The 70,111-nt window shown below is 43.8% G+C and overlaps 3 protein-coding genes across 14 annotated transcripts; 2 read left to right on the top strand and 1 right to left on the bottom strand.

Annotated features, from left to right (window-relative positions):
* Positions 1-10,822: 10,822 nt before the first annotated feature.
* NFE2 (nuclear factor, erythroid 2) lies at positions 10,823-18,142 on the top strand. Of its 3 annotated transcripts, none has more exons than XM_008527782.2 (3): positions 10,823-11,112; positions 15,505-15,674; positions 16,856-18,142. In XM_008527782.2, the coding sequence occupies exons 2-3, from the start codon at positions 15,561-15,563 to the stop codon at positions 17,861-17,863; spliced, it is 1,122 nt and encodes a 373-aa protein (XP_008526004.1). In that variant the 5' UTR covers positions 10,823-11,112; positions 15,505-15,560; the 3' UTR covers positions 17,864-18,142. The 3 variants fall into 3 exon arrangements, with proteins under 3 accessions (XP_008526004.1, XP_070477640.1, XP_070477641.1); XM_070621539.1 differs by lacking the exon at positions 10,823-11,112 and adding an exon at positions 15,053-15,266; XM_070621540.1 differs by lacking the exon at positions 10,823-11,112 and adding an exon at positions 15,076-15,313.
* A 3,452-nt stretch (positions 18,143-21,594) lies between these two features.
* HNRNPA1 (heterogeneous nuclear ribonucleoprotein A1) lies at positions 21,595-28,081 on the bottom strand. 4 transcript variants are annotated; one of them, XR_011540465.1, is made up of 12 exons: positions 27,950-28,081; positions 27,287-27,403; positions 26,848-26,994; positions 26,547-26,757; positions 26,356-26,448; positions 26,177-26,269; positions 25,820-25,894; positions 25,459-25,617; positions 24,747-24,902; positions 24,461-24,526; positions 21,974-22,052; positions 21,595-21,738 (listed from the first exon to the last, which is right to left on the bottom strand). XR_011540465.1 is itself a non-coding variant. In XM_070621537.1 (11 exons), the coding sequence occupies exons 1-10, from the start codon at positions 27,962-27,964 to the stop codon at positions 24,471-24,473; spliced, it is 1,122 nt and encodes a 373-aa protein (XP_070477638.1). In that variant the 5' UTR covers positions 27,965-28,081; the 3' UTR covers positions 23,519-24,230; positions 24,461-24,470. The 4 variants fall into 4 exon arrangements, 2 of the variants coding, with proteins under 2 accessions (XP_070477638.1, XP_070477639.1); XR_011540466.1 differs by lacking the exon at positions 25,459-25,617; XM_070621537.1 differs by lacking the exons at positions 21,595-21,738; positions 21,974-22,052 and adding an exon at positions 23,519-24,230.
* Positions 28,082-28,521: 440 nt separating this feature from the next.
* On the top strand, positions 28,522-64,951 carry CBX5 (chromobox 5). 7 transcript variants are annotated; one of them, XM_070621548.1, is made up of 6 exons: positions 44,083-44,422; positions 45,858-45,894; positions 45,999-46,176; positions 51,309-51,495; positions 54,519-54,619; positions 56,264-64,951. In XM_070621548.1, the coding sequence occupies exons 3-6, from the start codon at positions 46,040-46,042 to the stop codon at positions 56,412-56,414; spliced, it is 576 nt and encodes a 191-aa protein (XP_070477649.1). In that variant the 5' UTR covers positions 44,083-44,422; positions 45,858-45,894; positions 45,999-46,039; the 3' UTR covers positions 56,415-64,951. The 7 variants fall into 7 exon arrangements, with proteins under 7 accessions (XP_008525961.1, XP_008525969.1, XP_070477647.1 ...); XM_070621545.1 differs by having other exon boundaries at positions 44,088-44,181; XM_070621549.1 differs by lacking the exon at positions 44,083-44,422 and adding an exon at positions 45,274-45,509.
* Positions 64,952-70,111: the final 5,160 nt, after the last annotated feature.

Below are 70,111 nucleotides of genomic sequence, written 5' to 3'. Positions count from 1 at the left end.
TGTGTGGAGGAAATTAAAACTGAAAAGGAAGCCAGGGAGAAATTCCACTCTGTTGCACAATTTATTTTTTTTTTAAGATTTTATTTTTTTCCTTTTTCTCCCCAAAGGCCCCCAGTACACAGTTGTATATTCTTCGTTGTGGGTCCTTCTAGTTGTGGCATGTGGGATGCTGCCTCAGCATGGTTTGATGAGCAGTGCCATGTCCGTGCCCAGGATTTGAACCAACGAAACACTGGGCCGCCTGCAGCGGAGTGCGCGAACTTAACCACTCGGCCATGGAGCCAGCCCCTGTTGCACAATTTAGAGTGGTACGATTTACACTGGGGAGAACTGTGGGACAGGGAGGAAGTTCAATAGGGTGGTCAGAAGTGGACATCTGATAAAGACCTGAAAGGAGCAGGGGAATGACTCATGTGGATATTTGGGGGACGAGCATTCCAGGCAAATAGAACATAGAGGAAAATGTGGAAGAAAAGTATTAATATATATTACCCTAGAAGAGGAGATGGAAAAAGTGGATTATTAAAGTTTTTCTTTATATGTGTTGGTATTGTTTGACTTTGTTACAACATGCATGTGTTTATGTTTAAAAACTAATAAACAAAAAGTGAGTAACAAAATGGGGATAAAGTGAGGATTAAGTGAGATAATATGTGCAAAAATGTGTGTAAACTGTTAAATGCTCTACTGTTGTTGTTTATTATCTTATAAATAATTGGGTACCGTTGAACACTTCTGAGCAGAGACATGAGATTATGAAAGCATTTCTTTAATTGAAGCAAAATTCATATAACAAAAAATTAACCGTTTTAAAGTATACAATTCAGTGGCATTAAGTACCTTCATAATGTTGTGCAACCACCACATCTTTCTAGTTCCAAAACATTTTCATCACTACCAAAGAAAACCTGGTACCCGTAAAACAGCCACTCCCAATTTCCCCCTCCTCCAGCTCCTGGAAACCACCAATTTGCTTTCTGTCTCTATGGATATTTCAAATAAATGGAATCATACAATAGGTGACCTTTTGCATCTGGCTTCTTTCACTTAGCAGAATGTTTTCAAGGTGCACCCATTTTTCAGCATGTATCAGTATTTCATTCCTTTTCGTGGCCATATAATTTTCAATGGCTCAGTTTACCCTGTTTTGTTTATCCATTCAATTGATGGACACGTTTGAATTGTTTCTACCTTCTGGCTATCGTGAATATTGCTGCTATGAACATTCATGTAACAAATATTTGAGTACCTGTTTTCAGTTCTTTTGGACATACACGTAGGAGCAGAATTGCTGGGTCATATGGTAATTCTATGTTTAATTCTTTGAGGTACCACCAGCCTATTTTCCACAGCAGCTGTACCATTTTACATTCCCAGCAGCAAGATATGAAGATTCTAATTTCTCCACATCTTCACTAACACTTCTTATTTTCCTTTTTTTTTTTTTTCCACAGCCATCCTAGTTGGTGTGAAGTGTTTCATTGTGGTTTTGGTTTGCATTTCCCTAGCGACTAATGATTTGAGCATCTTTTCATATGCTTGTTGGCCATTCGTGTGTCTTCTTTGGAGAAATATCTATTCAAGTAATTTACCCATTTTTTTACTGGGTTGGTTGTCTTTTTGTTGTTGAGCTCTAAGAGTTCTTTATATATTCTGCACGCTAGACCCTTATCAGATATAGGAGTTGCAGGTATTTCCTCCTGTTTTGTAGTTTGTGTGGAAGACATTTTAATATTATTAATTTGACAACTGTGTGTGTAGGAAGGATTGGAGGAGAGATGAAAGGCCGAAAGACCAACTAGGAAGCCATGGCAGTTCTTCAGGTTGCAGTGACCACAAAATAGGCACAGGAAAATGCCCCCCCAAAGATTGCGTGCCACAGGTGAAATTAGGAAAAGTCAGAGAGTAATGGATGAGATCACCCACATGTAGAAGTAGCAAATGACCTGGTGTAGTTTCAGGAAAGCATAATTCTATCAAAATATCGAAAGCTCTAGCAGCCTAATCACTTAAAGTAAAATGGCTGGAGCCCTAACACAATCAAACTCTAACCCAATCCGTTATAATAAAATGGCTGAAGTGAACATAAGCCGAATCAATTATATTAACTTGGCTGGAGCTGAAACCCAATCAATTGAATGGTACCTGGTCTTCACAGAAGGGGGAGATAGAATCCCCCCTCCCCAACCAAAAAACAAAAGGAAATGTTGTCAATATTCCTCCAGTGACATTTAGGAAAGAGGATTCCCTGTTTGTCTGACACAAGTGATATCTTACATATTTTTAAAGGAGATGGATGCAGTTCTATTAGCCATTAAAATTTTCCAACTAATTCCACTTGTTCACTAAGCACCCTTCTAATTATAATATTTGTCTTCCAAAAGTCGTCAACTATTTTGATCAGCCAATAGGACTGTCTTGGCCACTGTAAGTTTTATGGAGAACAACATAAATCAATCATGTCGCTTATATATCATGCTCTTTTAAGTTTGGTCAGCATGGGTGAGTTCTCCCAAGATGAATTAATTGACTGAAATCAACTTCTGCACCTTCAAAGTGAGCCTCGGATCCAAAGAAAAATTAACAACGTTAATCTTCTGTCACTCTAACATCAGCCCAGGTGTGAAAGGAGCCTTATTTCATGTACTTAGAGAGATAGAGGAGTTTTTTGTTATTTTGTTTTTCCATTTTAGAGTGAAACCAGAGACTCAGAAAAGTGATTCAAGTTGCCCAGGGCCACACACAGTTCAGCTGGACTAGGTGCTGAGCACTCTGACTCCCAGCCAAGGGCCTGCTCTGCATCTTGCTAAAGCCATCATACATTGCTTCTACTCCAGCCACTTGCAGAATGAGAAACAGCGCAAAAAGAGGTAATCACAGACAGCAGTGTTGGCGGCCACAGCTGTTGATCTGGAGATGTGGCTCATCCCCTCCACAAGATGACTGGTGAGGACACCTCAAGTCTCGGGTGCTCAGTGGGGCACTCCTTGGAATGAAGCAGGTCTTGGGAAGACAACAGAAGAAGGGAGTATCTTTTTGACCTAACAGCAGTCTGGCTTTATCTCTGAGGTGTAGGACACATCTCCCCAACACAGGACTGTGATGAAACTTAAGACCACAAAAAGGAAGCTTCTTGGGCTTATATAGCTACTGCTTTCATCCAAGGGGATGGGCTGGAAGTGCCACGGGCGTGAACTCTTAAGACTGCCACCTTGCAATTCAGCCCTCCCTCTGAATTGTTCTCTCACTCTTCCCCAGGATTGAATCCACATAGTCAGCCCTGCTGTGGTACAGAGTTGAATGTTAGCTGTGTACTCAGAAAATCTAATTTCTCATCTCTTCACAGAGCTGAGAGGGGATGGCTTTAGTTAGGAACAGGGGTACTTCCTTCAGCTTAATAAGGTAGAAGGCCAAGTACATGGGAATAGATGCAAGTAAGCTGCTGGATTTGGCATTGGAAAAATAAGGCAGTCTCATCTAATTGCATCTATTTTATCAATGAAATATGAGGCAAGGTCATCTGCTGAGAGGGAAGTGGAGGGAGTACTGGAGATTTCAGAAGAGAGAAGGTGTGAAACAGTTATCGAGCAGAGTAGAAAAGAGAATTTACCAGGGAAATATAGAATTATTGGGCAGTATTCAGATTTGGGGACATAAATTTAAAGTGATACCAGTCTGCAAGGCCGTCTCCGTGGCCGAGTGGTTGAGTTCACACGCTCCGCTTCAGTGGCCCAGGGTGTCGCCAGATCACATCCTGAGCGCGGACATGGCGCCGCTTGTCAGGCCATGCTGAGGCAGCGTCCAACATGCCACAACTAGAAGGACCCACAACTAAAAATACATAGCTATGTACCGGGGGGCTTTGGGGAGAAAAAGGAAAAAAATAAAATCTTTAAAGTGATCCAGTCAGCAAGATTCTGATATTTTCTCCATCAAAATTTAGCTGCCTGGGTCTAGACATGGAGAAGCTAAGTTGTTGGATTTAACCAGAATCGGGGTTTTTTTCCCAGAAAATTTCAATAGAGAGGAAGAGGGGCAAGGAGGTTAACAGTGTCTGTAAATTCATAGTTCTGGATATAACGGGGAGTAAATGGATTATTTAAAAAATAAAATAAAAACATAGTACCGATGGTTTAGAGGTCCTTGAGGGAGGGGGATGTTAGGAGGCAGGAGGGGTGTTAGAGAAGGAGAAGGAAATGCACAGAATAGCAAACAGAGGGTGAGGTTTTTGGACATTTCCGAGGATTTTATCAGGATTGAATTGTTCCAGCTTTCTTTTCCTTTCCAACTCTTGGTTTTCCCTTATTTCTTCTTGCTGCCTCTTCTCCCACCAGAGAAAAAGAAGCAATGTAGTCTGCTTTTGACTCCTGTCTGGGTGACTGAGCTGCTGGCTCTCCACCAATCCTCAGTATGGACCTCTGCCTCTCTTTCTCTGTCTCTTCATTCTGGAAAATGAAAGCTGATAGTTGGGGGAAGATGAGGCCAGGAGCCCTATGCCTCCTTCTCGTGGGTGTCTCCTTCTCTGGAGAGAGGTCTCTTTGGGGAAAACGTTGCCAGAGGCAGCAGCACTCAGGTTGTGAGCATGATTTCAGCTGCAACCAGAGGGAACACACACAAGAACTGCTGACAGGGAGAGTGTGAGGCCCTGGTGTGGACAGCCTTCTTGGGAAGAGCTTTAAACACCAGAGAATTTGGGAAGGGGGCCAGAGGCACAGGGGAAATTAAGACACCCTTCATCCTGCATCTCTGATGTGCGGTGCGTGAGACTTGGAGAATCAAAGGGGCCTAGGCTCACCACGGTGAAAAGAACCCCTGCAGGCTCCCTCCTTGTTAGTTTTGGCCAAGATGGTCACTCCTAGAGACTGGAAACAACTCAGTCAAGCCCTCTAAGTTTCCCCAGGACAGGTCAGCCCACCTGCCCCTGAGTGCTTGGAGGGAGAGGGCTATCTGGGAACTTTGATAGGCAGCTAGACTCCTGGCAGGGAGTGGTCTGGTCACCATGACCTTCCCTGCTGTCCCAGGAATCTGCAGGAAGCTTCCCCTCCACCCACACTTCCTTTTCTAACCATCGGACTCCCATACACTATAACCGATCAAACCTTTATAGATGTTTCCCCAACAACTGTGCATTTACATATATCGTTTCCTCTGCCTGGAATGCAGTGCCCCATTTTTCTCCCTTGAAAATTCAGATTCTTCCATCTTTCAAGACTAGTTGAAAGGTTACCTCCTCTCTGAGGCCTTCCCTGAGACAGTTAGTTGCTCCTTTTTCTTTGTTCCAAAAAAATTTAATTTATTTATTCTCACATCACTGGCCACATCCATTTATCTGTTTATACATGTGCCTGCACGTATAATATATGCAATATAGTTTACCATTAGACTGTGAGCACCCAAAGGCAAGGATCACACCTTAATCATCCTGGTATCCTCTAAATTTAGCAATTCGCTAAATACACTATAAATATTTGTTGAATGAGTGACAGTATCTTGTACTCAGAACTAAACACCTTGAGGTACATACAAAAAAAGACAAAAATAAAATGCAATCCTTCTCAAGAATAGATAGAAATTTATCTATTAGTTAACTAACAATAATTTAACTTATTTAATATTTAATTACTTAATAATAATATTAGATGTACCATATGTATGCCATTTAATAGTGTTTACTATATCCCAGGCACTGAATCACTGAATTAAACATACATACTCAGTTTTTCCTTTTTTTCTTTTCTTTCTTTCTTTCTTTTTTTTTTTTTTTTGAGGAAGATCAGCCCTGAGCTAACATCTGCTGTCAATCTTCTTCTTCTTGCTGAGGAATACTGGCCCTGAGCTAACATCCGTGCCCATCTTCCTCTATTTTATATGTGGGATACCTGCCAAAGCATGGGTTGACAAGCGGTGCCAAGTCCACACCCGGGACCCAAACTGGTGACCCCTGGGCCACCGAAGCATAACGTGCACACTTAACCACTGCACCACCGGGTGGGCTCCCATACTCAGTTTTTCACTCAGTTACTTGTACAATAACGTGTAAGATAAATATTTTTATTATCCCCAAATTACAGATGAGAAAAATTAGGTTCAGAGAGATTAAAGAATTTACTTGAGATCTCAAAGTGACTGTCAGAGCCAAGGTTTGAGAGCAGGCATTTCTGACTCTAAAACTCTTGCTCTTAACCGTTATACTGTGGTGCCTGAGACAAGTTATGTACAATATAGTTTACACCAATCATTGTTACAGGATGACATAATGAAACACAAAATCATAAGGTTTAATTATAAAATAAAATATTTAAATGAGGTTTTATTAATTTTCCATTACATATAATAATTGCAAAAGGAGTTAGAGAAGAGAAATACGTGTATGGCTGAGGTAGCCAGCAAAAGTGTTGTGGAGATGGAACTGGACCTGAGCTAGGCTGCGGAGTGTTGGTCAGAAGAAGGGAACCAACATTAATGTACTGTCTGTATAACAAGCACTGTATGTACATTGTCTCATCTGATCCCTCACAACAACTGGGGATGGAAGCTCTGTTCTCCCCATTTACCAAGAGGAAACTGAGGTTCAAAGAGGTTAAATAATTTGCCCAAGTCCACACTGCTAATTGTTGAGCTGAGACTCAAATCCAGATGTCTCTTCCACTCCATCCTGCCTCAGGTTGGTAGAAAGGGTCAAGGAGAGCATTCTGATGGAGGGGAGCAGCAGGAGCAAAAGGAGGAGGCTGGAATGAGCAGGATGCCTGTGAAAAGGAGGAAATAAATAGTCAGGCACCAAGCCTTCCATCCTCTAAGGAACAGAGGGTGGGACTTCCTAGGCAGCTCCACCCACTGCAGAGGATTGCAACAGGGTGAGGTGGGGGTAGGGGTTCTGGGGTTCCTGGAAGGTGACTGAAGCCCATAAGGCTGGCACTCTGCCCACTGTGTGGCTAAAACTTGCCCCGCCCAATGGTCCTGAGGTGGGAGAGCCATGCCTGATGGCTTGTTCCTGGAAGTCTGGCCACCCCCTGCCCCCCGACCCAACACTGCTGCATCCTCGTCCTGGTTCTCTCCCAGGACCAGGCTGCTCTCTGGCCTCAGGTGTGTCCCAAGCATCTCGCGACCAGAGTCTGGCTTCCAGATAGACTGTTCTCAGTTCTTCAAGCCCCTGAGACACTCTTGCCTCTAAGTTTCTAAGCTGCCATTTCCTAATAATAACAGACTCACTTTCTTATTGATCTCATTTTATCTTCCCAACAACTCCGCTAAAGAAGTATTATTATCATTATCTCCATTTTTCAAGTGAGGGAACAAAGCTCAGAAAGGTTGCATTGTCCAAAGCCACATAACCAGTAAATGCTGGGACTCAAGATTCAAGATCTGGTCCTCCTCCCTCCTTCTACCATACACCAGGCAAACTACTTCTGTCTTTAGATTTAGAATTAAACCCCAGGGGTTATTTCTTCTGGGCTATTCTGGACTCATCTATCAGCCCTCGTCCATCTTGGGTTCAATGCGGGGCTCTGCCAGCAGGGCATAACTCTTAAATGCCAGGGTCTGGGAACCTCAGTCTTACCCAACTCCCTGGACTCTTGAAAGCCGCAAGCCTTTTTGGCCTGAGAATGGGGCTCAGTGTCCCCACAACTCCTGAGTCAATCCTCTAAGAATTCTTATCTGTGGAAAGGAAGCTCCTCTAAGACTTTTTTATCTTATCCTATCCTTACCCAAACTAGAACATAAGGAAAAAACAATGGATGGCTTAGGAGGTCTGGCTCCACCATCTGGGCCTCAGTTTCTATCTTCCCACTCCCTCACTTTAGTAAGAGGGGCCTCACTATTCCCTCGTCCCAGACCCCCTTCACCACCTCCCCCAGCCATCCGGGGTAACCGCCAGGCTCTGCTGCCTAGGATAACACCCAGCCCTCCCCTTGTCCCCTGTGGCTGCCTCCTCTTTCCGTCTGTTGAGAGAGGAAGCCAGGGGGTGTCGGGTGCAACCCTGCAGGGCACTGATAAAGGGCCAGCCCTTCCCCCGCCCCTTGGGGCCGCTGTGGTCAGACCAGCAGGCAGGCAAGGCAGCCAGCTCCCTCTGGGACCCAGGCCCTCCCCTGGTTCCAGCTCTACCTGCCCCGCCCTACTCGGGAAGCTGGTTGCATAACCTAGTGGGGTGTTTGGCAACATTGCTTGTGGCTTGACCTGATGCTGGTGGTGGTGTGCACACGCGTTGGGGTGAGGGTGAGGGTGGATTGAGCAGGGGTGGCAACAAGTCAGCCTTGCAGGGGTGGGTGAGCGGCATGGAGAATGGTATGACAGTAATCTGTGTGGCCAGGTTTTTCTCCAGATTCTGTCTCTGCTACCTTTGCTGAAGTGGGAGAATCTTGGGGATAGGAAAATCGTAGGTATTCTGCCTTGCCAAGCCACAGGGACTGTCCAACCCATTCAGGCTCCTAATGTCCGGCTAATCGTACATCAAACAAAGGAGACTTAAGGTAGAAGGCTGTTGACTCTGGACACGAGGAATCTGTGAGGAGGGGGCTAAAGGAACCTTCCCGCCCCTGAGGGCTGTAAAGGGTCTTCTGGAGGCAGGACACAGCCTGGGAAGCGCAGTAAAGTCCTCTTCCTACAGGAGGGGAGTGGGGGTGACATGGGAGAGACACCTCCGCCTGGCCAGTCACCTAAGTGAAGGCTGCCTGTTCACTTAGCTCCCCCTACGTGACCACATCTGTGCCCCTAAATAAGTAGTAAACTGCTTCAAACACTTCTATGAATGCCTATTGCTTACAGGATGAAATACAACCTCCCTACCTTGACTTTCAAAACACTTTACAACTTAGCCCCAGTCAAACTTCCCAGGCTTATCTTTTACTACTTCCTACCCCTGCACCCCACCCAGTAAACCCAAAGTACTACTCTGTGTCTTTGCCTCTGTGCCTTCACACCTTTGCTTGGAATACTCCTCTCCTCTTCTCTGCCTGGTGAGCCCTTCGTCATTCTCCACAGCCCAGCTCCATTGTTGCCTCCTCCATGGTGCCTTCTCTGAATTTCACCAGGCAGAAATTCAGCTCCATAGCACTTTATATGGAGCTTTGTTAACGTAATTCCCCAGCTAGACTGTGAATGAGGACATAGACCATGTCTTATTCATCTTTGTTTTCCTGGAAAGTAAAACATAGGAGACACTCAATAGATATTTGCTGAATGAATGATGAGCCTTGTGTTATCCATAGGCATATCTGCAGTGCCACAAACAGAGTCCTGAATTGGTAGTTTTTCATTCACTAAATGTTTGTTTACTAGCTGTAACCTGATATTATTTAATCACAATTAATCACAATTTAGCCACAAGTGTGATTATCATTACCCCTCATCCCCCTCTGAGGGGCCCAAATAAGTATGCAAATGAGAGAGCTATACGTGAATGCCCATGTATGTGACCCAGATTCATGCCCAGGTCATTGAGAGATTCTGAACCCACATGTAACATGCGATGAAGCTTTGGGTCACCTCCTGTCCTACATTGATCATGCATGGAGAATCATGACCTCCTGGGATAGAGATGAAATTCAAGACATTCAGCCATGGGTTCCGCATGGGCGTTGATCAATCCCATACACAGGCTGCAGAGAAGCGGTGTCAGCTTCCCTCTTGAGTTGCTTGGTTGTGTTGCTGGATTGTGGAGGGTCCTGAGAGAGAACTGGGGTGGCTGATATAGTGGTGTAGTGGTGGGGAACACTTGGAGAATTCCCAGCAGCTATTCTTTATCAACAGGGACTGAAGGTTTTCATTATTTTAACAGTGAACACAATCTTATCAGAGAGTGCTGGCTGAATGCCAGCCTTGCCTAAGGGGGGCACCTGTCTGCCTCCTCAGTCTTTGTTTCCAATTTAACTTGAACACAGTAAGAAGAAAAAATAGAGAAAAAGTATAAGATGCAGCTGTAAGGACTGAAGCTAGACATAGGAAGGACTTTCCTTAGAGCTGAAAGCAAATAAAAGCTAAGAGGAAGCAAGACTCTTTTCTCCTGGTCTCTGGAAAGAGATTTGTTTGGCCTGGGACTTGAGTTGTGTGTGTGTTGGAGGCAGAGGGATGAATGAGTGACTTCTGGTGGTAATTATTGGGCCTGACACAGAGCTGTTGTGGGTGCTGGGGGATGGACCTGATATCCTACACACGTGCCCTGGTCTGTCCAGGGTATGTGGCTGCCATGTGGCTGGGGTGCCTTGCCTGGAAGAAAGGAGGACAGAGGGCACCCGGGGTCCCCTTTAAGGGAGGTGAATAATGTCCCTGCTGGGTGCCCCCCCCCCCCACCTCAACTCCCCTCACACACTGACAACAAACCTGGCCAAGAAAGAGGCCTTTGTCCTAGGACATCTGAAGCTGCGGGGGAGGGGAGAAGGCGACAGGTGAAAGGACACATCAAAGCAGCCGGCTGCCCCTCCTCCCCAAAATAGCTCCCGACCCCTTTCCCAGAATCCAGCTTTTCTTAGATAAAAGCGGTCCCCTAAATGCCCACCTGCCTAAACAGCCGGGACGCCAGGCACCTGGTCCTTTTCTTCGGCTGCCCTCCACCTTGTCATGACTCAGTTTCCCTGTCCCTAAGAGGGTCAGGGGGCAGAGGGAAGGAGGTTACAACTTGTATGAAGTTTAGAGGTCACTTTGGAGTGGACCATCAGGTTGGAATTCATCATAAGCACGGGAGAAACGCAGACCTGGCTGGACTCCTGGGCTCCAAAGGAGGGCCGGGAGAGGCCCGGAGCCATGTGTGCCCCCGCTGGCCGGGAGCAAGGTGGGGGCGGGGCGTGGGCAGAAACCACACCGGGCTCAAGTTTCCTCTGTTGGCCAGAAAGGGCAGGAGGAGAGGAGGGCCATGGGGAAAGGGGAGGGTTAGAGGAAGGACGGAGAACTCAGGCCGAGGGCTTCAGAGAGGAGACGGGTGCGCCGCCCCGAGCTCCGCGCTCAGCCCAGCCTCCACACTCAGCGCTCAGCAATGGCCCGGGGGCGGGGCACGGCCCTCCCCGGCTCTCAGAGGTAGCAGGGATCCTCACCCGGGAGGTGTCAGCCCAGGCCCAGCCTCCCCAGAGACAGCACCCGGAGCTTCATCTCTCTCCTCTCTCTGCTCGGACCCTGCCACAGGTGCCTGAGGGGCGGGGTGGGAGAGGGATCTCAGTGGGATCCAGGGACAGGCTGGGGACGTGGAAGCGAAGGTAGAGGGAGAAAATAACCAACTTTCCGCACATTCCTAGCAGATCTCAGACCTTCCCAGGCTGCCTTTGGTTTAGGAATTTGACATCTCTGGGAACTCCTCTGGGAGAAGACCTAGATGGCTTCTTGAGCGTTCTGGGGTCTTGGGGTGAAAGGCTGTAGGTGGGGACCAGAGAGTGTGGTCCTCGAGGGGCTGGGGAGTGACACTGAGTAACACTTCAGCAGGCTGGCTGCCCTGGGGACATGGTAGACTCTCAGGTGTATAGTACTGTCCTTTCCCCTACTCCACTCCTTCATGCTGCCCTGTCCAGCCAGCTGGGAAGGTCTGGGGGAAGCTGAGGAATTGGAGGCACTGAATGCTTGGCTGGCTGAGAAGTGTTGTTGCAGCAGGATGGGTGGTGGAGGTAGGGGGTGCTCAGTTCTTGCCTCCCTCTGTCCCTCTCTTCTCTGGGCCCCGGCTGTAGAGATCAGCTGGGGCTGGAAGGGAGAGGAAGGCATCCCACCCTCAGTGTAGTTCCTTCCTACTGGATGTCTTGGCAGCTTGGGAGGTAGGGGCTGGGAAGCAGTGGAAGAGAAGAGGGGAGCCATCAGATCTGCTAGGGCTTGGATTCCCTAGTCATTGGCCCCCAAAGGACTGGAGTTTGGGGTCTTGGGACCGAGTGACAGGATGGCAGAAACTTGTCCCTCTCTCTCTTGTTCCCATACACCTGTTTGAGTCATGTATGCCCCCAGGAGACTGAATCTCGCTCCGGTCAAATCTCTCTCTTTCTCTCTCTCTCCCTCCTTCCCCCTCCCTTTTTCCTCTTTTCTGTTTGTTTCTGTCTCACCTCTATGTGCCTCTCCTTCTTTGGGGATTCTTCCTAATCTTTCTAAATAGGTTGCTCACCTGGCACTCCACACCCCAAGTTTCATTGATCCCTCCACATCCTTTCACTGCCTCTGTTGACACTTGGAGAGGTGGAGTGGTCTAATAAGCCTCAGAACAGTGTCCCAGAGGCAAACCCCCTCTCCACTTCCCTCTTCCTCAAGGCTATTAGAGCCCTGGGGCAGCAGTTGAGGCCAAATGCCTTCCTTTCCCCAGCATCCCTCCCTAAATGGTCCTCACCCTGTATCCTTAAGCATAAAGCTCCATGTCATTCTGTGAGTACTCAGGGATTGTGACAAGATCTTTCTGTATAGGCCTATCAGGATGAGAGTAAAGAGGATAGACTATAGTCCCTGGAGATGATTCCAGTCCTACCTGATACATAACGTTGGGGAGTAAGATGGCTGTGTGACCGCAAAGTGTGGACTAAACTGAAAAGTGGGAACTGTTTATTATAAAAGAAGAGGAACACAGATGTCCACTCCGCTTTCCCAGTATCTCTCTAGTTTCTGCACCCTCTGTGATATTCTATTTGATCCATTTCTGGCTATACCCTCCTCCCTGATTGATACCATGGACTGCCAGCCTCCTGGCCCATCATCAGGAAGATAGGCTCCTAAGACACAGAGGGGCCTATGCCTCGTGTACAGACCACCACCCATCTTGAGTGTCTAGGGGAAAACATGCTATAGTCACGCACTGTGTAATGACATTTTGGTCAAAAGTGGACCACATATATGATGGTGGTCCCATAAGATTAGTGCCACATAGCCTAGGTGTGCAGCAGGCTATACCACCTAGGTTTGTGTTAGTACATTCTTATGATGTTCACACAATGATAAAATCGCCTAACAATGCATTTCTCAGAACATATCCCCATTGTTAAGCGATGCATGGCTGTATTGCCCTTTGGCCTGGTGCAAACTTGCCACTGCACTAGACAGCTGGTTGGAGCTGATCCAGAAGTTCTCCTCAACTCCCCCTTCTCCAACCTCCTGTCTCCCCCTGCTCTCCTTTTGGATTCTCATTTCCCTGTCCAAGATGAGGAAGAGATTGAGCTGCTGGTCTTCATGAGAAGGGGCTGATATCTGGTCTCAGAGACACGAGCAGCCTAGAACCTAGCCTTGCCTGGGCCAAGGGTTTGAAACCAAGAGAAGCCTGGAGAGCACTGCCAGGCTCCTATCTGGCTTTGTGTTCTTTCCTGTGAATTCATACGGTTGGACTAGTTTAGTAGTTCTCAAGGCAGGGTGGGCCTCTGGCATCGGAAACACCAGGGTGCCTGTTAAAATGCTGCATGCTGGGTCCCTGCACCTATGAAATCAATTCAGTAGGTCTGCGGTGGGAGGCCTTCGGGATTCTGTGTTTACAAGTCCCCCGGGGGAATGTAGTGCACAGTAAGGTTTGTGACTGCTTGAGCCAGATGCAATCTACTGCCTCTCACAGCAAGGACGTTCTCTAGGCCCATCTCCATTTAATGAAGGAGACTGAATGTGAAGCAATTCGCCCAAGGTCATGAATCTGGAAGGCCAGACAACCTGGTCTCCTGCCTCCTAGGGCAGGATCTTTGTACTGCAGCTGAGAGTCAGATCCAGGAACAAGTAAAAAGGGACAAAGGGTGGGTACGTGTGTGAAGGACTATGAGGCAAGAGTCATTGTCCCTGCCCCCTAAACCCCTTCTCCATTCACTTTGCCTTTGGGCAATTTCCGCCAGAACCTGGGTGCGGGAGGGTGGGGTTCCGGTGTTGAAATGGCATCCTGGACAGACATAAACACCCCACCCACCCTGCCCACTGCCCAAGGGCCTGTGCCTACACCCCTCCCAGGGGACAGCAGTATGACAAAGGAGTGGGGGAAGGGGCTAGAGAAGATCCTCCTTCACAAGGATAGTTTGCATTCTCACTAATTTTGTGGTAAGTCAAAGAGTGGATTCCATATTAAATAGCTGTGATATGCCATCCTTGTGATTATCTAAGGTCATGCAATTTGAGGTCATCCAGTCCTGTCTTCTGTCCTTCCATAAGTTTCTCCTACTCTCAGCTGGCCACCTTGACTTATATGGCAGAGGTGAGGTGTGGTGTCTGGCCCTAAGAGATCAGGAGGCCCTGGCCAAATCTACTTGAAATCTCATGCTGGAGGCAGGGTGAACAGATGCAGGAGAGCTGGGTATCAGGGAGGTAGGGAGGTAGGATGAGGAGAGGGACTGCCAGAGAGGAGAAGATGAAAGCAAGGGCAAGAGTTTGCTGAGAATGCTAAGCTGTCCAAGCAGAAACGGACCTGTGGCTTCAACTTGTCCAACTCCCTGGTTTTACGAATGAAGAAACAGAGGCTCAGAGAAGTGTGATGGCTTGCCCAACATCACACTGCTGCTTTGTGGCTGACCTGCGGCTAGAGCCCAGATCAGAAGAAAAGGTGCTAGAGGGGAGTGTGTCTTCAAGGCTCTACAGAGATACTCCCCAGAAAAAGAGAAAAGAGACTGAGATTCCACAGAAGGAATTGGCTGATGTAGGCCAATAGAGGCTTGGAGTATGGAGACACAGGAGTGGGATTGGAAGGCACCTGGAAGGCAGTATAGGCTAGTAGAGTCAGCCAGTATAGATTCCAGACCTGCCCCTGCTATTTACCAGCTTGGGTCTCAACTTCTGAATGGACTTCATGGGATCTTTGTGAAAATCAATCTCATAAACTAATGCTTGGAAAACACCAGTGCAGTTCTTGACCATTGCTTGATGAGTCTTTGCTATGGTTGTTATATTACCTTAGAGGAAGAAGACTCCTGGCTGTGTGGATTGGGGTATGGCCAAGATGACCCTGCAGGGACACAGAGTAGAGGTCCAGTGTCTCCAGAGACCATTCCTCTTCTGCTGCCTGCAGCTGATAAACCTCTTATCTGGTTCAGGCAGAGGAGCCCAGGGCCAGGATAGGAGAGGGCAGGGCTGCTATCAGCCACCAGGCCTGGGCCATATCTTAGAGAAGGGGAGGGGCTGTCTGCTTGGCTCTTCCCATAACACACTCCTTGGGGATCCCCAAGCACTCACTGTCATCTTGGAAAGAAAAGACCCAGATCCTAGAACAGGACAGAAGAGGAAAGCAGGAGTGGTCCCTGATATTGCCCAGAAAATGGGAAACCCACCCCAGAAGACATGACTTCTCCTCCAGCCAGTGATATAGTTTTGGGGAGTAAGAAGTAGGAGAAAGAGAAGGCATCTTGTCTGAAAAAAAGGTAAAGACCTCCTGTGCTCCCAAAGGAGCTGACTACAGCCACAGCAGGTGAGGTGGAGATTGCACCGCAGAAAAATGATTTCTAGTTTAAGGAGTTGGTTGATGAGTCCAGCAGGAATCGGGCGATGAGGTCCTTCTTTCTCTCAGGTCACGTTGGAGGAGGCCTCTCCATGGGGGCAGGACAAAATTGCTGACCCCTAGCAGGAAAGGCCCTAACCCCAATTTCTCCTTCCACGCAGGTTGCTGGGGCTGTTTGGGCTTTGGGGGACCCTGGACCAGGCCCTGGCCCAGTAGGATGCCCCCGTGTCCTCCCCAGCAGAGCAGGAACAGGGTGACACAGCTCCCCACTCCAGAGCTGGGCGAGATGGAACTGACTTGGCAAGAGATCATGTCCATCACTGAGCTGCAGGTGAGCTGGGTTGGGGCAGGGGCAGGGAAGCACAGAGACGCAGAGAGTCTGGCTGCGACTGAGGCAGGGGGCTGGAACAAGCAGGGCTCAGGGTCTCAAGTTGGAAATGTTCCAGGCACTGGAAAAGGAAGGGCTGGAGTAGGAAGGAGATCTGAATGGATGAGCAGAACGCTGAGGGACTGGGGGTGTGGGTGAGCAGGGGAGAGGAGTGGTGGGGAGGAAGGATCTGATTGGGGCTGTAAGCTCTCAGCGGCTACTCTGCCTACATCTCTCTACCCCACCTCCCCGTCCCCACCTTCCCTTTCTCACCTTCTTCCTTTCTGACCTCCCTGTCCTCCAATCCTGTCCATCTTCTTCCTTCATTTCCTCCCCCTGCCCTCCGTAGCTGGGCCCCTTTCCCCCAGGTAGCAGAGCAGTAAGGGGCCTCGGGAAGGGGGGTCAGACTATGCCGGGGTCCTCTCCTCCTGCTAGTTGGACAAAGGGGTGTCTGTTGGTCTAACAATGATGCCTTTGTCCCAGCTGGGCTGGAGCAGGGTGGCTCCCCGACGTGGGTTGGGGGCCCTGTTTCCAGCATGTTCTCTCCTCCTCTCTGCACCTGGGCAGGGACAGAGGGACTGAAGAGTAGAGGGTAGCACTTGTGCTAGCTCCCCAAGGTGCCTCTTAGCCCCCAGACCTGGCTCTGCGCCTGCCCCCTTTCTCTCCCCTGCCACCATGTCTGGGCCCTCAGGATCTGCCCTAAGCCCTCCTCCCACACAGCAGCTCCCTCTGCTGGGCACCCAGGGCATGGCCAGAGTCTGAACTTGACCCTTTGACCCTAGATAACCACAGCAGGAAAGGGTTCCCAGGGGTCGTCTTGGATAACACTCCTTGTCTTCCTGAAGGAAATAAAGGAACACGAACCATTTCAACCCAACCCAGTAAGAATTTCTACTGAGAAGGAGATTCCATAATTGTTGCAACATTAGATAGTCCTTTCTGAAGTCTGACCTCAGAGACTTCCATACCTGTTTAAGCTGCTTTCTTCTTGGAATAGCTGCATTGCAACTTTATATGAAGCTGTCTGTGATTGTTAACACCTTTCTCTTCCCTTTGTTATTATCTCACTGGGTCTTTTAGAAGGCCCCAGCTTGGGCCTGAGAGAGCTGGTTCTCCTCCTCAGCCTCTCTGTGTCTTTCTTGCAGGGCCTGAATGCTCCAACTGAGCCATCATTCGAGCCCCCAGCCCCAGCCCCATACCCTGGGCCCCCACCACCCTCAACTTACTGCCCCTGCTCAATCCACCCGGATGCTGGCTTCCCGCTTCCTCCACCACCTTATGAGCTCCCAGCACCTACATCTCATGTCCAAGACCCCCCATACTCCTATTGCAACATGGCCATACCAGTCTCCAAGCCACTGACCCTCTCAGGTCTGCTCAGTGAGCCCCTCCCAGACCCCTTGGCCCTCCTGGACATTGGGCTGCCAGCGGGGCCACCCAAGCCTCAAGAAGACCCAGAATCTGACTCAGGATTATCCCTCAACTATAGTGACGCTGAATCTCTTGAGCTGGAGGGGACAGAGGTTGGTCGGCGACGTGGCGAGTATGTAGAGATGTACCCAGTGGAGTACCCCTACTCGATCATGCCCAACTCCTTGGCCCACCCTAACTATGCCTTGCCACCTGCTGAGACCCCCTTAGCCTTAGAGCCTTCTTCAGGCCCTGTGCGGGCCAAGCCCACTGCAAGGGGGGAGGTGGGGAGTCGGGATGAACGTCGGGCCCTGGCCATGAAGATCCCCTTCCCTACGGACAAGATTGTCAACTTGCCGGTAGATGACTTTAACGAGCTGTTGGCACGGTACCCGCTGACAGAGAGCCAGCTGGCACTAGTCCGGGACATCCGAAGGCGGGGCAAGAACAAGGTGGCCGCCCAGAACTGTCGCAAGAGAAAGCTGGAGACCATCGTGCAGCTGGAGCGGGAACTGGAGCGGCTGGGCAGTGAGCGGGAGCGGCTTCTCCGAGCCCGAGGGGAGGCCGACCGGACCCTGGAGGTTATGCGCCAACAGCTGACGGAGCTCTACCGGGACATTTTCCAGCACCTGCGGGATGAAGCAGGCAACAACTACTCCCCTGAAGAGTATGTGCTGCAACAGGCTGCCGATGGGGCCATCTTTCTGGTGCCCCGGGGGCCGAAGGTGGAGGCCACAGACTGAGCTGGTCCAGAGGGGTGGGACTGGTGATGGCGATTTCCTTCATTCCCTTCTGATGAAGGTACTCCCCAACCCTGAGGCCCAGGAGCTGTGTTCTCTAGACCGGAAGGGGACAGTGGGAAACCTGGCATTGGGAAGGTCCAAAGTGTGTTCTGTGAGGCTCGCCTTGAGGGAAGTATGTGAGGGGAGGGCTGGAATCTCTCTTCTGTGATTCAGCTTCCCAGGTCTCCAACGTCCACCTCTTGTTTGAGCTTTGGTATATAAAGCACTCTACAGAAATAACCTTCCGCTGTGTCTTCCTTCTCAAGGGAGGGTGATGAAGCTGAGCACCCCTCAGAGCTGACTGCTTGCTGTTGGGGAGGGAATCCTGCCAAGCTCATTTCTTTCCCCTACAGCTCTGTGTAAGAGAGGTGCACATGACATTTGGGCTGGAGCAGTGTGATCCACCATCTTCATACTCCTTCTCAGAGCCGGGGCCATGGATGATCTGAGGAACCCCACCTTCTCTGGTGGCCCCCTATTTATGGAGCTGGGATTGCTACCAAAGCTGGCTAGATCCTATGTGCAAGGCCCAGAGGGTTGGCCTCTCCTTTCTCAATCTTTGGAGCACAGAAAAGCCTGGATTGCCCATGGGCCTTTTCTCTCATCTTCTCCTGCCTATTTCTCTAGGACCCCCTCAGCCTGGGTTCTGATGTGCCAGAGTTCTCTCAGAAGACTGAGTGAGCTGCTCTTGATTGGAATGAGAGAATTTGATTGGACAACAAAGTTTCAGGGGATTTCACACCTTGGTCTGGGTAAAGCCAGCTCCACAGTGGAGTACAATATGCATTTTAGTGAAATTTTCTATCTCCCTGGTTAAGAGAGACGCTCCCCAGGGGGGCGGCCCTGTGGCCTACTGGTTGAGTTTGCGCGCTCTGCTTTGGAGGCCTGGGGTTTTGCCAGTTCGGATCCTGGGTGTGGACACCGCACTGTTCATCAAGCCATGCTGAGGCTGTGTCCCATATAGCACAGCCAGAAGGACCTACAACTAGAATATACAACTATGTACTGGGAGACTCTGGGGAGAAGAAAAATAAATTAAAAAAAAAAATTGGCAACAGATGTTAGCTCAGGTGCCAATCTTCAAAAACAAAACAAGGGCCAGCCCCGTGGCCGAGTGGTTAAGTTGGTGTGCTCCGTTTCGGTGGCCCAGGGTTTCACTGGTTCGGATCCTGGCTGCGGACATGGTACCGCTCGTCAGGCCACGCTGAGGCCGTGTCCTCATGCCACAACTAGAAGGACCCACAACTAAAATATACAACTATGTACAGGGGGCATTTGGGGAGGAAAAGTAGGAAAAAAAGAGATTGGCAACAGTTGTTAGCTCAGGCGCCAATCTTTGAAAAAAAAAAAAACAAAAACCAGACAAACAGACACTACCCAATTCATGTTTTGGGGCTTTCCTTTTCTAGATCCTTGAAGATCTAGGGCCTTTATTAGTATATATATTTTTTCTTGAAACTAGACATGATTGCTTTTCAGAAGCCTTCACATCAAAGTCCAGTGAAACCTCCCTGACACCATTACCTTCCTCTTCCTGCTTGGAATTGGGTGGTTCCCAACCTTCCCAGTCACTGAATTACACAAATTACCTCTTTGGGGTATTTTACTTCTATATACACTTCTATTCAATTTTACGTGTTCCATTCCAACAGGGAAACCTTATTTTCAAGTTCTGATAGACACTAGTTGTGAGCCATAAAAGCGCACAGAAGTGATCAAAAGAGATGTGGAAACTTCATGCCTATATATTCTGAAAAACATCGTCTCTAGCCTAGGTTTAGGGAATGAAAACAACTTAGAGCTTCCTATTCCTAATAGATCTGAAGATCTAGACAACTTGTGAATTTCAATTTCTCAAAAAACTGAAAATGTGAGGTCAAGTTGTAAAGTGCAGAGCCTGGGGTTAGCTATTGAGAAACTTGATTAGTTCACCTAAGGGACATCAGACACTGAAGATTTTTTCATTCTAATTTACCAAGGTGGTAAATTCAGAGGCAAATTTAGACATTAATTTCTTCAACTAGTATTTACTGAGCACCTAATAAGCTTAAGGTACCGTTCTAGACATTGGAGGTACAATGAACAAGACAACGCCCTACTCTTACGGAGATACACTGTAGTGAGGACCAACCATCACATACACACACCTTGTTTGGTTATGTGCCTACCTAAAGCAAAACGTGGAATACGGTTTTGGAGAGTGAACTGGGTTATGCGACCCACAGGTTGCAAGAACTCCAACGAGGTAATTATCTTCCTTCTGTCTATTTCCTCATCTAAAATAAACAGAAATTACTAATAATCTTGTATATGTAAAGAATGTTAACAAAGTACATAGAATGTAACAGGTGCATAACTGCTTTTCTTCAATAGGAACACTTTTAGCAAACTCTTGGTAGCTTGAGTTTCCTATCCCTCCAAACTATGGTTGTGTGAAACAAACTAGTAATTTCAAGTCACAAGTGAGATTCTTAAATCAGAATCACAGCAATAAGATGACTGTTTTGCTAGATTGAAAACTGAGGCCAGATGAACTATTCTTGAAAATACTAGGGAAAAACATAAGCATTTGCCAAAGGGTTAAATTATTGCTTCTAAACAAATTTTTAGGCCAATTACCTATGAGAAGACTTCCTTCCCTTCCATATTCAGTTCATGTTATCATCCCTGGCTTGAGCTTTCTGAAGCCTGAGATAGCTGGCCAATAAATACTTGTTCACCAGATGCACTATGTCCCTCCAGAACCTACTAGATAAGCGTGGCTCTTATGCTATGCTTATGCATAACATATAAGCACAGATAAGCTCTCCTCCCAGAGACACCCTGAGCTCAACGGCAGCTGTTGGGTTTTACAACTTGGTTTTCCCTTGCCAGGGAAGCTAGGAGGACATGGTCAAATGGTACAATCGTAAACAGCTTACTTCTAACTGGGTGAAGATTTACTCCTGCAGTGAGAGCTAGTTTCTGATTTCACTAAAGCACGACGCTGATGGGATAATCTATTATAGTAACAAGACGCTGATGGGATAATCTATTATAGTCACACAGTATAAGAACCACTTCCAACAACCCAATCCTTCCTATTTACAATTTTTTTTAAAAGATTTTATTGTTTTCCTTTTTCTCCCCAAAGCCCCCCCAGTACATAGTTGTATATTCTTCGTTGTGGGTCCTTCTAGTTGTGGCATGTGGGACACTGCCTCAGTGTGGTTGGATGAGCAGTGCCATGTCCACACCCAGGATTCAAACCAATGAAACACTGGGACACTGCCTCAGTGTGGTTGGATGAGCAGTGCCATGTCCACACCCAGGATTCAAACCAATGAAACACTGGGCCACCTGCTGCAGAGCGCGCGAACTTGACCACTCGGCCACGAGGCCAGCCCTCTTCCTATTTACAATTTCAACTTGTGCTTTGGTTTAAAGCATTGATATTGTTCCACTCTTCTTTAAACTGCTAGCTTCAAGATGCAGTGACTATACACTTACATAACACCTTGCTCCTTTAAATTTAAAAGGATCCAGGGAAGCACTGGTAAGGCATGAAGGGGAGGGATTTTGACTCAATTATTCTGGTTTACTAGACACCTGGTATGTCATTAACTCCTCTATTTCCCACTCTCAAACTTGAAATGGCAAAAAACACAGTATCGAGTTATTTAGCACAAGTATCACAAACAGCACAAGAAAAAAACAAGTTAAAAAGCATTTTATTTAAAAAGCCCATTCACAAAATTGAATGATTAACTCAAGCTGCAGAGCAGCTAACGACAACTGCATGGCAGTGAAAACGAAGTGCAGTGGCTCAGATAAAGGTTGTCCTCATAAGGATGTTCCTGCAAAAAGAAAAAAGTCTATGAAGTATTTACACAAGCAAGAGAAGCTTCTACAATCACATCCATTCCCTTTACTGGGAACCCAGCTGCTTTAATAACTGGTTTTGCTGGCTACAGCCTTCCATTAAGACCAGATTATGAGATCCCATGTTTTTTGGTTCTGAGGCAGTTTGTTATTCTCTTTACTTGGGCAATACCAAGCACTCTTGCAGACCATTACTTCATAAAAACTTACCTTTTAGCCATGAACTTGGACAGATGAGTTTCTGTTTTTTTAAAAGAGAGCTGATAAGCCTGTAGTGGCAGACTCCTCCCTAGAAAAGTAAACAACCTTTAGTACCAGCTTTTCTCTAAGACCAAGTCCCATTTCAGGCTAAACCCCCCACCCCCATTAATGGTCCACCCACCCTCCCACCACCATTTTGGGGAAGATTCTAATGCACTACTTTGAGCCATTGTTTTAAGGAAATGGGTCAAAGGAAGGTAAGAAATAAATCAAAATTAAAGGGCAAAAAGGCACTATTATCACAGTAGAAATAATTAAAGTGCTCACTTCCTTCAATTGGGAGCCACCAAGACAAGGGTGTCAATTTAAAACAATTCATCTCCAGAAAAACCAAGTTCAGCTTAACTGGACTAGTTTTGGCTCAATATATTAAGGAAAACATAACAGAAAGCTGGATTATAGATAGCTATATGGATGTAAGTAAAATCTGTTCTTACCTACCAGCATAGCAATAAAACCTTTCCTCCTGGTTCTGACTGCTAGTCCTAAGAGTCAGGTGTGCCTTACTCTCGTCTGCCTCCTTCCTTGCGATGGTCCTGAAACTTCACTCCCTCCTAGCTTTCATGGAGCGTGCGTGGCCTGCCCCTGGCTTATCTGTACTCCACATACCACAAGTGTCTACTCTCAGCTGTAGAGTGTCTGAGCTCGGAGCCATTCGCGCTATACTTGCTAGCAGTTCCTAGTAGCTGAACATCTCTCCTGGATCTTTAAAGGCATTGTCACGAATCCTGAGGTATCTGCAAACTCCCTCAATAGTTAAGGTTCCACCTGCCATTGCAAACTCAGCCAATATCAAACCCATGGCACTATCACCCATGCTTTCCCACCCTCCTCCACCTCCCACCCACCTTCACCCACCCTCCTCCCCAAACTTCCAAGTAACACACCATGGGATGGAATACACAGTCCTAGTGATAAACAAAATCTCTATGCTGCTAGGTACATTGTTACTGAAATTGAGGGTACCAAAGGGAAGGCTCAAAAGAACCTATGTACAAATAACAATGATTGGATATTAACTATTAAAAGGTTTAGAAATCATTTTCTATACAATTAACATTTTAGGATGGTCGTGTTATCTTGTGTCATATTTAAAGGAAAGCTGCAGTTAACATTGAAGTATATAATGTGGTTCCTTACCATCTCCAATAATTTTAATTTCCAAATAGGTAACTAATGTGGTTAATCTATAAACCTCCAAAGACCCACCCAACCACAACAAAATAAAAACTGCAGTTTTCCTTTAATGTAAGCCTGTTTCCGTGTTAAGAGTAAGATACTCTTACTGGTGCTGGCCAGTTTAAAAAGGTCTCCCAAACGCTTCTAATCTGTGGATTTATGGGTGGCATTAGCCAGCAGCTGGTTTCTATTCTCTGGCAGAGTTTTGAACTTGAACTGTGATAGAAGCAGTCAACATGATCAGGGGTAGTGGGCAGGGAAAGTCCAAAGCTCTGCCAGTCCCAAATCCATACAGTTGTCATTCCATTCAAGAAGTATTATTAAATCGTTTATTGATTACACATGATAATGGATGATACACAAGCTTCATTCCCATCTATAACTTTATCTGATACCATAATTCAATTTAGATATATTGCATAGGATGTGCCAACAATCATATTAATAACCAAATGAACTCCATGACTTTGCTTGGGTGACCCTTTTAACAGTGAACTCCAGGTCACAACACAGTAACTGTCAGTTCAACTACACCAAGGTTTCTGAAGACAATGGCTTCTGTGCCCAAGCAGGTTATAAATAAATTTCGGATGGAACCTGGCATCACCCTGAAGGAATTCTAACTTCACACTGTTGGGATAGTTTACCAAGATGGCTTCAGAGTAGACTAACTTTACACAGCACATTTAAAAAAGACACATTTATTCAGCGTCATGATCAGACTATTACATTTAGCAATCAACAGCATGGGTGCAAAAAAAAAAAAAAAAAAAAATCTACATTAAAACCCTTTGTTGGAATGCTTTACACTTTCCACAGAACAGAAACTAAAATAACCTGTTATACAATTAGTCACAAATACAGTCCTGGAGTTTTTTGCCCATACACATGAGTATTGTCTAAAACATGTCTTCTTTGTAGCAGCTAGGCCCTGCCACCACTGTGCTTGGCTGAGTTCACAAATCTGTTGTAACCTGTAGCTTCCCTGTCACTTCTCTGGCTCTCCTCTCCTGCTAAGCTTTGTTTCCTGTTGAACAATATGGAATAAAGTTGTTAATCTAAACATATTAAGACTCAAGGCTACAATCCAATAGCAAGTTTTGTTTCCCACAAATTTTGCTGATCTGAATATTAACTTAAGATCCACAATTTTACTGCAATTAATGTTAACTATGTTGTACTGCTCAGCTACATTAGGGTTACTGGGTTCATCAAATTATAAAAATTAAGTCAAAACACAAAAAGGTGCATACTTACCTGGCAGTAATTAAAACCTTCTGCCACTGCCATAGCTACTGCTGCTGCTGGAACCGCCATAGCCACCTAATAATAAAATGTGTTCCTTTAATAGTAATGCTTTTATAATCGGGGCAATAAAACTAAAATTCAAGAGTTTGAACTCACATGATCTTTTTCCAATTTGACTACAAGTTACCAGTCACTCAAGTTTTCTGAAGACTTTAAATTGTTAGGTTTTTATTGTCTACACATAAATCACCTAAAGATTTAATGTATTCCTATCAATATTACACATATACCATACCTTGGTTTCGTGGTTTGGCAAAGTATTGGCCTCCACCACCATAGGGGCCAGAGCTTCTGCCTCCAAAATTTCCTCCTTTCATGGGTCCAAAATTTGAAGATTGATTGTTGTAATTTCCAAAATCATTGTAGCTTCCGCCACCTCCAAAATTGCTTCCTAGGAATGGAAAGAGGGCCTCATCTGTTACTTGGGGCAGATGATAGTTCTGCTTTCTATTTAGTATTCAGATAGAAAAAAGTTGCATGATCTGCCTGCCTTCCTCCCAAACTCTGGTGGCTCCAATTATTATCTTTCTATTTCATCCTTTGTGGGCAAGGCATTCAGTTGAATAATCCAGTAGTGTAAAAATTTGCCCAACATCAAATTTACCAAAAACTCTCTAGCCTTTAAGGCCTTTACCCATTCAGGGACACTGCAAACACAGGCTGGATACATCAACTAAGTGCCTAAGGTGCCAAAGGAGTTAAGATACTAAATCCTGCCAGAAGCTAATCTAATTCTAATCGAAGATGCCACTATCCACTTATCCATCTATTTGGGAGTGAGGCGGCCCCAGCTTAAAGCTAGGAGGTAGCATTAGCAAGCCCATTAAAAATGGATACCATGCAGTGCACCATGTAATGCTGTAAGAGCACCAAATCCCCACACGAGCATCAATTCTAAGAGACTAATCTAGCTACTGCACCAAGTACTCAGATCACTCGATACCTACCACTACCACCGCCAAAGCCGCCTCCGCCTCCTCCGTTGTTATAGCTGTCATAGCTGCCACTCCCGCCATAGCCACTGCCCTGGTTTCCATAACCCTGTCCACCACTTCCATAGCCTCTGCTTCCTCCAGAGTAACCAGGGCCGCCTCCTCCATAACCACCTACAAGAATACAATTCTTCTCAATAAGACAAAAGTATTCAACAGTCAAAATCTCCGCAAGCGTAATGGCTAAAAGCCTGCTCACAGCATGCTGTTACGGTCAGAATTGAGCTCGTCATGCACTAGAATTTTAGTCTCTACTAACCTATTCTAAAGGTTGCCAAGAAATTTTTCACCTGTGTATTCCTTGAAAAGAACTTACCATCATTACCAAATCCATTATAGCCATCCCCACTGCCACCATATCCACCACCACCACGGCTGCCACCAAAGCCACCTGAAAGAAAGAAGAGTTTTATAAACCATGTCTCAAGTATATGCATTGCACACACAAATCAGTCTTCTAAGTCTTAAATTTTAAGAAGCACTCCCTGTACTGCAAAGTGATTCCCATACCCCAAATTTTAACTTCTGGATAGTGAGAAACCAGCAGTACATTTGGATAAAATGTGGGCCAGTAGTTCCATCTACCACAGGTTGCAAAAAGGATTAAGTTATCTGGGGGTAACTAAACTACAGGCTTATTATTAATTCTTAGTAAACTATTAACCATACGTACCTCGACCACTGAAGTTTCCTCCGCGACCAAAGTTGTCATTCCCACCAAAACCACCTCCACGACCACCGCCAAAATTTCCAGAACCACTTCGACCTTAAGACATAAAAGTTAAGTGTTAAGCAACGCGGGTTGGAATTACTCAAAGTAACCTGTAAGATTTAATTAAGCAACAAACCCACCTCTTTGGCTGGATGAAGCACTAGCCATCTCTTGCTTAGATAGGGCTTTCCTTACTTCACAGTTGTGGCCATTCACAGTATGGTATTTCTGAACTAAAAAATTTCAAAGATAAAGAGAACACGATCTCAGGCTTTAGAAAACATAGACTTCAGAACCATTAGCAAATAAATCCCAGTCATCTGATACTTACTAACAATCTTGTCTACGGAGTCATGGTCATCAAAAGTTACAAAAGCAAATCCTCTCTTCTTGCCACTGCCTCTGTCAGTCATGATTTCAATCACTTCAATTTTCCCATATTGTTCAAAGTAATCTCTTAGGTGATGTTCTTCAGTGTCTTCTTTAATGCCACCAACAAAAATCTTTTTCACAGTTAAGTGGGCACCAGGTCTTTGAGAATCCTAACAGGAGAAAATCCAATTAAGTTGTATTGTATTAGCGAACTCTATCCCCACATCAATATTTAGGGAAGGGGAAAAAAACCCACTCACTTCTCTTGAGACGGCCCTCTTTGGTTCCACAACTCGTCCATCCACCTTGTGTGGCCTTGCATTCATAGCTGCATCCACCTCCTCCACAGTGGCGTACGTGACAAAGCCAAAGCCTCTGGAGCGCTTGGTGTTTGGATCTCTCATTACCTGAGGTGTTAAATCATTTAATACACACTGAGATCCCAGAAGCCATTGTCATTTCTAACCTGACCAACGTAAAAAGAAACTACACAAAGCTCTTCAGTTTCCCTCTACCCATCTAGGGTAAACCCATTAAGACGAAGCTTTTTAACAAGTTAACAAGGCCACACCTTCCCTTGCCAAGTTGTTTCCAACTCAAATCCTGTCAACCTTCACAAGCATTCAGACAGGAACTCCAGCAAGATAAGCCAAGGGAATCAACTAGGTTCTACTGCCTTTTGTGTCTTCCGAGCCTTACCACACAGTCCGTGAGCGTTCCCCATTGCTCAAAATGGCTCCTGAGACTCTCATCGGTTGTTTCAAAGCTCAAACCTCCGATGAAGAGCTTCCGCAGCTGTTCGGGCTCTTTGGGAGACTAGGAGTAGGAAATAAAAGCGTTAAGTAGGGCTGTAACACAAACCACCTTCCCGTTAGGAGAAGCAAAACTACACAACGACGTACGCAGCACTTATTGTTCCTTGGGGCCGCAGCGGGCCACGTGCTTCCCCGCACTAGGGCAGGCGTTAGGCCAAGGGCTGGGGAGCCGCGAGCGCATGCGTCCCCACTCTCCCTCCGACGCACGCGCAACAAAAGGACCCGGCGGGCGGGGTACGTGCCAGTAAGCAACCGTAGCTACTCTTTAAGGAACTTGCCCACCGAGACAAGGTGAAAAATACATTGAATGTGCCTAAGCGTTTTGCCAGGAGGAAAGAGCCCGGCGTGATAACTAAGGGCTGCAAGACGGCGGCCTCATGGCGACGACGAGGACAAAATGGCGACCTGAACTTTGGGAGGGGTAGGCCCTGGCAGCGACAGAAGAGCTGCCGAATGGGCTGGTGCAAGCAGCCAAACCAGGCCGCGTCCTACCGAACTCCGGGAGGGGCGAGGAAAAAACTGAAGTTGGAGAGAGCGTCCTACTCACCTCTGACTTAGACATGACTGCAGTGGGAGGGGAGACTAACGATGCTTACTCGGCGGCGTCCACGGGCAGAAAGGAGTAACCTAACGAACGTATCTGCCAGCCTACCTTCGGCCTCGCTTTTTTATCCCGCCTCCTCGCTTTCGGCATTGGTAGACTCCGCCCCTGGGCAGCTCTGATTGGATATTTGAAACAGCTTCCTCCTACTATTGGTCTGCGGTTCCGCACTGCTGTCTGACGTCATCCGTTTGGGCGTTCTACGCAGTCTCCACCCCTTGGGGGCCATTGGTTCCCGAGTAATATTATTCTTAACCAGGCTGATTGGCTAGCCAGTTAATCTTTCATATTTGAATGTACTTTGGCTATTTAAATAACTTTAATCTTCCACGCCCCGGATTTTATATTCAGCCCTCTTAGCAAAGCATGATTAATACTATGTATTAAAAAGGTAGTTAGCGGGTGACATTTTTTTTTTTTCCACGAAGACCGCCTGGTGAGCGCATGTGTAGTAAAATGGCGAGTTTACGCAGACGTATTAAGAAGTTCCGCCTGGCGCTTGGAACACGTGAAATGGCGGGCGGGAGACGGCGGCGAACCTACAGCGCCTGCGTAGTGGCGGGAGTTGTGCCCCGTTTTGCGCAGGCGTAATGGGCGGAGAAAGGGTCCGGTTCCAGGATTGGTCGCGCAGGCGCAGGGAAGGATCCGTTTTGGCGGGCGGTTGGCGTTGCGCAGAAGGCGGCGGCAGCAGTGGCTTGTGGTCCGCCTTCACCACAGACGAACAGGGAAGACGTTTGCGTGAGTGATCGGTCTCTATCCCGGGTAAGTGGCTGACAGCCTTGCCTACCCATACGAGGTCTTGAACCGACTCCAGTTGGGCCCGTTATTGTGTGAAATGAATGGACCGCGAGGTGGGGGCCAGTGAAAGGGGAGCGGTGGGTCCGGGCAGCCAATAGAAGGACAGGGGCGGGATGTTTAATCCCCGTAGGTTCTGTGGAGCTTTGCAGCCGAGGAGTTTGACTGGCGAGTGTATAGGCCAATTGGGTCTGCCTTTAGCTGCCTTCTGCTCGGTCCTTGGGCAGGCGGAATGTGGGAGGCGGGTTTTCCCCTCCTGAGCAGCGTCTCTCCGAGCCAATGAGCACGCAGCGCGCGGTAGGTTGGGCTCCTCCGAGAGGCCGCGGTGTGTCTCCAATGGGGGAACGCGAGAGTCGGGCGGGTTAATGGATGGACCCGGTTTGGAGCCAGTAGGCGGGCAGCCTCCGGAAGGCGCTCGGGCAGGCCGTCCAATCAGCTCTCCAGAAGAGGGAGGTCTTAGATTTGGGGTTGAGGGAAGGGGGTTCAATGCCCGTGATGGCGCGTCGGGGTGTTTTCTCCACCATGACTTCTCTAACAAAGCCCGTCGGCCTCCATCCCCAGACCTCCCGGGTCCGGAAGCTCTAAGTTTGCTCCTGTCTGCCTCGAGTTCGGCATTGTTTTCCCACGTCGGTGCTTCCCACCGTCCACCACTTTTTAGATTTTACGGGAAGCAAGAGAGGTCTTTTGACTTTAAGAACTCGCTTCTTTAGGAAGACTGACTTGAAATGTTAGAACGAATGGGATAAATCTGTATGTACTCCCGTGGAAAGGCGCCCGAAAAAAATCTACATCATAATGATGCATATTTCCACGGACAAATAGATATTTGTAAATCTATAGAAAAAGTTTTGGAAAGCTACAGACCCGAGGATGTTACCTCTAGGGAAAAAGGTGGGGTCTGTAATGCAAAAATCCTTTCAGGAATAATGCTAATTCGTGACTACAATTAAGTTAGAAAGTCGGTTGTTCTTGTTTCCAGGCATTATCACGTACTTGTTACCACCCTTTTTTCTCCTTACACCTCGAAAGAGTACTCTTTTTCCTTTTAAGAATTAAGGTGATTCTTGTTATAAAAATGTTAATTTAAAAAGGTAACTTTTTTTTTTTTTGCATGCCTAGTACCTGCTAGGCATCAGGCTAAGCACTTTACAAGAATTTCCCCGTCTCTCCAATGCCTTTTATCTTAGTCTCTTTGAAGAACTTTTCAACCCTTAGTATGTTTCTCTCATTACATGGTTAAAGAGTCTCTAAGCCCTTCTTTCTGCTGTTCTTTGAGGATGTCTGAATTTGGATAAGAAGAAAGTTGGTTAAGGAGAGTGATGATACGTTAGGGTGTTGGGGAATTAGTCTTTGCCTTTTGATTAGGTTTCCTTCAAAGTGTTTGTTTTACGTGCAGTCCGTTTCCTATTGGTAATGTCCATTCTGCTTATTCCAAGATGTCTTCATAAAATACAGGAATTTTTATTATGTATTGGCTGTTTTAGAGTCTATACTTCTCTATTGTTGACTTATTTAGGGTCAAGGGAAAAATTTTTGAATAGTGTAATAAGTTCAACTACATACTAAGGAGACTTATAGGAGACCTTTCTGACATTGTACAAAAGGAAGATGATTTTAGTTGAGTTTGTAATGAACAGAGGAGAGATTTCCATGTTCTCTGGTGCTTGCAAAGGACAAACCTATTTCACATTTGGTTAGAAACTATTTGTAGGTAGGCTAATAATGCAGCTGCTTACCTTATAAGAGCAACTAAAGTGACACAGGTTAAGGTATTTGTCCCTAATTTGCTTAGGTTTGAAAGGAATACAATCTTGATGTGCTGCAAGGTTTCTCAACCTCAGCACTATTGACATTTTGAGCCAGATAAATGCATTTCACCCTCCCACCCCCGACTTACGACAATCAGAATGTCTCCAGGCATTGCCAGATGTCCTGGGGTGGAGGGGGGGTGCGCACATGCACCCACAAAATCTCCCCCAGTTGAAAATCATTGACCTAAAATGACAGATACTAGAGTCGATTATCTTGTCAAAATCTTTTATTTTACTAGTTGGAAATTAGATAGAGGAAGAAGATGGTTGAAGTGTTTATGTTTAAGAAGTGGCCTGTCGTAAATGGATCACTAAATCCTAATGATTATCTCTTCAGATAGAGAGTAATAATTGTTCCATTGGATAAAAGGGAAATTCCATTAAGATTTTTACCTTTCCTTGCAATTTAAACATGATTGATTGCATCTTGTGTTCATTTGGCTTCCTAAAATAATGGCAAATATCTTTTTGAAGAAGGTAGACTTTGCTTCAGATACTTCTTAATGTTTTCAGCTGATTAAGCCTCTTTACTGGAATTCTTTTGGTTCAGCATCTCAAATTTTTTTGACCTTGACCCTCAGCAAGAAATACATTTTACGCTGATCCTGTATACACATTGAAACAATGTATATACTATACAAATATGGTATAAGTATAAATGTGCAAAGCACTCTGATATTTTCTCATCTGCAGGACACTATTTCATTTTCTTAAAAACACAGATCAGTTTCTGCTGAAATGATTTCACAGCTGTGTACAGACCCACAGTTTAGGGGAAAAAGAAAAATAACTGATCTGAAGAATAGGTAACCAAATCATGCCATGTTAAATTACTCTCTGAGTCAGTTCTTCTCATCTCTAGCCCCAGCAACTTGTATTTGTAAACAAATTACTCAATTACCCCTTATTTGATGTTTTTAATGATATATTTTAATTTGAAAGATTTCAGGATTTGAACATAGACTTCTTGGTTTACTGTAGTGTACAAGGAAAAAGTGCTTGTTTTATTGTGAATTTTCTTTCAGTGTCGTAGTAATACGTCTGATGAACATTTCTCTCTGGTGGGGAAATTTTAGTGGATAATTTTTCATTGAAATTCTGAGATGATCACATTGAAAATCCTAACTTTAGATTTATTTCTTGCCTTTGGAGAACCAGGTTTGGTTGTTAACTTGTACCACTCCATTAACAAGACAAAATGTTGAGTTTGTATTGAATAAATTAAATTTTGGACACTTGTGCTTAGAACTTTGAGGCATGCTATTGCAACCAAACCAGAAAAGGACATTGTTCACTAAAATGGAAAATAATGCATCTTCACTGGTCTGTCTGAAAACCAATACATAGAAAGCTTCTATCAAATTACCACAAACATGGTGGCTTCAAACAATAGGAATTTATTTTCTTGCAATTGTGGAGGCTAGAAGTCTGCCATCAAGGTAACCAGGATGGTGGTTGGGGAAAGAGAAAGAACATATCTCTGAACTGACTGGATTTTTATTATGTTTAGGAAAGTTCTGGTGATTTTCAGAGCCTTTGACAGTAGCTCTAGAAAAGAGAGAAAGGTACCAGAGTACAAAGCTTTCTGACAAAGACTAGTAGTTTTTGCTTTTTATTGAGGTATTTTATTTAAGCACATAGCATGATTTAAATGTCTTACTGGAATAGCCCATTTAACAACCCCTGGTAAAGCATTTCTTGTCCTTCTTTGTTCTTTTACTTGGTCTATTTTTATTTCTGTTCACCTTATGTGAAATTGGGCCTAAAGCTCTGTGCTGTGGATATGGATTTTAAATGTAATAAATTACAGTGCAAGGTATCACTTGTATGGCTGCCATTTACACATTGTTATTCATGAACTTGGACTCTGGGCAATTATCTTTTTTTCCCTGACATAAACTTTGATTTTCCTTCCCTCCTTATAGAGGATAGCTTTAGCTGATCATTGTACTAATGGGAAGGAGTCCAGGTCATTCTGAGAAGAGCTGGCTTGTGCAGAGTCCAAGACGCAGATTTGTTGGATTTCTGTAAGCACTCGAAGCCACATATTCATTTCTGATGACAACTTTACACTTGTGTTGGCAGAACACCCACAGTGACAACTGTTGCCTATGTTTAGTCTGTCCAGGAGCTACCAGCTAGCATGTTTGGGGGAAAACCTACACTGTTCTTCTTAGCAGCTATGTAAATATTAGACCTTTCTGAGTTTGTCTTCTCAGATCTGCCAATATCTTTTTGGGTACATTGCATCCTGTGATTGCCTCAGTTTACCCCTTGAAATGAGGGACTAAAGGTTTTAAGTATTCTTTGGGTCACTTGAAGCACGGTTCTTTTTAGATTAGTAATTGGTTTTATGTATGTCTAGTTTATGATTTTTGAAATTAGATATCCTCTATGTACTAGTTTCTCGTGACTGCTACAACAAATTACCACAAACTTGGTGGCTTCAAACAATAGGAATTTATTTTCTTCCAGTTGTGGAGGCTAGAAGTCTGCCATCAAGTTGTTGAGCCCCCTTTGGAGGCCCTAAGGGAGTCTTTTTCTTGCTTCTTCCAGCTCCTTGTCGTTGTCAGCATTCCTTGGCTTGTGGCCTCATCTCTTCCTGCTCTGTCTTCACATTGTCTCCTCCTCTGTATATCTGTCCCAAAACTCCTTCTTCCGCTCTTATAAGGATATATGTGATGGATTTAAGGTCCACCTGGATAATCCAGGATAAATTTCTTTTTTTACATCTTTTGCCATATAAGGAATATTCATAGGTTTGAGGGTTTAGGACATGGATTTCTGGGAGGAGGGCATCATTCAGACCACTACACTTTGGTTCTCTAACCCCTATCCAAAAATGTTTTACTTAATTCAAAAAAGAAAAGGTTATTTTTAAAAATGAGAGGCAAATGAAAAACAAAAACGTTCAGGGAACCTGAGTTCTCTTCCCACTTCTGTGATTAACTAGTGATATAACCTTGGGTGAGCCATCTGACCTCCTTGGTCCTTAGTTTCTTCATCTTATACAAAAGGAATGGGATGGATGATAGCTGATAGCCGTCTAGGCCTAAGACTTTTATGAAATGACTCCCAAATTGTCTTGGAGTTTATTTATGAAGTCAGTAATTCTACATGCAGATTAGGAACTCATTGTAGTATTTTGGGCCAGTGGAGTTCTGTGATGGTCTCACCTAGGGCTTGAGGACGGAAGACTGAGTTGTTGGCTGGTTGTCAGCTCCTTGGGGTATTAACACAGGAGGACAAACCTGTACTTGTTAATTGTGTATAATTGTCTACAAAGAGTATAGTGGACTAGCTGGGCCGTTTCTCACTCTCATCCTGATGAGACTGTGGACTGTGTAGTTTGGATTTCCTTTCTAGTAAGAGTAGTTTGTCCAAATTAAACACTGATGGATTTTTCTACCTTAAACTAGGACATGGACCTAGTTTCATCTTCACACGCAGTTTTGTGCTTCAGACTTACGGAGTGCCTGTTCTCTTGTGCTTCATTGCTAGGAAGGACACTAGAAAGCATGGGATTGAGATGGTGTTGTTGAAAGGACTATTTCAAGATCGAGTTTTATAGCTCATTATTTATTTCTTCCATGGAGAGGAGGAACTAAATTGAATTCAAGTATTTCTCTGATCATAATCTACATTTCTTAGAAGAAAGCAAGCTCATATCTGAGCCAGTGGGCATAATTATGTCGGAACAAAATGCCCTGTGCAAAAGAGGTCAACCAACAGGCTGGGAAATCTATCTTAAGTTTAGTTTTTGAGGCAAATCCTTGAACTCCATGTGCCTTGTTTCTCAACCCTATATCTGTAAGACTCACTTACCTCACAGCGAGTTGTAGAGGCTAATATACTGCTAATTTGTTCGGTATTTCACAACAGTAAAGTATATTTAAGGATCTGATAAAACACAGGCAAACCTTGTTTATATGAGTAGTTGGAGACAAGCATAATAAAACTTACAGGTAGTTCAGAAAATTCATTAAAGTTATTTTTAACTTCCTCTGTCATCAAATATTTTACCTTCTGTTTTCTGTATATTTTCCAAAGTGTTTTCCTGTTCTTTTTCCATAATAGATGTGAAGTAGGTAGGGCAAATAGCTTAACAGCAGGTTAGATGATAAAGGGATCAATTCATCAAGAGGACACACAATCCTATGGGGCCAGGCCTGTGGCCGAGTGGTTAAGTTTGTGCCCTCTGCTTCAGCAGCCCAAGGTTTCACAGGTTCGGATCCTGGGCGTGGACATGGCACCACTCAGGCCATGCTGAGGCAGCGTCCCAATGCCACAACTAGAAGGACCCACAACTAAAAATATACAACTATGTACTAGGGGGCTTTGGGGAGAAAAAGGAAAAATAAAATCTTTAAAAAAAAAAAAAAGAGGACACACAATCCTAACTTTTACACAACAACTAATAAAGCTTCAAAATACATGGAAGAAAGACAATAGAACTGAAATATATACATCTATAATTATAATAAACAACACACTTCTAAGTAACCCATGGATCAAAGAAGAGATCACAAAGAAAATCAGAAAATATTTTGAACTGGATAAAAATGATAACATGACAGATCAAAATTTGTAGAATGTAACTAAGGCAGTGCTTAGAGGGAAGTTTATAGTATTAAATGCTTCAATTTGAAGCACAGAAAGGAGCCAGCCCTGGTAGCCTAGTGGTTAAAGTTTGGTGCTTACACTTCCATGGCCCAGGTTCACTTCTAGGTCACAGAACGACACCACCTGTCTGTCACTTGCCATGCTGTGGCAGCGGCTCACATAGAAGAACTAGGATGACTTATAACTAGGATATACGGCTACGTATTGGGGCTTTGGGGAGGGAAGGAAAAAAAAAAGAGGAAGATTGGCAACAGATGTTAGCTCAGGGTGAATCTTTCCCTGGAAAAAAAAAAAGCAGAGAGATCTTGAGGCCGGCCTGGTGGTGCAGTGGTTAAGTTCCCACGTTCCGCTTCAGTGGCTGGGGGTTTGCCGGTTCAGATCCTGGGTGTGGACCTAGGTACTGCTTGTCAAACCATGCTGTGGCACGTGTTCCCCATATAAAGTAGAGGAAGATGGGCACAGATGTTAGCTCAGGGCCAGTCTTCCTCAGGAAAAAAGAGGAGGATTGGCCGCAAATGTTAGCTCAGGGCTAATCTTCTTCCAAAAAAAAAAAAGGCAGAAAAGTCTAAAGTTAGTGACCTATATTTCTATCTTAAGAACTTAGAAAAAGAAGAGCGAATTAAACCCAAAGAAAGGAAATAGTAAAGATAAAAGTATAAGTAGTTGAAGTATAAAATAAAACAGTAGAGAAAATCAATGAAACTGAAAGTTGATTTTTTGAGAAGGGCTATAAAATTGGTAAACCAGGCAAGTCTGATTGAGGCAAAGAAGATACTAATTTCAGGAATAAGAGAAGGGATATCACTGCTGATTCTGCAGACGTTAAAAAGGTAGTAAAGGAATATCATAAACAAATATGACAGTACAGTCAGTGTCTTAGATGAAATGAATCACTTTCTTGAAAGACAAACTAGCAAAGCTCACTTCAGAAAAAATATGGTCTCACTAGTCCTGTATCTACTAAGGAAATGGAATTTGTAGTTGAAAACCTTCCCACAAAGAAACTCCAGGCCCAGATGGCTTCACTGGTGAATTTTGCCAAACTTAAGGAAGATACAATATCAGTTCTACACAGACTTTCAAAAAAATAGAAGAGAAAGGAACACTTACCAGTGCATTCATTATTTTTAACTTCATCTCCTATGAAACATTTAACTTCTGTTTGCTTTACATTTTTTAAAGCATTTTCTAGTTTTTTCCCCCACATCAGACCTATGAGATGAGTAGGGCAAATAACTAACACCCTTAAGGTTAAGTGAACTGTCCAATTTGACCTTTCAGTGATCTAGTTGGGATAGGACCCACATCTCCTTGTTCTTAGTCCAGATCTTGCCACTGTTAACAAGTTACCCATTTTGTAGCTTTTTTGTAACAACCTTTGGAGACAGGTCAGACCAGTGCTGACTTAACCAAGGAGGAACTGTTAAATCCTCAGCCCTTAAATTGAAGACTGGGCTATATTCAGAGCCCATGCCATGCTTGACACTTACTAGGCCCTCGATAAATATCCCATAACCAACCAAACAATTTTAGAGCAAGGATAAGAATTACTATATTAATCATCCCTTTGGCATAGAATTTGAGTTGGGATTATAGTTGGAAACTGGACAAAGAGAGAATCAGAAACATCTTATTTGGCTTAAGTAACACGTCAGAACGCTTAGTGGAAGAGCTGGGTGGTCTGAAATTGGCCATCCCTTTAGCTGTTTATCTGATGGTGGCCTTTTTTTGCATTTAACTATCAATATATCTGAAGTGTAGAGCACACTTTTATGATATTGTGGCATAGTAACTCACACTTAAATGTCAATAGAGACACTTGCAAAGACCTACAAGGTTCAATAATTTCTGGTGTGGGTTTGTTTCTCCTGTCATCACCCATTATGTATTTTTTTACAGCTTTTAAATTGCCACAGAGAGAAATTGGTCAGGATAGTAATAGATGGCCAAGGAGCTGCCAAGGATACCGTTGTACAGGATGGGAAAAGTTCAATACCGGCTTGATTTTATTTATCTAAATTGTAGGCTATGACTTCAATATAATTCATGTTGCAGATACACCAAGGTAATGGCAGAGCACAAAATTATGCCATATGTTGGAGGAATGCTCTCTTTGACACTCTGAAGTTTTGCAGTCTGAAATATCTTCCTTATTCTAATTATATAAAAACTCCTTTTCTGTTAGCTTGTATTAATCAGATTTTAGCATATTGATTTGAATTCTAATACCATCTCAACAGTTAAATTAGAGATGTTTATGGTTATGTAAATTAATTTTTATGTCTCTTGAATGTCTTCGTTAAACAAAGACTATGAGAAAACATAAATTGTCTGGCATAGTAGTAGCTCTTCCTTAAAACAGGATTGTTGAAATGATCTGAAGGGGCTTTTGTAACCCTTAAGCTGCTGGTGTCCAAAATCTGTACAAACTAGATGATGCCAGAGTAAGCACCGAGTCTTAATTTTATGGCTGTTTGAAAAATGCTTTATGACCATAATTTTATTTGGGGGTGGACACTTTAGTTCTCTTTTAATCCTTCCATATTTTGTGAACATACTCTGCCAAAGTGATATGTAAAAATCTGTGATTCATGGTAATCTACTCAGACATTGCTATTACCCATTTTTCTTAAGATTTATTTATGGTGAAGTTGCCAGGTTCTTCATGAAAGATGACAGGATCTACTAGTTATGCTTCGTCACATTTAATTAAGAGAGGAGTGGGTGTGAGATTAACACTCACCTGAAACTGTGGTGCCTGCGATGAGTTCAGTACATTCCAAGGATAGAGTTGTTGGAAAGCGCCATCTGGAAGACATTTGCCCACGGTGGTGCCAAATTGTACTTTCTCATAAATCTTGGAACAACTGGATATCTGACCTCATGCCCAGTAAGGGTTTAGGTGTGCCCTGACTAAATTTAAAGGAGACTGATACCAGAGAGAAGAAATTCAGTAGATTTTTTAATAAATGAAAAAACACAAATCCCATGTAAGATTATTTTGTAGGATTGTGATCTGGTGATGAGATAACAAGAACTTGTGTGTTACTGCTAAATATACCAGTGAAGCAGACTTTGAACTTCCAGCAGTTCTGAGAATGGCTGTGGTACACATTCATTTATATTTTTTAATGGTGGTCAGAACTTGGAGGACAGTACAGCCAAATGAAATTTATAAGGCAGCCTTTATCTCCATTTATAATATATATGTTTTAATCTAAAAGAACAAAAGGCCCTTTACTCCCTTGCTCACTGGAGCAGGAAGCTTGAATAATCAACAGACAGGATACTTTGCCCCAGAATGATTCTATGACTGGTTGAAGCAGTGCCTTGGCCTGATTTTTAAAGGTTGCTGAGCTGGAGCTGTGCTAGCCAAAGGGAGAATATTTCCTCTCTCGACACTCCTCTCTATTAATACAGTTTGTGTTGTCTATATGTGGCTGGTTAATGATAGGGGTGTTAACGACCACAGTTAATCTTCCTCCTCAACCCTTTCCTAATCCAGTCTCTTAAATAGACATTTAAAAAGCTTTTAACTCCCCTTGAATTGGGTGCTCATGGGCTTTTGGTAGAGGTGGAGTGATAGTTATCAGCCCATTTAACAAAACCTGAGACAGCCAGGACAGCTGTAATGTGCGTTTCTATGCTGTGTTTTTGTTAAAATGCCACATGGCTAATACTTTGGAAATCATAAATCTAATGGAAGAAAACATCTTTATAGAGAGTATTTTAGTTTTATGCCGTTACGTGTTACAAACCTAAAACCATTGGTACTTCTAGATTCATGAAGAGCAAAGAACATAGACCAGATTAAAATGGTTCTGTAAATTTAGTTTCGTTTCATCTGTTTGATTTGCTACAGTAAGGCTGTATAGAGGACACCTTGGAGACAGTGCCATAGCTGACAATTTAATCTTCACCTAAGCCACCAGGTCTCCCCAAGGGCCTTAGAGGAGAAAGAGGAGTTTCTCAAGCCTGGACAGACTGAAGTCACCCATCAGTGTGGCATATTTAATTAATATATATGCTAGGGAGCTTTGCACATGCCCTCACCCTTTCCTGCTTTTTTTCCTATCGGGTTTTTCTTTTTTTAATTGAGGTAAAATTCACATAACAGAAAACTAACCATTTTAAGTGAAAAATCCAGTGGCGTTTAGTACATTCACTATGTTATGCAAGAACTACTTCTATCTAGTTTCAAAACATTTTCATCACTCCAAAATAAAACCCCATACCCACTAAGCAGTTACTTTCCATTGTCCACCCTCCACCTCCTTCAACCTCTGGCAACTACCAATTGGCTTTCTGTCTCTCTGGATTTACCTGTTCTGGGTATTACATATAAATGGAATCATACAATATATGACCTTTTGTGTCTGGCTTCTTTGACTTAGCGTGTTGTTATCAATATGCTACGTTGTGTAGTATGTATTCGTACTTCATTCCTTTTTATGGCTAAATAACATTCCATTATATAGATAGACCACATTTTGTTAATCCATTCATCTGTTGATGAACACTTGGGTTGTTTCCGCCTTTTGGCTATTATGAATAATGTCACAATGAACACTGATATACAAGTATCTATTTGAGTCCCTGGTTTCAATTCTTTTGGGTAAATACCTAGGAGTGAAATTGCTGGGTCATACCATAATTCTGTGTTTAACTTTATGAGGAAACACACTTTACTGCCAGTACAGTACTATTTTGATTGGTATAGCTTTGTAGTAGGTTTTAAAATCAGGAAGTGTGAATCCTCCAGCTTTGTTGTTTTTTTTTTTTTTGAGGAAGATTAGCCCTGAGCTAACATATGCCTCCAATCCTCCTCTGTTTTGCTGAGGAAGACTGGCCCTGAGCTAACATCCGAGCCCATCTTCCTCTACTTTATATGTGGGAGGCCTGCCACAGCCAGTGGCTTGCCAGGTGGTGCCATGTCTGCATGCGGGATCCGAACCAGAGAACCCGGGCCGCCAAAGCGGAACGTGCGCACCTAACTGCTGCGTCACCAGGCTGGCCCCTGTTGTTGTTCTTTCAAGATTGTTTTGACTATTTGTCACCCTTTCCTACTCTTTTAGCCTGGTTTTCTTTCTGGAGGATTTGCCTTCTTAATGGACTTAGAGAATTTATATAGAAATATGAAATGGAGAGAGAGCTCATTTTGACATTTGGTCTGACATCCACCTCCAGACAGTTCAGTGAGGTGACTTACCAATTGGTTTTCATTACTTTTTTAAAAATGCAAAGGTGATGGGGGCTGGCCCCGTGGCCAAGTGGCTAAGTTCGCGTGCTCTGCTGCAGGCAGCCCAGTGTTTCGTCAGTTCAAATCCTGGGTGCAGACATGGCACTGCTCGTTAGGCCACGCTGAGGCGGCATCCCACATGCCACAACTAGAAGGACCCACAACTAAGAATATGCAACTATGTACTGGGGGCCTTTGGGGAGAAAAAGGAAAAAAATAAAATCTTTAAAAAAAAAAAAATGCAAATGTGGGACTGGCCCGGTGGCACAGCAGTTAAGTTCGCACGTTCCGCTTCTCGGCGGCCCGGGGTTTGCCGGTTCGGATCCCAGGTGCAGACATGGCACTGCTTGGCAAAAGCCATGCTGTGGTAGGCGTCTCACATATAAAGTAAAGGAAGATGGGCATGGATGTTAGCTCAGGGCCAGTCTTCCTCAGTAAAAAGAGGAGGATTGGCAGCAGATGTTAGCTCAGGGCTAATCTTCCTAAAAACAAAACAAAACACAAAGCTTAGAGAAAGATTTAGAATTATGTTATATATATGCTTTCGCTTGTAAGTAGTGATGAAAATAAAATGTGCTACACCAGGATCTAAGAAAAGCCACTAAGACAGCTGGCACTGAAAAGCAGTGACTGGAGGGACTGGAGCAAAGCCTGAACTGGACAGAGCAGACAGATAGCAGAGACCCCAATGGGTGGCTTTGTGATTCCATGGTTCCAGGATTGAAGGGTTAATTGAATAGCTAATCATTCCATCTCTTCTGGTTGCTCCAGTTTTCTGAGGTGCCCTCTCTGTAATTTGGGGGGACTGGCAGTTTTAGATGTTTATCTTTTACCCTTATAATGTGTGGGATTTTTTTGTCCCTCTCCTCTTTCTGTTTCACCTCCTCACCTCTTCCCCCCCTTTTTTCTGGAGGATTCATTTGTTAAAGAAGTCTCCTGTCAGCGACTTGGAATGCGGGTTCTGACTGTGCCTGACCACAGAGCTCTTTGATGTTTTTCCAAGGCTGACTTCTCACCAGATCCCTGGTTAGGTGTTTTTTCCCCCAGCACTCAGAAGCCTATGAAGTGAATTTGCCCTATATCTTTGATATGAAGGGTTGGTGGGATCTGCTCTATCCTTATGGTCAATTAATTGCCAGAATCTATGTGTACTTGTTGATGCCTTTACCAGAGAGTTCCTGTGTATATTCAAGAAAGGGCTGAGACTGTTATGCCTGAAAGACTCTGGAAACTTGAGAATCTGCTCACCCCTTCCCATGGAGATTTCCACAAGGATAAGGTTGCGCTCAGAGGCTCACCCTCTCTTCCTCCGTCATGGTATCGGGATTCTGCCTTAATCACTCCATCATCCTGCCAGCCCTGTCTCATTTCTCATACAGGAATGCTCCCTCCTCCCAAGCTCAGCGTGAACCACCAGTCTTGATGCTTTATCTGGTCCAGGCTCTAGCCCTTAAATTGTCCGTCTGGCTTTGTGTTTCATTTGACCCTAATGCACTGGGGCGCACTGTCTCAAAGAGAATTATGTTGCTTCCAGTGTCTGAGTGCATTTCTCATTTCTTACTGCTGCTCCTGAGCAGATCTGTAACTTCAAGGTTAAGATAAGACACATTCCATCAGAACTATGTCGTCATCCTTGCCAGCTTCTGATCTGTGACTGTCCAGGAGATTTACAAGACAATTGCATGCCATTCTTTACAGAATATTATGGTTGGACTCAGACTCCTGGCATCAGGCCCAATTTGATTTGTCAGCTGTTACCCATTTCCCAAAGAGAAAGGGACCTCAGCCATGTCAGGCAGGTCTTAAGAGTGGGAAAGAGGGAATTGATCTGACTCTTTATTTCCTTATGTTTTAGGGAGAGGAGTGGGCACCAGAATATTTTTGTCTCTTTCCTCATTGAATTCGCTTTTTTCCTGAAAGATTTCACTAAAATGTTAGTGTTGCTCTCATTCTTTCCTGCCCTTTATCCCTTCACAGAATTACAGTTAGTTTTTTCATTCTGCCATCTTCAGTGCTTTTCTGAGTTTTAAGGAGTAAGAGTGGATATTTTTAACCTTGGGAGAGAACGTACCTGTCTGTTCTCTGAAGGTTTATTAGTTTGCCCGCGCCTAGCTAACAGGCACTGCTCCTCCTTTCTTGCTACCTGCTAACATGTTGGGTGAGCTGCAGGAGTTACTGCATGTGATATGGTTTAACGGCTTAGGAATTTGGAAGCTCATGTATTTCCTACTGCTGTTGTATTCGGCCCTATAACATTTTTACAAAAGCTTCTCTTTAGGGGACTTACCAGCTCTTTGATTGCGACATAAACTCGCTCATTCCCTAGGAGGTAGGCAGTGGGGATTTATTTGACCCATTTTAGTGATTCCAGGGTTAGATCTAAAATTATTTACTCCAGATCACACATGGCAGGTTAATCACAGAATCAGAACCTTGATCTAATTCCTTTGGCATTGTTTTTATCCTTTAACTACGAAGAGTTAAAAAAAAAAGTTAGGAAGAGACAAAAGAGGCAGTTTTTATTCAGAGATTTCCTGATGGGTCCATTCAAAGTTGAGGAAATCCTGTGTAGTTGAAAAATGTCTGCTTTGCTCTTATACCCTGTAGTTTCTTCTGTTTGATAACCAAAACAATCACCAGTCTCTGCTTTTCCTGCCCCTTTTTCTTATTCTCCTATGGCACCAACCTCTGGCTCTCAAGACCCATATCTATCTGTAAAGCAGAGCAGGATTTTGGCGCTCTCTAAAATGTTCTTTAGAGCCAGGAGAAAGGAGAATTTATGGGATTGCAAGCCTCTAAGTGTCTCTTTTCTTTATCTCAGTCCTCCGTTTCTCAGGTATTAGGAACTATTGATGTACAGGGTTTTTAATTATTATATATTAATGTTTCATGTGGGTAGTAATTATTTTTAAAATTTGTTTTATCACATTACAAGAACAGCTAATGAGAAGTGGTTTTACTTTTAATTTAACAGTAAAGATTGTGGCTGAGCTGCTCTCCCTTCCCCTTTTTTAAACTACTTAACGGTTAAATTTTTTTCTACCTGTAATTTCAGTTGAAAGGTTCTTTGGTAGTGCTTCAATTTTCTGGATTCTGTTTCTAATAATCGTGCAAAGAAGGAAAGTTGTATGTATCTTTGAAATACTTCCCTTCCCCCTTTTCCTGTTAGCCTCCACCCAAGCAATTTTAATTAACTGTTCAGTGACAGATGGTAGAAAAGGCCTTGTCTAAAGTGCTTCTTGTGGGCTGGATTAGGGGGTAGGTGGTTTGTACTGATCCTGTTGTGGAAGGACCTAGCCTTTCCCCTCCCCCTTTCCAGTTGAGCTATAATCCTGTTAGATGATCTTAAAATGCTATTGATTAACTTCCAGTGCTCTTGGAGGAATAAACACAAGTTTTGGATTTAAAACCCAAGAACCAATTCCCTTGAGCTCTGAATGCCTGGCCTGGAAGCCAAGGGAGGTACCTTCCAACTTCTCCACCCAGTCTTCACTGAAAAAGAAAGTTAAGCCTTTTAACTTTTCCGTTTGCCTCTCCCCCCTTAGTCTAGTACTGCTGCCAGTTGCCATGGCAACGGACTGGGACAGCTGCGCAGTGGCGCCCAGGCAGCTGGGTGGGGGCGGGGGAGCTGCCAGCCCGCCAAGCCCCAGACCTGGGAGGGGAGGCCCCTCCTGTTAGCCCAGAGGGAAAGAAAGAACTGGGGCGATCCGGTAGGTAAGGGAGGGAACCCCCATTCATCTTCTACCTTTGGGGCTTCTCCTCTGCATGAAGGTATAAAGGGAGATTTTCCTCTTACCTCCCTCAAACTGAAAAACACATATGTAAATCCTTGTTTTTCCTCGTGAGGCAGGGGAGGCCATAGCCACAATGCTTAACTGCATGCATCTAACCCGGGGCTGGTTTTAACCCCAGCGCTCTGACCCAAACTGCTCAGCTCCCGGAAATTCCAAGGTGAGTGGGGGTGGGGGTGGGGTACTCTCCCTGGAATATGACATTTCCTGTCTCTGGTGAGGTCGGAGGCTGTTTTTATTTTAAATAAATCAAATCAGGGTTTTTTTTTTCCTTGAAGCTTAGGACTCTCTCCTAAATTCATGGAAAAATTATTTTGAAACCCCTTACCTAAGGTACTTTCTTCCCCCCACTCCTTCTTCCAAATAAAGTATTTTAAAGAAACTTAGTTTTATTACAGGACAGTAATGGGTATAGACAGTTTTTTGGGAGGGCAGATGTATTGCTAGTAAGTTCTGGGGATATGGTTTCCAACTATATATTCTTGGAATAATTCCTTAAATTTTGCTAATTTGAAGTAAATTGATAAATGCAATTTTTTATGCTGCTGGACTTAAGTAAAATTCTGAGATTAGTAGTGGCCTTCCCTATTCCTGAGAGTGGTCTTCTGGTCACAATGGAAATATTTTAGAGAGTGCTGAAAAAAATCTCTAAAGATTACAGCAAAATAAAAATGGAGTTCAGCTGAGAAAACAGTTCCTGCTACTCTATCATCCAGACTGTGGGCACCATTTAACATGGTTAAGGAAGAATTCTTAAAAATGATTATGGTAACAACAACGTGGGAATTTAAAAGACTAGATTCTCTGCTGAGTCCCCCCTGGTTGTGCATATTTCTGTGCTTAACTCAGTTTCCATTTGTGTGGCTTTGCTTCAGCTTTCTTTGGGCCTATGAATGGTTCCTCTGTGTTTCAAGGCTTCATGCTGATGTGAGTCTGGGGCCAGACTACTTTTTCCTCCTCCTCTTCCTTTGGCCCAAAGTCAACTTCAGTTAAGAGGAGAGGTACCTCCTTAGCTATTTGGATTGGTTGAACTTGGAGAATTACTGAACAATCCAAAGACTAATTTTGATTTTTAGGACTAAAAAAATGTTTTCTTCTCCCTGCCTCCCTCCTATCCCTAAGTGAAAAAGGAGGCCTAAGTGTGTTTGAGATGTCAGCCTTGCTTTTGTGAGCTGATGGATGCTCTGAAGGGACAAGCTCAATTTGTTGAAGGGAAATGTACCGAGTCGCTGAAAATGTGGTGAAAGGTGCCTGAGCAGGCCTTTTTTGTGCTTCTAAGAGACTAGTCAAGGCGCTCAGAGCAGGAGAAAGTTGCATTTTGGTGGTTTTTGCTTTTCATTTTCATAAAGAACTTTATTCCCTTTGGAGGGAAAGGTTTTCGTTCTTTTAACTGAAGGTTTTCCACATTTCTCGTTGAGTTCCTGGCTTGTAAACAGTTACAGAAGTAGCCAGAAGGAGCATACCCTGCTACTTGTCTTTGGGAATCTGAAATCAGAGGAGTTAGACAATTATCTAATAATTTTGGTCTTGTTACCTGAAGAGAAAGTTGTGGTTGGGAAAGTGGGGCTTGACCTATTTTTTGATTAAATTCTTAGGACTCATCTGTGGAATGCTTCAAGACCCAAGAGAAGGGTACGTGGCATCTTTGTGTTACACCTCCCACATCCTATCAAGAAGAGACAGGAAGTTTTAACTCCTCACGTGGGTACTGACCATTTTGTCCTTCCCATTTGCAGGAACCCGGTGGCCTTAGTCTTCAGGTGGAACAGCGTGCGACATGGGAAAGAAAACCAAGCGGACAGCTGACAGTTCTTCTTCAGAGGATGAGGAGGAGTATGTTGTGGAGAAGGTGCTAGACAGGCGCGTGGTTAAGGGGCAAGTGGAATACCTACTGAAGTGGAAAGGTTTTTCTGAGTAAGTGCCTTCTCTTAGGCTTTAGGACTGCAAAGGTGGGCACCTTTGGTTTACTTCTCTATGAACCACAGCCATCTTTGCCTTTTTCTTTCCCCACCTCCCCTTCCTAAGAGTCAGGAGACACAGCAATAAACTAAACAAAGTCTCCCCCTTCTTGGAGCTGGTGTTCTAATAATAATGCTTTTGAGAAGCAGTATAATGAATTGGTTAGGAGTGTAGACTTGGGAGCCAGATTGCCTGGGTCCAGACTCTTGTTCCATGACTTATGATATGAGCTGGGTGACCTTGGTTAAGTTCCTTAATCCTTTTTCCTCCTCAAAAAAATAGGGATAAGGAATAATACTTGTCATAGAGATGTTGGTAGATGTACAGAGCTTGACACATAAGCTCAGTGTAGGTATAAACTGTTGTTGCTGTTCTTTTGGATATAACTAAGCTGAAATACATACATTTAAGCAGCAGCAGCAGCAGAAATCATCCTCAATGCCATAGCCCATAGCTTTCCAAAATGATCCTTGGATCTCAGAAATATCCTAGAATGAAGCACTTATCTTAATGAGAGACTTAAATCTGAAGGCCACATTTTTTTCTCCCCAATTTTTTTTTTTTTTTTGGAGGAAGATTAGGCCTGAGCTAATAACATCTGTTGCCAATCTTCCTCTTTTTGCTTGAGGAAAATTGTCACTGAGCTAACATCTGTACCAACCTTCCTCCATTTTTTATGTGAGATGCTGCCATGGCATGGCTTGAGGAGTGATGCTAGGTCCACACCCGGGATGTGGGCCTTCAAACCTCAGGCTACCAAAGCAGAGCACATGAACTTAACCACCACACCACTGGGCTGGCTCCTCCCAGTATGTATTTTTTAAAATTTCAGATGTACAGCTGCGGCAAAAGAAATTGAGTAAACACTTGGATACACACTATCTAGTTTCTACAATTAACTTTTACCTTTTTATTTTTATTTTTTGCTGAGGAAGATTTGCCCTGAGCTAACCTCTATGCCTATCTTCCTCCACTTTATATGTGGGTCACCACCACAGCATGGCTGAGGAGTGATATAGGTCCACGCCCAGGATCTGAACCCATTAACCTGGGCTGCCAAAGTGGAGCACGCTAATCTTAACCACTAAGCCACGGGGCCAGCCCCTACAATTAACATTTTAATATGATCTATCATCTATTTCTTTATCCATCAATCTTTTTTTTATTTTGAAGACCTGAGAAACCTTTTTAAGTCAATGAGCTTTAAGAATGATACTGAAATGTTGACTGGAATGTCTGTTAGGCAGTAACTGGCTTTGCGCTGAAGTGCTAAAATAAATTACTTTTTCCTTTGGAATGAATGGAACTAGACACGTTGAAGCATAAAAGAGGTTGCTTGAAAGGTGAAATACATGCAGCTTTGTAATCATTAGGCATTTCTGATTAATTCCCTTCCTATGATTGCCTAATAACAAAGAATGGGTTTCTCAGAACCCCAGTGACCTGAGAGGAGCTGGTTTAGGCTCCTTAGATTGGTGCTGTCCAATAGAAATAAAATGCAAGTCACAGAGGTAATTTTAAATATTATGGTGGCCACATTGAAGAAAAGTGAAATTAATTTTAATAATATGTTTTATTTAACACGATATATCAAAATGCTGTTTCAACATTAATCAACATAAAAATTGACTGATTGGCCAGCCCCATGGCGGACTGGTTAAATTCTCGTGCTCTGCTTTAGAGGCCCAGGGTTTCACAGGTTTGGATCCTGGGCGCGGACATGGCGCCGCTCATCAGGCCATGCTGAGGCGGCATCCCACATACCACAACTAGAGGGACCCACAACTAAAAATGCATAATTATGTGCTGGGGGGCTTTGGGGAGAAAAAGGAAAAATTTTTTAAATCTTCAAAAAATTGAAACATTTTACATTATTTTTTCATGCTAAGTCTTCAGAATTTGATGTATATTTTACATTTTATAGCATAGACTAGTCACTTTTCAAATGCTCAACAGCCATATGTGGCTAGTAGTTACCATACAGAACATCACAGCTTTAAAGTGTAGGGCTTTAAATATACTAGAAGATTCAGTGTTTTGACAGTACCTTTGGATAAAGGTATGAATCAAGAGCATTTGGAACATACGTAAGGTTATTTCATTACGTGGACGAAGGTTTCTCATCCAGAGCTCTGTTGGCGGTGTAGGTGGGACAGGTTGTGCACTACAGGATGCTTAGCACACAGAGCACTAGATATGGGTAGCACGGCAATCAGAATATGCCCTCAGGTTTCTAAAGAGAAGTGGTAACACAGCCTCGTCTGGAGATGGGAACTGTGAGTTTGCGAGACCTAGAGCCTATGAAATAGGTATTAAAATAACACCTAAAGATTTTACAGGTGTTTCTTGGGCCCACTGAATCACCACCACTGGGAAGTCTTGGGCATTTTGAAGGTACTTGAAACTATGTCTGCAGTTGAGCTGCTGGTACCTTAATAGATAAAAGAGGGAAAGACAAGGCTTGGGGTAGACAGATTAAGCATTTCTTCTTTGTCAGAAATGCCCAGGATTTCATTAAAGACTAGAATAAATTTTGCCCCTGCAGCATTGTCTACAACGAAGTACCTGCTGTTTGCTAGGCAGTGGTCAGATTCTACCTCATGTTTTCTCTTTAATTCTCGTAACAGCCTTTAGAGGTATTTTCAGTTTACAGATGACGAAATTAGTGAAGTTATTTGCTGAAGATAACATAACTGGTAAGTGCTAGAACAAGGATCCAGTATCAGATTTCTTTGGCCCTGAAACCTAGGCTCTTTAAATTATAACATGCTGTGTCTTTTGGGTGAAAATTGGTTGATGTAGAAACAGAATACCCATATGGTAGGAAAAGGGATAATCCTGTTACAGGACTGGCTTTCCTTGCTATCAGCAGAGACTCTCCTACCCCGACACTTGCTTGCTTATGTTATAATGTTGGCATACCTCTTGATTTTGGTGCCTTAATTTCTTCTGGGATAGTAAACTATATGGTCTGTGGATTTGGGGGAAAGTTGCTGTATGAGGACTTTTTTTCTTTTTGCTGAAAGAAGAGCTATGAAGGAGAGGCTTTTCCAGTTTTAGTTCAAATGATTTAGAAATTTTGTCTCATTCTTAAGGTCCTCTTACAGAAAGTTATTTAAGTCTGGAGTAAATATCTCAGATTTTTCCATCATTCTGCTTCTTGGGTCAAGTTATTATGGCATGTGTTCAAACCATTCCTTATCTAAAGATTTAGATCTTTATTTAAAAACAAACAAACAAAATACAAAACCAGGGCCAGCCCTGTGGCCTAGTGGTTAAATTCAGCATGCTCCACTTTGGTGGTCTGGATTTGGTTCCTGGGTGCATACCTACACCACTTGTCGATGGCCATGCTGTGGCGGTGACCCACATACAAAATAGAGGAAGATTGGCAACAGATGTTAGCTCAGGGCGAATCTTCCTCAGCAAAAAAAACACCTAAAATGTATAGTGCATACGTTAAAAAAATTTTCCCAAGTCAATTAAGGGATTGTAGAAACTGCTTCTATGATATATTTACAGATGTATCTTAATAGAAACTAGTCCTTACCAAATAACCAAAAAAACTCTCTGCTACTGGCCAGGAATGAAGACAGTACCTGGTCTAGTTTTTTCCATGTAGGTTTTTCTTGCTTTGATTCCATAAACTTATGATGTAGTTGGTGGTTTGGTTTTCTAAAACCCATGTCACGAATGCAGAGAATGATTTTTTTTTTTTTAAGGAAGACTAGCCCTGAGCTAACTACTGCCAGTCCTCCTCTTTTTGCCGAGGAAGCCTGGTCCTGAGCTAACATCCTTGCCCATCTTCCTCTACTTTATATGTGGGACACTTACCACAGCATGGCATGCCAAACAGTGCCATGTCCGCACCCAGGATCCAAACCGGCGAACCCCAGGCCGCTGAGAAGTGGAACGTGCGAGCTTAACTGCTGCACCACCGGGCTGGCCCGAGAATGACTTTTTGAATACCAACTATTTGCTTTCCTCATAGTAGAACTCCCTTGATCCAAGTTTAATTAGCCCCAATTATTTAATTTGGGTTTGGGTTTTTTGTGGGTTGTTTTGCTTATTAATCTAAAAATATATTTGACTACCTGGTGACATTAGACTTGAATCCAGAGCATTGAATTAAGGCACTCCAAATCCCACTCTGAGTCTTCTTGTTATGGTTTGCCTATATTCTAATGAGTTAAGCCATTACTTTTAAGTAAATCTTAAATAAGCCCTTACTTAATGCCTTTTTTCTAAATAACTATTATCAATCTCCCGATATTTTGTTGACATTTCTTCAAAATATAGGTAGCGTATTTAAGACAGTGTAAACTGGGGGTACATGATTTATTAGATTGTCATCTCTTCAGGATTTGCATAGATGACTATATGTCTGAACTGATATTATTTTCCCACTTATAAAGCAGAATTCATGTTTGACTTTTTAACAGCTTTATTGAAGTATAATTTATATACTGTAAAATTCATTCATTGAAGATGTACAATTAAGTGATTTAGTAAATTATTATAAAGCTGTGCAACCATCACCACACTCCAGTTTTAGAACATTTCCATAACCTCCCAAAATTTCTTTGAGCCCGTTTGTAGTTAATCCTGACCCCCACCCTAGGGAACCACTGATCTGCTTTCTGTCTCTAACTTTGTATTTCCTAGACATTTCATATGAATGGAATCAGACAATATATAGTCTTTTAATCTGGTTTCTTTCACTTAGTAGAATGTTTTTGAGGTTCTTCCATATTGTAGCATGTATTAATTAACACTGTGTTCCTTTTTGTTGCTGAATGGTATTCCATTGTGTGCATATACCACATTTTGTTTATCTACTCACCAGTTGACGGACATTTGAATTTGTTTTGTGTCTTTGGCTATTGAAATGCTGCTGTAAATAATTCCGTGCAAGTATTTTTGTGGATGTATTTTTTCATTTCACTTAGATTCTAGGATCAAATTTGTTATTTCCTTTAAGCAAAGGGTTTCTTTCGTTTTTTGCCTACTTATCTTCTTTAAAATAAGGCATTGGATTTCTTTTTCCCCCTCATTCTTTTCCTTTTTTCTCTATTCTTCCTGCCCAGGGAGCACAATACTTGGGAACCTGAGAAAAATTTGGATTGCCCTGAGCTAATTTCTGAGTTTATGAAAAAGTATAAGAAGATGAAGGAGGGTGAAAATAACAAACCCAGAGAGAAGTCAGAAAGTAACAAGAGGAAATCCAATTTCTCAAACAGTGCTGATGATATCAAATCTAAAAAAAAGAGAGAGGTAAGCTTCCTTTCCCCATTGTTCCACAAACTATTCTTTTGCTACCAGCCGCCCCCCCAGAACCTTATTTTGTTTTTTTTTTGTTCTAAGGGTGGCCTGCAGGGTAAATTGTTGAACAAAAGAGCTTCCCAGGGAAGTATGTTGATTAACTACAGTGCCCCCTCCTGGCTGAGTAAGAAATGTAATGTGTGTACGTCCACTGATTGTACTGTTTTGAGGTTCCAAAAGTAAATCCCTGTAAAACATTCAGCCACTCTGCCTTCTCCATAAATAGAAGGCTAAGTTATCTTAGACAGGGAAGGTCTTTGGTGATTTTTCTGAGGATAGAGGGCTTTAAAATGTTTACTGGTTCACTTCCTTTTTTCTTTTGTTCCAAAAATAGCACTTATTTTCAACCCTTTATATTCTTTCTTTTTTTAATTGAGGTGAAATTCACTAATGTACACTTAATCATTTTAAAATGTACAGTTCAGTGGCATGTATATTCTCTTTTGATCCTATTATTTCTACGTACTCCAAATAAATTAATTTTCATCTTCCTTTTGAATCTTTCATTCTGTTTGGAAAGTGTGTTTATGAAATTTTGTTTTATTTGGTTGCTTTAATCCTTCTGATCTTCAGCTGTCAAGCAACTAGCATAAAGCACTGTCATTGTCTCTCTTTCTTCATCTATATCTTTTCCATCTGTGCACACACATACACACCCCTTCTCCCCCCAGCTTCCACTCCTTTTATTTATTTCAAGCTTGTGAAGCCTTTTGTGGTGAAGGATGTATCATATCCTTAAAGTTTAATAAAATAAAAGCATAAGTCTGCTTCTGAATCTTCTAGCATCACTGCCATAAGCATCCCTATTTATCTTCATTCTACTTGGATACCTATTTTTCTAGAGCATTAGTTCTTAGCTCTGGCTGCACGTAGAATCACCAGGGAAAGGGAGGGACTTTAAAAAGACCTCTAGTGCCCAAGATGCACCCCAGGCCAGTTAAATTCAGATTTCTGTAGGTTGGACATAGGCATCAGTATTTTATATAGACTTACACAGGTGATTCCATAGGAGAGAAAATGGGAAACTAGCTTTCCTAAAAGAATTGAAATAAAAGTGAAAGATTGGAGGCTGCAAATGAAAGTGGACTCGGTTTGTGTCTATTTCCTTATTTGTTTCCCTGATTAATTTTATTTATTTCAACCTTCTTTTTAAAACTTCCTTATTCTGGTGAGGTGTGTATATCATTATGGTGTACTGTACTGATAAAGAATTTGAGAGTGCCTTCCCTCCTCTAAGATGTGGTTTGTTCTTTCTTTCTTTTTTTTTTTTTTTATTATTATTGTCTATTCTGGCTTTTGTCATTTGATTCATTTTCTAGCTAAGTAAAGAGACCAAAAAGCAACACAGCATAAGACTTCTGACTAGCAATTTGTGACATATAGTGTGTATTTCCTCAACCTAAGGTTTCTGTCCTTTTAAAAAGGAGTAATTTGGCTCAGAGCCACTGGCGAGCGCAGAGAGTTCGTTCCTAGGCCAGGTTCTGATGCTGCTGACCTTCAAAACAACCCGCACATGTCCCTTACATTGTAATGTTCATCGGGGGCCCCTGACAGCATTCTCAGTACTGCTGGCAGCTGTCAGGTAGGTAGCTGGGAAGATAGGTGATTGTATGCTTTAAAGGTACAGGAGGGGATTGCGTTTCTTTCTTTAGACCACTGTAGAAGAAATTTGTTAGTTATGCCTGATTTAAGATTACTGCCTGTGTGATGATTTTAGCATTTTCCTCGCCTCCGCTCCCTTTCAGCAGCTTGAACGTTTTTCTTCCCTTCCCTCCCTATGTGGCAAACTGTTTTCAGCCGCCAGCTATGATTTATGACTCAGTTCGAGTGCCAGCATTCCAGCTGTGAGCAGCTGTGTGCACATCTGGGAACCTCCTCCCCTTAAGTGCCCCCAAAAGACGCTGTTTTTGAGTCAGTGTCTCCCCTGATCCATGCATGGAATTTCCTTCTCAATGTGGGTTCTGGTATCTTTGGGGACCACCTGGACCCTGAATGCTTTGTATCTCTCAGAGGAAGGCAAGATGAATGTCAGATCAAAGAGATTTTATTATGAAAATCAGGCATCAGAGATTTAGTTCATTTGGCCAGTCTTTCTAAATTTTTTTTATGTGTTGCCACTAGATAAGCTTGCATTATCTTTCATAATAAGTTTTTTAAATTACCTGGTTTGTATAAAATTTTTCCATTTTGCTCTCACCATTGCCATCACTCCCGAATCAGACCCTGAGCTCCTTGTCTAGAGGGCATGATTGCATTTTGACCAAGTTTGAATAATCCCCTAAGGAATTAACAGTTTATTTTAAATCACTGTCCAATTCTGTCCTCGAATGCTAATGCCTCGTGCACATCAGGAGGGGACAGGCACAGGCCAGGGCCTCTTCTCCAAGGGCGTGGGCTCTGTAGGCTGTGAGTGCTGAAAGAGATATGCTGTTTTGTGGCACTACCTTGCGCCATTCTTATCTCTGTTCCTTCATAAATATAAATGACTGTGAAAAGAAGTACTAAAAATATTGGTCAGTGTTAAGGTAAACTGAAAATCTTAAAAAAATAAAGATTGGGGGTGGTATATTTGAAATTTATAAAATGAGAAAAGGGATTAGTTCAGGTAAACAGACTTATCTCAGAAGCAACAATTTAGGGGTAGTCAATTTATAATATTAAGGAGATTAGAAGATTAGAGGAGTTCCTAGATGATGACTCCAGAATATTTTAAGGGATATTAAAGGATTTTAGGGGCCGCTCCTAATCATTTGAAGGAATACTGGAAGGACAACTGCATCTTGCAAAAATCTCTCTTGGCATTACTGTCATTGATTGACCCGTATTGTATTTGTTAAGTTCTAAGAATTTTATGAATTGGTGACAGAAATGGTATCAGGTGATATTTACTTAGGTTGTGCTTTGTTGAGCTGAGAAACCAGGAGGTTTTGTACTCTTTCCCCAAGCTGTAACCTTTCTTCATCTTTTCTTTATAGCAGAGCAATGATATCGCTCGAGGCTTTGAGAGAGGACTGGAACCAGAAAAGATCATTGGGGCAACAGATTCCTGTGGTGATTTAATGTTCCTAATGAAATGGTGAGAGAGATTGGGCCTCACTCTACGATTGTGTTTCTTTGCCAGTGACTTGAATTTGTGTGGAAGATAGGGAGGGAAGCCTGAGTATTCCCCCCAAAAAATTTGCTCGCCAAGGATCTTTAACTGATACCAACTGTCAGCATCAAATGAGAATTACAGTTCAGAATGGATTTAAGACATTCTCAAGCTTTGGTATTAAGCCAAATTATAGTATATTAGCCCATATACCGGAAAAAGCTAGATTTGAGGTAGGAAACATATAAACATGACCTAACCATTTATTTACATGGTTCGGAATCATTTACCGTCAGACTGTGAGCCTGTGGCCGTGGGATAGGAGTTGAGTGAGACTTTCTGCCATCACTGAGGACCCAGACCACTGAATAATGTCTAAAAGAGAAAAATTATCTCAACAAAAAGCATTAAGAATCATAGTGGCGAAAGCACAAGTTATTTCATCCGGTAGAGGGAATGGCTCTTAGAGGAAAGTGTAGTTATTTCCCCTCAATTTGGTTTCTTAAAGACAGGGTGATTTATGGGATGGCCCTCGCTACCTCTCTGTTTCCAAGCGTTATGGGCTTGTGATTTAAATCTGGTCTCTAAATACAGGGTTGGTGCTACGGTGCCACTAAAGAAGCTAATTACCTTAAAAGTTGTATAATCAAAAGGTTTAATATCTTATCTGATCGAAATTTTGCTGGTAAATTACCCCAAGCCTATATTTGAAGCCACTGTATTCTGTCAGAAGTGTATAGCTATATTGACTGCTTTTCCCACTCAGCCATATGTGTACTTGTGATTTACATTCATATATTAACCAGCTCTCTCCACCACAGTCCAAATTTTTGAGTATCTGCTCTCAGCTGTGTGTTTTCCCCTCCTCTCCTCACCCATAATACTTACCTCTATGAATTGAACATCTCAGTTCTCTAGAAAAGGAGGTAGTTGTCTTTGCTCACATCTCAGTGGAATTTTAATTTAAAATATTTTTTTTTTTATTTGGAATCCTGGTTAAGGAACTTCCTAGATCTTTTATATGTGATAGTATAGTCTGTGTAACTTGGATAACTGAAATTTGTAGCTAATTCCTACATTTTGTTTTACTGACTAGATTTTACATTTTCCCTTACTCTCCCTTTTATAACTTCTGTTGCTTACTTACATTTCTGTTTTCCTATTGTTCTAATCCACTGTTCTGACCAAAAGGATAATGAGTGTTGAAAAGGCCACAAGATAGGAGGAGGGTTAGGACGCTTTCACTTAGATGATCTAGAAACTGGATTGATTACTTTATGCATAATCAATAGGGCTGAATGTAGATTTGATTGTGTGTTCACTCACATGCTCATACACAAATAAAAATTACAGGAGCAGAATTTATATAATGTAGTTTTCAGCCTTTTGATTAAGCCTATGTTTTCCATCTAAATTCTAGCTGAAGACTTCTGTTTCTATCTGATATAGTAAAGTGATATTTACTAATAATTTATTTACTTAAATTTCTCCTCGCAAATATTGGACTCTTAGGGTCCTTTTCACTAGGAAATCAAGTAAGCTAAAAGCATATAATGACATAAACCTGTGCTTGGACAGACTTTCACTCTTGCTTCCTCTCCTTCTAAGTCTCATATTCTTTCTCTCCAGGAAAGACACAGATGAAGCCGACCTGGTTCTTGCAAAAGAAGCTAACGTCAAATGTCCACAGATTGTGATAGCCTTTTATGAAGAGAGACTGACATGGCATGCATATCCTGAGGACGCGGAAAACAAAGAGAAAGAAACAGCAAAGAGCTAAAGGAGGGGGTGGTCTCTGTCATTTCTCTTTGTACATAATACATTCACCTCCCAACCTCCTCTCCCTTCAACCCACCCCCTTCTATCCTAAACACATCCATAAAAAATGTGCTTATCACTGTGCTCCACAGGAGAAATGTTGGTATTGGTTCTCTTGTAACATAACTGGTGGTCTGATTCATGATAAGTGTCTCTCTGTGAAGACCAGGCATTTACATACTGTTTGTAATTCCTACAGTTTTTTCCTTTGCCCTGATCTCTTCCTTCTGCTCCCCTGTGACCTCAAGATGAGTTTTAACTTTTTAACCACCTTAGAGTCTTGATCTTTCCACGGTTGGTCACTTTTTAGATTGTGGGATTTTGTCACAATGATGATGAATTTAGGTTTCTTGCTTTGATTCTTAGAACATGTTGATGACCAGCTAGCCTTTGTTTTGAGATGCTGGGATGGAAAAGATGTGGCCCATCTTTTTAAAAAGCCAATAGCAACTGCCTACCTGTCGGGGCTTTCCCAACCTCATTCAGCTCTACCCAGGAGGATACAGGGTTCCTGGTGTGGTCTTCTGGGCCACCCTCTGTTGTTCATCCTCACTGTTCCTCCCAGAATAGCTCCATCCTTTGGAGGACTTGAAATTTTTGCATTCAAATTTGTCAAGGCACTTCTTTTAGCCCCAGGACTTTTGGCCTTCTTTCTTAGCAATCCCTGATTCTGCTTCTGCAAGGCGGTGTAATCTGTCACAAAATGATGAGATAATTAACTGTGGAGATTTTTAGCTATTGGTACATGAGGATGATGGGGTAGGGTACAGTTGTCTTTATTATCACGTATGATATATATGTATTATCTCCTTCCACCCCTCGCATTTGGACTATATATTCTTATAGGTGTGAGTGACTGCCTGGTGCTTGCTTGTGCCAAGGTGCTAGGCACCCTCCAACCCTGCCAACTTTTGTGGCCTCCCAAAGCATTCTTGTTACCAAAGAGGCTTCAAACCTGACCCTCGCTTCTCAGTGGACCCAAGTTTCCCCTCCATGCAGTTACTTTCAGTGGGGAATTCTTGCAGGGGAGCCATTGGCCACAATATCAATTATGATGTTCACAATATCATAAGTATTCATCACATTCATAGTCATAAATTTCCTGCTTTGTTGACTCCTGGATTTGCCACTCAGTCTCCAAAGTATTAATTCTCTCTCTCTCTCTTTTTTTTTGTGAGGAAGATTCACCCTGAGCTAACATCCATTGCTAATCTTCCTCTTTTTTTGCTTGAGGAAGATTAGCCCTGAGCTAAGATCTCTGCCAATCTTCCTCTATTTTTTTGTATGTGGGATGCCTCCACAGCATGGCTGATGAGTGGAGTGGGTCCGTGCCAGGGATCCGAACTGGTGAACCTGGACCACCGAAGCTGAGCATGCAGAACTTTAACCACTCAGCCAGGGGGCTGGCCCCTAGTCTTTCTTTTTTCCACCCTCAAACTCTTAGTTGTATCTTATTTTTTAAAATGCATTTCTATTAAAGACTACCACTTCAGAGAGTGACAAGCCCTGGCATTAATATGTTGACACAACCTTCTCTCCCTACTCAGCAAAATATGTCCCTTTTGGCTTCCTCCAGCTTTGCCATTATCCTGAGAGGTTATTTTTCTCATCATATCCTGCCTTTGTCCTCTAAGAAATGCCCTACTTCTCTTTACCCTTTTCATCTTGTAGTTGAGGGGGTGCTAGAGGATCAAGACTAAAAGTAAGAAAATAGCAGGGTTTTGAGCATCCTTGTCCCAGCCCAAAGCTGAGGAAATAAGAATAAAATGCTTGAAATAGCCTTAACTCTAGAGTTCACCAGCCATTGAGGTTTTTGTTGCTTTTGATTTTTAAAACATATAGCTGTCTGGCCAGGAGCATTCAACCATTTCTGGATTATTCAGAGTAATGAGGGGAATGGATAGATTGCTCCAGTTCACAGATGAGCCGAATAATATGCAAATCATATGCCCATTCATAGCATTTGTTAACATTGCTTCCCTGCTCAGCTGCTGATTGAATTCTGTGTGCTTGTATAAATTATGTCAGAAATTATACTGCACAGTTGAGAAGACAGCTGTTGCTGCAGTGACGTGACAGACTGGAACAATGAAGCTTCTGGGTTAAGTCATCCAGGAAAATCCTTCTGAATGGGAATGTGATTGGGTGAGAACGCATAACCCACACCTCAAGTGGGTAGAAGTTTTAACTCCATCTTCCTTTACTCTCTGAAGGAATTAGAGGCCTAGATCAAGTGCTAGTTAACTGACAGTTGTTAGTTCTTCATCTGATGGGTATCTAAAAGAAAGGATAGTCAGGAAACAGATTTGTCATAAAGTAACCAAGGATATCAATTCGAGTAGACAAGAATAGGACGAAAGTAGGCCAGGGCCCCTGAGGAGGTGATCTGGGTCTCAATTTGCAGGTGGAGAAAACGACAGCTTATCCACGTAGCCAGTGTGTCTCTCCCAGGAACTGTGGGCATGTAAACCACAGTGACCATATTTTGAAAACCAAAATCTAGCATGTGAATGAAGAACACAACAGAATTATCTTGTGCTGAGATTGTTCCTCAGAAACCTGGGATACGTGGTTGTTGGGGTTATGGGTAATATTTAAGGCATTCATCAAAATCTGATTTCCTTTTAACAATATAACCCCAGTATCATCTACTACTCATTACCCCTTTAATACCTTGCTTTTCTCTTCATTTTTTTGTACCCACAGTTTATTGAATCATGGTCTGGTACTGAGTGCCACCGAAACAACTTTGTTCTCTCCCTGCCTACCCACAGCTTCTTCTCCAGAAATAAAGGGAGCCAGAGGCCAGTACTGCTTTTGGCCCTCAGCAGAAGGGAAACCAGATGCAAGCATGTGCCTCCAGCATTTGTTAGTGCCAAGTAGCTGTCCTGGCCCTTGGAGAATTGCAACTTCAAACAGAAACCTGTTTTCATGGGCTGTCTCCTCTCAGAAAAGTTAATAGCTGGAGGCTAAGTAAGCACTCTTAAACCTCTAGGTCTCAGGTGCTCAAAGTCTGTTTTTCCTGTGTTTAGACCTCTTTCAAAACATCTTTCTCATGCTGAATTTCTCCTGGTAATCAGCATTCAAGGATCTCCCTTTCCACAGAATATAGCAGAACTTCGCCCAGCAGAGTCTACCAAGGTCAGTGTAGCTGCTTTTCTGAGCCCTGGGCTGGGCATATGCCCCCCTGTTAAAATCAGCTGTTGGGAACGTCAGCCCTGATGGAAGCACCCTTTTTTAACCTGGAGAGAGCCGTATCATTTTTCCTCCTGCAGTCCAGTTTTTGTCTGCACAAGGAAATGTTTGGGCCTGTGGTGCTCCTTAATGCTCAAAAGTCTCCGTGCTCCTTGGCTGTCCCTGAGCCATAGCTACGCACTACTTGTTGATGAGAAGTTAGTCCTGTTCTGTAGCCACCCTGCAGTCTGTTTTCCTTATATTCAAGCCAAATCCTAGGGCCTTGGGGAAGTTGCTTGGGATTTTCATCATGTGATTTTGTTGCTTCTGTGTTTAGGCCCGCTCACCTATGGTATAGAGAGGGGTCAGCAGGATCTGTAGGCTGGGGAGCAATTGTCTTTGCCCTTAGGGTTCATATTTGAGGGCCTAAAATACTACTTTGCAGTGACATGAGAACCCCAGGAAGAGCTGTGTCATTAGATTTGAAATGTGGCAGTTGTTTCTCACAAATTAGGTCACAGGAAAAGCTCACTTTGCACCCATGACTCCATCCTTTTGCTTTAGATTTTTAGAGTAAATCTTACAGTGTTGAAGTCTATACCTTTGTAGTGAAACCACCAAGCAAGCATACCCTGTGGTGAGACGGAGAGGAAATGTGTGGACCCAGTGTATTCCGGTTTCATGCTGGCTTTATCACTAGTCATCAAAGTTATGTTTTCGAAAATAGAGATGTTACCAGCCTTGCGCCCAAGAGTATATGCTCAGGATTGGGTGCCCCCCATCCAATTAATAATGGTGGGTTTGTATTGAGCCGTTCATATTTCAGCCACCTTAGTGTACATCAGCATTTCATTCAACAAACACTTTTTGGCTCTGGGGATACAAAGTTCAAAAAGCTGCAGTCCCTGACTTAAAAGAATTTTCATACTGGTGTGGGATCAACTGACTATTAATAGTTCAGTGTGATAAATGCTATAAATGGGTACACATTTTTTATTTGGGGGCAGAGGCAACTGGTTGGTATAGTTCACGGTGCTAAAGTAGGAGGGTGACAGTTGGTTCATATGTGGAAAAGGCTCATGTGACCTTGGATGAATGTAGCTAAATAGCTATAGATCCACCACAACAAGGGCTTGTTTTACTCCAGGAAATAAAGGTAACTAAAGGTTAGTTAGACATGCTGTTACTGAGGGGAAACAGCAGGTGAGTGGGCATTGAGAACCTGATTTCTGCCCCTATTTTAGGCTCTCTGCCTAAGAATTTAATGGTCCAGTTAATTCTTGCTTATGGGAAGTATTAACTGTGTTGCAGGTGTGTTGTTACATTATTGTGGGTTCTGTAACATTGTTTCCTCATGGACATTTTATCAGAGCTGCTCACATCTTTTTCAGTTTCTCATCCTTTTTGGAGGAGTTAACATGAGGCTGGCTTGAAGCCTAAAACAGGGACATACTTTCCAATGACAGGTGTGCTAAGAAGAAGGCTTGGGGCACTTCTCTTAACACCTGGGCATCTGTTCTGGGCAGTGTAGTAGTTTTAGTCAGCACTGCAAGATGGTAATTTCTAAGCAGATACTTGTGTCAATTGTGTGGAAACCTTGCCCAGAAATACACATCCCCCAGAGTTTCAGATTTAGTCAATCTAGGGAGGTCTAGGGTGAGGCCTTGCCTTGTTAGGAAAAAGCCTTCTTAGTTCTGACCCATACCATGACATGAAAAAGATGCTTTTCTCTGCCTGGATAATTGAGAGCTGACTAGCTTTGAAAGTCAGAATTCCCAGGAATTAGAGTAACTTTTGGAAAATTAAAGTGTAATGGTTCTTTGGCTAGCTTCATAAAAACAGTTCCAGTTTCTTTTTGCTTGCTCTGGATTTCTTGAATTTTAAACTACCTCATCTTGTCTTTTTAGAGTTGCTTCACCTTGTCATTGCTACTTTAACATCACACTTGACTCGGTGGTTTTCTAAGATGGGATTTTTCCTGCTCATGGACAGCATGTTCTTTTGCCTTTTCATCCTGATCCTCTTTTCACCTAACATCATCTCCTATTGCTCCTCTATCAGAGAAGTGTTTTAAAATAGTTTAAAATTTGGTTTATGGGAAGAAAGTGATCCTCCAAAGCTATTTGTCTCTGAGGTCAGTGAGAGAAGGAGTTAAAACAAGGTGGTGGGAGAGGGGACAGAACCTGCACTGGTGGCACCGACAAGGGAAGAGCCATTAATTAAGACAATTTCAGAGTCAACTGATTGTGATCATTAATGTCACAATAGATCAAAACCTAATTATCACAGCCTAGGTAAGAGCCATCAGTATTAATCGGAAAATCTAATAGGAAACTATTATCAAGAAATTAGGCCAAATTGAATGCAATGAACTTTTTATCTTGTCATTCTCCTCTTTTTTTTTTTTTTCCTGTTTTGTGATGTCCCCTGGCATTGGCAGGTGTGACCCTCACAGTTGATCCAGGCCCCAGTGGCCAGTTCATCACCCTTTTTCAGAAATTCCACCACAGACTGAAGCTGAACTGTCATTGCTGCTTTAATCAGTCTTGAACTTTCTCATCACCTGGAGTTGTTCAGTGTGATCAGCAATACATGGAAAAAGGTTTATATTTAGGTCTTGGAATGGTGGGTCCTTCCTGGAACTGGAGTGTCCCTGGTGAACGTTATATCGTGTGCTGATAAATCATTCTTGGAGCTTCCAGCGTATGTGGAACCCTGCTCTGGCTGCTGCCGATGGGTATGGGGGCCAGGAGGGTGTCCTGCCTGGAGATTGTTTGAGACGATAGAGTTTAATCAGGTTACGGCACTTTTCAGTCTCAAGTGAGTGTTTTACAGGTAGCTTTATGATTTGATTCCAAACCAGGGCTGGCTGTGGGTTTAGGGTTTTCCCTCTCCTTTTAGGATAAGGGTCGTAATGATTTCCACCAGATTCCAGTGTAAATCCAAAGGAGGTGAAGAAGTGTTTTTCCTTTTGCCTTTCTTTTGTTAAGGACTTATGCCTCTGGCAGGAGGAAAAAATACTACAAGAGTCTTATGACTAATGATAGAGAACGTTTCATCCCCTCTCCCTGAATGCAAAGATAGGGGTCACCATTTATATCCTTAATCTTCAGCTGCTGTGGAGATGCTGCACCTCCTAAAGTCAAGCTGAGGCAGGAAGGTTGGGAAGGTGCCCTCTGGGTGTTGGGGGACGGGCAGGAAGCAGCAGGAGGGGTTCGGTGGTGCTAGGATTCCTACCTCCTGGCTGAGCCTCTAGAGGATGTTGCTGCTGCGGGTGCTGTTGCTGGCCTTTCCCCACCAACCTTGCAGCTCAGCACTGCCCACACCAGCCCTGGGGAAATGGTTCTTACCTTCCTGCTGGAGTGTGGTCTTGTGTCGTTCTGGATTTTAGGAATTTGGATTACTCAGTGCAGAACTTTGGGAATTGGTGTGACTTAGTCCTTCACCTCTTAGGGTAAAGTGAATATTTCTTTATAAAAGAATCATGCCCTTAATGTTTAAAACATAATTTTATTTTCAAAATGTCCGTTAATACATGACTTTCAGAATCAGTTTGTTTCTCCAAGGTTCCTCGCTAGATAAATAATAGGCCCTCAGTTAATACTTGGGGGTTGATTGAGTTCATCTAGTTTGCAGAGGTGTGCCTGCCTGCCTTTTGCTCCCAAGTGTGCTCTAAGAAGTCAGATGCTCTAAGGAGTGGAACAAGAACTGAGTGGGTGCTGACTGTGTGTGCCAACCTCCTCAACTGATCCATAATGGTTGACCTTGGGCAAGTCACTCCTTTCAATGCCTCAGTTCCCCATCTGTCAAATGGGGGTAATAATACTGACCTACCTCACAGGGGTGTTGTGAGGCATTGTAAATCAAAGTTGATAGAATACTTTAGGGTCCTAGATGGAGGATGCCTTGAGCTGAAGTCTAGGGCTGACATAGGCTTTAGTCCTCACTGAGCTGTCCCAAGGTTTTAACTACTTAGTGACCTTGGCAAGATCTCTGCCCCCCACCCCTCATCAAAGCTGCTAGTCCAGATGTTGACAGTGTTTTTGTGAATGTTGGAGTCTTAATAGTCCAGACGTAGGATGTTATGGAGGAAGGCACTTAGTATTTTCTATGTCTTGCATCCACAAAGAGGCTGTTTCACACTCAAGAGCATTGGATTAGGGAATCATGAGGCAAGGATGCTACTGTTTGTTTCTCTTCAGGTTGGGAATTAAGGTCCCATACCCCAGGGGCTTGGGACAGACTGGGGCTGTCTCAGGGGCAAAGCAAACACAGTGGGTTTGACTTATGTAGTTGCTTATTGCTCCCCGAACTGATCCCCAGACATCTAGGTCACTGCAGCACTTCGTGATATCTGTACCTGAGCCTCCGCTTCCCCAGAGGAACCAGCGGGTTCGATAAACATAACCATTTCCTCCATCCCCCGCCAGAAAAGAGCCACATTGGAAGTTTTTTTTCTAGATATATGTTTAACACTCAGAATCAGGCATTGATACTCCTTAAAACTTCATCCAATTCACTGTATTCAGCATCTGTCACCTCTTTCTCAGTGTCCACAGTCTGAACCTGACATTGACGTCTTTTCACTCTGGTTTCGGAAAACTTTGGACACTATTTCTGTTTGCCCAGGTGTGGGCTCAAGAGCCTTACTCTCTATCTCAGTTTAGGGGCTCATCTGGCTCCTCTACCCAATAGGGCTCTTTCTCTTTCCCTCTCCTTGGCCCTAGATTTGTAACTCGTGAAAAAGCACAAGGTCCTGGCCCCTTGCTGTGGTCACATTCTGGTTCTCCGTGTTTTGTGGACTCTGCTCTGCTCTTCACCCAGCACCGGCGGCACCAGGTGGTTCTGTGGAGTCCTGGAGGATGGAGAGAGCACAGTCTGACATCCTGCCAAGTAGCCAGGAGTTGATTCACCCATGGCCTCCCCACCCCTTCCCACAGGATGGGATCTAGGAGACTCGAGAGGCTGGGTTTCTTTCAGCATTCTGTACCATCCTGAGTAGCAAAACAAATCACACTTGGTAGCCAGATTTCTGAATGGAAAAATGAGAAATTGAATTCTCTATGGACCTTTTTGGTTTGTGGGGGAGTTTTGGTTGTGTTTCTTGGTTCTATTTCAGCCAAACATGTCTGCTTTTGATTTTTTTTAGGATAAGTGATATATATATATGTTCGCCTTTTAAATGTAAATGTTTAAAAGTAGGCAATTTATGTGTTTCGACAACTGACATCCAACGCAGACCTCATTCTCTCCCCCTCTTCCACCCTCCTCTTTTCCCTCTTTTCATACTCTTGTATTGGTTCTAATAAATGGTTGCTTTTCAAATATGGATCCTGAGTGGTGGTTTAAAGATCTAGGTCTTACACCCCTTCCTTAAAGTGGGCCCTGGACTGTCAGTCAGTAGTCACACATGCATTTCTGAAAGAGCGGCCAGACTTGGAGAACAAAGGCTTTTTTATAAGGATCCTTTGTCTCTGACTTTCTGCAAATAGCCACAGGGTGGCACAACTCTGAGGGAATGAGAGAATATGTATCCTGTTCTGTATTCTATTCCCTTAATTCAGATTTTGTGCCTTCCTAGCTTCCATGCTCATTCCTGCTCCCAGTGGCCTTCAGAGCCCCCTAGAAAAGTCAGCTCCTGGTTATTAGAATTTGTGGAAAATCACATTGACAATCTAAACCAGGTTTGAAAATCCCAATAAATGAGAGTTTTAAAATATAACTTTTACTATCTGATTTGCTACACAAATACCAAAGAAACTATCTTCTCAGGATCAAATTATTGTGGGTCAGGAATAAGGCAGGGGGCGGGCAATTGAAAGTTGGATCAGGAGGGAAAGAATGTAGATAGGTAATCAAGAATTTATTGGGTAATGTAAGCCTGATGCAGTTCTGAATCTAACAGAGATGGGCAGAAATTCACAGAAGAGTGAGAAATGAGGAAGATGGAGGGACCCCAGAACCCAGACGTCTTCCCACTATGGTCTTCCTACTCAGCCTTCCTCCGAAGGCTGAGCCCCCTTGATTCCACCATCTCTTACCTGCAGTTCTCCCTGTTGTCGCTTCTTGCTGCTGAGTTATAGGGTCTCCCCAGTCTAATCTCATAAAGTCTTATAAAGACATCTGTAGGTTGGCTGGTTTAATGGTCCATGACCTCATAAACATGGGACAGGAGAGCCATTTGGTCCACTTCAGAGCCAGACCCTTCTGGACATTATTTATTTGCTACCTCTGAAGCCTGGGACTGCTTGCCCCTTTCCCTTTAGATCTCTTTCTAGTTCTCTCACCAGCATGCCACTTTGTCTCTGCCTCGGGCCCAGTGGAAAACAAGACTTCAGGGTTTTGACACCCGCACTCCAACTCCTAAACAAGTGTGTCTTGGTTTTTCTTTCCCTCCAGTGTGTCAGAGGGTATGCCTGCATGGCACTCATTCAGATGAGCTCATCGTCACTCATAACTCTTCTCCCAGGAATCTTGCCTCTCCGTGTGCTGGAGGAGGCCAGAGCCCAACAATTTTGCCTCCCCTTTTGTCTCCACTAAAGGGCTGCAGTGCTAGTGAAATCGATGCAGCGCTGACAGCCTGGGGAAAATGGAGGATCGCTGTGTGGGAGTCTGTGCTTAGTTGGACTGCTGAGCACACAGCTCGAAACCGCCCTGTTAGGAGTAAGCAGCCCCCAGGCAGCCTCCGCCCTTTGCGAGGAAGTGTGAGCTGGGGTGAAAGCCCTAGTGTTGAGGGCTGCTGCACAGGAGTGTGTGCTGCACGTGAGCGTGCCTGTCACAGCCTGCGGACATGCCAAGCTAGCGCTACCCAAGCCTTGAGTGTGGCCTGTGGGGGGAGGGGTGCAAACAAGGCAAAAGCTGGGGCCAGCTGGTGTGTGGAGCACGCCACCTGAGGACTGGGGCTCTTATTGCAGCAGACTGGCGGGGAGTGAAGACTGAGTGAGAAACCTCGTGAACTCACCTGCTTCAAGTCGTGGACAAGCTGAAGGCGCATGAGGGGAAGGGTCTGGTTCTCAGCTCCTTGGGTCCTCGGCCTTTGTCTCCTCCTCCCCACTCTGCTCTCTTGCTTCCCACACCCCCTCTGCAGCTGGAACATCTTGATTTCCAGGTGCCAGCTCCCTCCTCTCTCAGCTTCTGTCTTTATTTGTGCGTCTGTATTTTTTATGGTTTCTCCCCTTTGTCTACTATATCGTGTGTGTTTTTCTCTTTCTTTGTCTTTTTTCTTCTCATTTCTGGCCTCACCACCCCATGTTCTCTCCGCCTCCTTTAAATTCCATAAGTAGCCTCAATTTGGACATTTAATTTCCACCCCATCAAATTATTATCTTTCTTGCAACAATCTGGGACTCTTTACGAGCCCTTTCTACCCCATGCCACCTCTGGAAACAGGTGCATCTCTTTCTGTGTATAATGTGATGCCCCCTCCCAGACGGCAAGAGGCGGTGCTGGCTCCACAGCCTCATGCCTCTTCTCAGGAAAGCCTTGTGTGATCATTTGGTTCTGAGCCAGGGAGAGGAAGAGATGCTGAAAATTGAGCTTGCTGATAAATATGGGGGCTGTTGAGATGAAAAGGTTTGGGGTTACTATGGCACCCTTTCCTTTTTTGCCCCGCTTCCTACCTCTGCTCTCTTCTGGGGAAGGAAGCCGGTGGGAAGCTGAAGTCTTGGCCACAGCTGCTGCAGCTTATGAACCTCTGCTTCTGCATCTGCACCAAGGGTGGTGTGGGGGCAGGTGAGATCTGCAGCAAGGAAGGAAGGGCAGGTGAGCCCTTGCCTGTGCTGCGTAGGAATGCGATGGACCATTCCTTCCGCTGTTTGCAAACCATGCAGCACTCTCTGTGCAGCCTGTTCGCCTCTTACTTCCTCCACCCCCTGACCCTCTGCTGCTTTATGTTTCAGCTCTTCCCGGCAGGAGCCAGGAGAGCCCAGCTCCCAGAGACCTGGCCTGACTGTGTTCCTTTGTCCTCTGCCATGAACCCCCTTTCTCTAGGTCCTGCCTCACCATTCCAGGCGTGTCTCCACAGGGAGCTGGGAGGTGGAGGGGACAGAGCTACTATGATGCTCCCAGGAGAGAGCAGGGCTGGGACTATCTGCGGCTGCAGAGGGTGCAGTGCGGGCACATCTCCCGCTTCTAGACCAGGACGCAGATGTTCCCTCTGTTTTCTCTTCCCCTTTTGTTTGCCTCTTCCTGACTTTTTCTCTTATCGTCCTTTCTCCATTCCCATTTTTCCCTTTCTACCATCTTCTCATTCCTCTCTCCCTTTTTCCTCTCCGTTTTTTATTTCCTGGTTTCTAGGAGTAGATAGCTAATAAGAGGGTTTGAGGGAAGAAGTTGAGAGGGAAAGAAAAGCACAGATATTTTCCTCTTCCCCTTTGGAAGTGTGGGGAAAGGAAAACCGCCTATCTCTCTTCTTGGGGATGGAGCGTCTCCCATCCTCAGCCCTCCTGATTCTCTCAGCAATGATGTCTAAAACAAGGATTCTTAACCTTGAAAAGCAATTTCTATTTTTATTGTGCTCTTCATGATTTTGTATGTGAAAGAGACCCTTGCCATCCCCACAGAAACAGAGTCAGTTCTCTTTGTGGTATTTTTCTGTTAAAAAAAATTCAAGACAATCACTTTTGAGAATTTTATAATCCTCCTTGAGATGACTGGAGTCTTGTAACAAGACTAGAAATCCACATCTTTAGTGTCCAGCTAAAACAATTGGATCCTTATTTCTGCCTCAATCTTTTGCTGCCTTTCAGCATGGGAGTAAAAACTTCCTCCTTTGGAGATCTCCATTGCCCCATTCATCAGCCTAAGGGATCAGAGGGCAGGTAGAAACCATCTTGCTGACCCCCCTCCCCATGTCTCTTTCACTCAAAGCAGAAAAGAGAGTTTCTGGTTTGGATTAAGGAGCGGGTCAGCTGTGGTTGGGGACGAAGTTGCAAGCTTGGATAAAGGAGGTGGAAGAGAGTGAGGAGGCGGCACAAGCTTGTCCGTGTGAAAAACTGGGAGACTGGAATGAAACGAGGACGTTTGGGAGATGAAGGCTTAGAAAAACAGATGATGTGCAGGGGACCCGTGTGTGTGCGTGTGTACACCAAGACACAGATGCGGGGAATGTGGAAGCTCACGGAGGGCCTGCATCCTCGGCCTCCAGGCAGAATGTCTTCTTCACCCAGACACAGACGGCTGAAACTTCACTTCTGAAGGGCTCTGGGCAATGAATCAGCTTAGCGTTTACCCTCATGTGTTCTGAGTTAGAATAGTCTTTGCTCGGGACTGCATGACTCCCCTGAAAATCTAAAAAACATTTCTGATCACTTTAAGATGCCCTTCTGCATCCTGAATGACTTTAATTTCCACCCTGGTGTAGGGGTGGAGGGCCTGGAATCCTGATGTTTCCTTCCCTCCATCCCCAGACCACCTGAGGTGGTCCCAGGAAGTGTATGAGAGGGGAGCATATATAGGGGGGCAAACTAGGGGGTTGGCAGTACAGGTGTCTCATTGGCTGCAGGAGGGGTACCCTAATGCACATTAGAGATTTCTCAGAACTGAGTCGCTGTTGCTTTCTCCAAAAAGAGATGGGGCAAAGAGCTTCCCTTTCCTCCCCACAAAACGGCAGGTCTGTGTGTGTGCGAGTTGGAGGGATGTGTTAATTTGAATATCACTCTGTGAATACATGTTTGTGTTCATTTGAATATATTAAATTCCACTGAGTCCAAGTTGAGTCACTAATAGAGGGGAAGCAATGGCCTCAGTAATTCAGGGCAGTAGATAATCCCCAAATCATTTATGAATATGATTGAAAGGTGCTTTGGACTATGCTCTGGATGGGCTGTGGAAAATGTCTTATGGGCTTCTCAGGGCCAAGAGGAAGAAGTCATTAAGGAAGGTGGAGGAAAGCTGCTCTTAGCTCTGTACCAGGACAGCCATACAGATCGGAAGCAGAAAATTGCAGGTGATGTGTCTGTTCAGGTGGAAAGGCCAGAAGGCCAGAGAGGGCTTCAGGGGCAGCATGCTAGCAGAAGGCCAAGGGCACAGGGCGGCAGGATAAAGTGTGGATTGAGAGAGGGTAGGAAGCAATATAAGCTCACAACTGACCTTGCTCCAGACTTAGCCAAAGCACCAGCCCAGAACAGCCCAGGCAATGGGAAAGAATCATTAGGTGAGAATTCAAGTCAGGCTTTGTCATTCAGGCTGTGTGATATTGGGTAAATTAATTTGCCTCTCTGGGTATCAGTTTCCTGAGGAGACTCAGTTCAAATGTTGAATAATTATTTAATTTTTCATAAAATATTTTATCTCATAATCATAACAAAAATTGATATAAGCAAAAATTGGAAAAAGCATAATCCTAGCATATTAATATAATACATATTTTTATGTTTGTGTGCTTGACTAGGTTTTGTCCATATTGGCTGTTTTTTGTTCAAATTCGTGTTTTTACGTAGTGTGTGTACCATTTTGTATTTTTTTAACTTAGCATCATAAAATTGT

Source organism: Equus przewalskii, chromosome 5 (assembly GCF_037783145.1).
Source record: "Equus przewalskii isolate Varuska chromosome 5, EquPr2, whole genome shotgun sequence".
In the NCBI taxonomy this organism is placed as follows: Eukaryota; Metazoa; Chordata; class Mammalia; order Perissodactyla; family Equidae; genus Equus; species Equus przewalskii.
The sequence above is the reverse complement of the archived record's forward strand: the minus strand, read 5'-3'. Positions and strand labels throughout refer to the sequence as shown.

What these genes read in the sequence shown, in the direction of transcription:
- CBX5 (XM_008527739.2), top strand. Translation starts at nt 46,040, where the DNA reads ATGGGAAAGAAAACCAAGCGGACAGCTGACAGTTCTTCTTCAGAGGAT. An exon ending in AAGTGGAAAGGTTTTTCTGA is followed by an intron (nt 46,177 to 51,308) that starts GTAAGTGCCTTC and finishes CTTCCTGCCCAG; the next exon opens with GGAGCACAATACTTGGGAAC. An exon ending in TTAATGTTCCTAATGAAATG is followed by an intron (nt 54,620 to 56,263) that starts GTGAGAGAGATT and finishes CTTTCTCTCCAG; the next exon opens with GAAAGACACAGATGAAGCCG.
- NFE2 (XM_008527782.2), top strand. Translation starts at nt 15,561, where the DNA reads ATGCCCCCGTGTCCTCCCCAGCAGAGCAGGAACAGGGTGACACAGCTC. An exon ending in TGTCCATCACTGAGCTGCAG is followed by an intron (nt 15,675 to 16,855) that starts GTGAGCTGGGTT and finishes TCTTTCTTGCAG; the next exon opens with GGCCTGAATGCTCCAACTGA.
- HNRNPA1 (XM_070621537.1), bottom strand. An exon ending in GAACGCTCACGGACTGTGTG is followed by an intron (nt 26,995 to 27,286) that starts GTAAGGCTCGGA and finishes TTAACACCTCAG; the next exon opens with GTAATGAGAGATCCAAACAC. An exon ending in TGCCAAACCACGAAACCAAG is followed by an intron (nt 24,527 to 24,746) that starts GTATGGTATATG and finishes TTTTATTATTAG; the next exon opens with GTGGCTATGGCGGTTCCAGC.